Raw genomic sequence first — 72,089 nt, forward strand, 5'->3', positions numbered from 1 at the left:
GAAGGGAAGTTTCACCAAAAGGAGGAAAATGGCCCAAAACAAACAATCTAACTCCAAAAGGAAAGGGGCACAAGTCAAGTTAACCAAAAGAAGGTAAACACCTAGAATAAAAAATTTGACTCCAAAAAGAAAGGGGCAGAAGTTGGGTTCACCAAAATGTTTAGTGGTAAAATGGAAGCACTTTAATAAGATGTAGGCCTCCAATTTACGGGATCACTAAGCCATTCAAATATGTGTGTGAGGGAAAGAGGGGGATTTCCAAATATGAATCCTATTATGATCCAAATTAGATTAGCCATGAACCAATGGGAGAAGGAAGCTAATACTAAATTTGAATTAAAGAGGAATGCAATATAAGGAAATTTACTCTCTTTGGCCCTTTATAGGATAATGTGAATGTAGAATTGCACTAATTGCTTAAATAATGAAAATCTAGATGCTATGTAGAGACAATAAGCCCAATTATGATATAGATTTAGGGTAAAGATATTCAAGAAAAATAAAATATAAATGATTCACCTTGAAATGTGTAGAGGAAGATGTCTTTTTAGTCCAAAACTCACAAATCTAAACTGTATTAGAATATTCATCTGCAAGTCTCAAATTGAAATGACGAAAGGAACAAAACCCAAAAATCTCCCTAGAAAATGAGACTAAAGTATTATGTCAACTTAGGAAGATGTCTTACAACCAAGTTGACATAGTTTGATAATCTGCAACTAATGACTCCGAAAATCTTGTGAGTAGTAGGTTCCAGATCTGTATTCACTTTTGCTCCGAACCTACAAATCAACACAAAAAAGAATGGTTTTGGGGGTCGGGGGGTCTGATGAGGGTTTGCCTTGGTTAGGCCCTAGATTAAGGAATTAACCATAGTTGAGAAATATAAATGTAAATGACTGGAAGACAACATAAATATTAGGATTCACCTTGCTTGTATGTATGTAAATGTAATGTAGATCTTGAATTAGGAATGTAGGGTATCTCCACTCTTTGCAACAGATCTACCATAATCCCATCATGGTTTCATGGATATAAGAGTGCATGAATGAAGAATATGATGAATGATTCAATGTATATCTCCTCCCTTGATGACCAATAATAAGCTAGATCTTGAAGAGAAAATGCTCATAAAGGATCCATCAATGCTAGATAGAAATCTCCTTGCTTAAATGCTTGAAATTATTGAATACTTAAACTCCTTGAATGTAAAAGGCATAAATCTTCACTTGGGAGAAAGAGCTTGAGTGCATGAACAATGATCGATATGAGATTGATATCAAAATGAAGCTTCCAAGTCTCGTTATATATGAGTTTTCAAACAAGAAAATAATATAGTCGGCTGGATAACAATAATTAACTAATTAATCCCCTAAGGCCTTTTGGGTCCTGAGCTCTAAAACTATCAAGGAGTAGGTTTTCTTGGGTCAACCTAGTCTAGATTAGGTCAACCTAGTCCTAGAGGTCAAGTCCTAGGTGCCACAAAAAGAAGGGGTTGGTGCCAGAAAGATAAGGATAGAAAAGAGGAAGAAGATAGGAGATAAAAGAGATCAAGAACAAGCATATCCATGGTCTGAAGAGGGTTATAATGAAGAGGGAGCTAAAAGGTCTTAAAAAGAAAGTACATCCATTTTAAGATGTACACCAAGTAGTTAGACATAGTAGTATGTCACTTCAATTTATATGATCATGATTTTATCATGTTGAGAGAGTATACATCTTATTTCTAAGGCTTCATGGTCTAATGTATCGATTTGTGTGAGCTACAATTATTTTGGTGAAGACTAGTTGCAAGCTAGTGATAAGAAAATGTGCCAGAGATAGTTACTACATTTTTAGTATAATTTGTTTGTGAGATAGAGTCTTGGTATATGAGCATTATGTATCGTAAAAGACTTGGATTAGAGTGAACTTCAATGGAACTATAAAGAACTGCAATGGAACTATAAAGGAAATTGAGTTTTCGCTAGTCAATTCATTACACATGTATTTAAACTTCTCTTTTCAGATAGTGAGTTCTCTTGAAGGTGGATTTAACCTTTATCCTTCAATTAGCATGCTTAGATTGTCAACCTTTTATTCTCATAAACTCTTAATAAGGCTAAAGAACCTTTTAACATGGGTTCTACTCCCTAACATGGATTGATGTTCTATTGTATCAACTCCTAATAGACTGAGGTCTCCTAATAAGGACGTTATTACGCAAGTGCATAATCTTGTGGGTATGATCCCCATTAGGGTTTTTTGGTATCAATATTTTTTTCAAGGACAAAAACTTGTGCCTTATGATGTTGGTTTATATCTTGTTCATCTTTCTATGCACTATTATATATTTCATTCATAATTTGGTTGAAAAGTGTAAAGCATATAAATATAGCACTCAATTAATTCATCCCCACCTGACCCTTAGTTGTGTTGAGTGGATTACTATTCCAAACAACTATGTGGAACTCTTAGGTGGTTATTTTAGTTCCCTTTCCTTTTCCTTTTCTTTTGATTCCTATTTTTCTTCTAGATCATTTTTTTTCTTTATATGCAATAGTACAAATATTTTCAAATTCATCTTAGGCCTCTATAGTAGCCTAATCTCATTCCTTACTTTGAGATTTGTTCTTCCCAAAATATTCTTTATCCTCTTTTTATAGTACCAATATGCCTTGCTCTTTGTAAAATATTCAAGGAATAATCTTTCATTTGATCTTTGCATAAAAATTTCTCAAATTTTTGTCATCTATCTTACTATGACACTTTCTTCTATAGATCCCAAAATACTTGATAATATGTGATTTTTTGAACCAAAACTCAAAAGGTCTCTTTGTGTGATTCACTTTCACCTTTATTCTATTAAGAAGATAGCCATGAATATGCATAACATATTTTCAGTACATGTTAGAATTTTTTACCATAATATTAAGGATATATCAATTAAACAATCTTATTCTTTCTTTAAGCAACTCCATTTTACTATGGAGTCCTAAGGGTAGACAATTTTCTTTTAATTCCATGTTGTTCACAAAATATTAGATTTGAAGGTTTTGAGGTAGAATACTCTTTGATCTTGAAGTTGTTCCTTGTTTGGTTTCCCATTTGATATTCTTTATACACAATGTTACTAGGCTTTATAATATTTGATAAATATCCTATAGCTTTAGAAGAATTGATCTTCGCCAAGTTGTCAAAATTAACATGTATTTTATGTATTAGATATTTCTATCCATCCTTATTCCTTCTACAAATAACCTTAAGAATCCCTTTTAGATCTCACATTTTGACCCATGAATGATAAGCTTGTAACCTTTACCACACATATGAATAACACTCAAGAGATCATGTCTCAAACCTTTGACACAATACTCATCATTATTTTTATGCTTACCATCAATAGAATTAAGTCCCTTACCACAAATAAGTGCAACCTCTTCACCAACAAACTTAACTGATCCAAAATTGAACTTTTCAAATTCAATAAATTTTCCTCTATTGCTAATCATTCAGTTTGAACATCTAAAATCAATTATCTAAGATTTTGGTTCTTCTCTTGCATATACGACGAGCTTTACAACTATTGATCTTTTACTATTATTTGTAGCATTATGACTTCTAGACATATCATTGCCATTCTCTTTAATAGCCAAAAAATATTAAGTGTTTGAATCATTCAAACCTTTGTTAAGCTTAATTAATGATCCTTTACCAAACAAATACTTTTATCCTCTACCAAACAAAGACTTTTATTACCCATATATTTGTATTTATATAATCTCTTATATTCGTAATCTTTCTATTATCACCATTAGGATTCTTAGTTATCTTTATTAAAAGGGCACCTAGTAGCTCAATGACATGTCTTTTTAAACTTAAAGGATTTGAAGTATAACATTTTGGATCCTTTCTTCGCTCTTCTCAAAAAAAAATCCTTTTCATCTTTCAAATAGTTCCTTGTCTCAAGTACATCTTAAGCTCTCTTTTTAGATTTGAATGTAACATCATCCTCAACTTGTTGTTTGTCTTCAAATTTTGCAATCTTAAAATGAATGATTGACCCATAGAGCTTATCTATTGTGCACATATCCATTTCATATCTTTCCTCAATCACATAAAACTTAAGTTTAAAGGCTAGTGTCATAGTTCTCATTACTTTCCTCAAAATTTCATAATCTTCTATAGTTTAGCCAATACCTCTTATTACATTTACAACTCTATTCACTCAATGCATGTCAACTTTCAATGTTTTCATCTTTAGACATTTCTAGGATTTCAAATTTTCTCTTTATATTTTGCATCTTGATTTTCTTGATCTTCTTTCTCCCTCATAGATATGGGTCAATTTTTTCCAACCTTATTTTGTAGTTGTAAAGTCTACAACTTTCAACAACTCTAAATCACTTGAGCCACTAATAATAACATTTTATTCCTTTGGATTATTCTCATACAACTTGATCTCATATGGAGTAGGACTACCAAATAGATAATTGTATCATTTCTTTACAACATCCCAAATTCCAATTGGAATAGAGTCTAAATAAGATTATATTTTTCCCTCTCAATCTTATCAATAATATTTATCCAACTAACCAACAATGAAAGACAACATAAACACATGAAGATCAAAAATTTATGGGATAATCTTGATGCGAGAAAAACCATGGTATGAATGAAATGCACTATATGAACACATTTGAATACAATATCTTAAGTCAAAGGCTAAGAAAACTCACAACTCAAGAAAAAATACAAGGGACTTGAAAGATTGAGATACATGATCCTAGGGTAAGATACAAAATTGTACAAGCTACCAAAAGGACACATTCTTTTCTAGAAGGATCATGGAATCAATGAATTTGAAATGAAGCAGGATCTTAATCATGTCAACATCCATTTCTATAAACTTTTCCAACTCTAAAAGACATTATCAAATTCCATCATGCATTCTCTTCCAAATTTCCATGCATCATATATATTTCATATTCAATTAACACTCAATCTATACCCAACTCAAACATTCATACTCCTATATATCAAATTGATTACAAAATATCTCAACTAGGTTGACCATAGAAGAGAATAATAATATTTACACAAATTCATTTACAGTGAACACTTGCACTCAATGTGGACCATTCTAGGAGGTAAAAGGGACCTAAATAAATCATAAAATGCTCCCCACAATTTATTTGAAAGAAGCACATATTACACAAACTTCTATATGAATGATATCAAATGTAATGTGTTGCAAAACTTTAAAACATGATAAATAGTTAGCTCTAAAATATTCTCTAATGCACATACCTTAATGTAGGTCTAAACATGACATAGTAAGACCCATAATACCCTCTTAACACATTGTCCAATGCATATCTAGATCAAATATCATAATTCCATTAAGATAATCCACTAAGTTGGCTAGAGACCAGCACAAAATATTGATATCAAACAATAGAACAACATATATTCACTTGCAAAACAAATAAGAACATGAATTCTAAATCAAAAAATTGTATGAGCATTCTAAATATGTCCACCAATCCAAAAAACTAGAAACATCAATAACGAGAATTTTTTGAACTAGTCCTAACAACAAGCCTCACTATCAACAAATCACAACTTCATCCTTTGAATTGTTGGGGACATGACAATATGATAGTGTTGTTGGAAATTTGGCTAAGGTAAATATTGAATGTTGTCATTTATGGAAACACATCTTCAGTATGAAGAAGGAAGACCTTGAAGATCAAGTTATGGTATTCATACTTAGAAAATTGTCTAACTATCAGTTAGTTTATCTGGTAGAGCAAATACAATTTTGACATGCACAATTGATAGAGGAATTATTGACACATGTGTATTTAGGTACGGATAGGATAGAGTGTCAGGATGACATGTTCAAGTATGTGATTTAGTACGATTAGTATGGAAGAAGATATAACAATTTTACCAACTGCCACAATATACAAACATAACAGAGCATGATAGACAATGGGTAATTATAGATTAAGGAAATATTTTATTTATAAAATAATTACTTAACTAATTATGGATGGCATCCTAGATGTCAACCCTAAGATAGAAAGTTGTAATAATATATTTTGTCAAGCATGTGAAAGCTTGAAGGTCATTTGGATAGTATTTTCAGAATTGCAAAGGTATAAAGGAAAGTTTGTAAATGTAAAGTTAAGTGTGCAGTGTGTGTTCTATGTGTGAACTATATGATATGTGAAGTATGTTTTAGGATCATGGATTCCAATCTTTTTGAAGAGCAGTGGAAGTTATACTAGATAGTGAAGATATCAACAAGCAAGATATTTTTGCATCTATCTTTTTTGTATCAAAGAATTAAATTGTATATTGCATGTTTGGGAAATGTTCTCTTCTTGCATACATTTTGTATTTGTACATAAAAACTCCTAACAAAGTTGAGGCTTCTAACAAGGAGTGAGACACTATATGCAAGGAACAAACTCCTAATGGGGCCAATATCTTTAAACAAATACTTTTAATTAGTGGATACCATCTCCACCAAGGTTGTCCCTTGGCCAAGGTTTCCCTAGTTAACAAAATATGGTGTTATGAGTTTTCTTATTGCATCATTATGTTTACTATTCAATATAATTAGTTTTTTTCATATGCAAGTTATAAGGCAATCAATAATATCCATTATGGGGCTAAAGTTTGTAGAATATTGATTCACTCCCCCAATATTCCCTATTCCTAACAATTGGTATCAAATCTCAGTTACTCAGAAGAGGTTTAACATCTTGAGTAAGATCCCTATTGATATGGAGCAGTTATAGAAGAACCTACAAGAAGCTCTTGAGCAGATTGAGATCCTCACTAAAGAAAGAGACAACCTGAAAGAAAGATATGAAGATCCAAAAGACTACATTGATAAGCTAAAAGACAAGATTGATCATCTCAAATCGAGAAAGGAACCTAAAGATCATGTTAAGGATAATGATGAAGTTTTAAGATTGAAGAAAGAAAATGAGATCTTAAAACATGAATTGAAGATCACTGAACTAAAGTTAAGTTTAAAGAAAGATGATAACAAAATTGAGTCAGATATGAAATTTGAGAATGTAGATCTAAGATCCCATCTTACAAAAGCTACATCCAAAGTTGAATCCACCAAGTCAGAATATGTAGAACTTATGAATTACAACACTATTGTGAATGTAGAGTTAACCCAGAATAAGCAACAACTAGAGAAGTTATATTCCAGTAGTGAAAACATTGACGAACAACTGTATTTTCAGAGACCTTCCTATGATAAGACTGGGCTTGGATATTTTATTGGAGAAAAGTCAGCCAAGGAATCCGAAGCTAGAAAGGAGATTAGTCCAAAAATTCATCAGCCTACACAAGAGAAAGAAGAACTAAACAAAGTTGAGGAAAATTAATATTATAATTCACTAAGGAGATTGAACAAGTTGACCAACCTAAACAAACTGATGAACCTAAGAAAATTAAGTAGACTAAATCACTTAAGGAAGTAAGGTATGGATGCAAAGGAAGATGCTTTGCATGTAATGAAATCGGTTATATGAAAAGGGAATGCACATGTAATCCATTCAAACATGTTATTAATTTTTTTTAATAATTGTCATGGTTTTGGTCATAGAGAAATTTATTGTAAGAAACCTAAATTTGATGATAATAATAGAAATAGTAGAATGTTTAGAGGTACTAACCTTGCATGAGAAAGAAGGAGATCCAATGAAGGAACTAATGGAGCAAGAAACAACATTGTGTGTTACAAATGCAACAACTTTGGACACATTACTAGAAATTGCAGAGCACCTGTTAACCATCCTAGACCTAACTATAGAAACAATGCACCGATATGCTAATTATGCAATAACTTCAGTCATATAGCAAGTTTTGTAGAATGGATATGGGGAACATCAACAAGAACCCAAATTTCAGAAGGTGCACCAATAGAAATGTTAGAAGGAATGATAGAAATAATAACAATCAGAAAGATGAGTTAAGAGAGCATATAGAAGAATTCAAAGAGGTATTTTTCAAAGCCAAAGATACATCTAGTTTACATGTAATATTAGAAGAAAATTCATTTGATGCACGTAAACAAAGTTTGAAGTCAACAATTATATGTGATTCATCCTATTTGATTTAAACATCTTTTATAACTGAAGTAAGAATCAGAAAGATAGAAAAGGTAGCAATTGGAAAATTAAGACTTGCACAATTAGTATGAGGTACTTCATGATGAGTTGAAGCTATGGTTAAGAGCACATATCATTTGGAAATCCTATGTGTGTACACAAAATAAAACAAGTCTATTGGTAATTTGAAACATTTTTTCATAAACTGTGTACTTGTACAATTAATGCAGAGATCAATTTGGTGAGATTTAAAGGATGCAAACAAGATCTTTTGTACCATTTGAGCATGTGACACATTTAAGAGAGAATTAAGCACGAATCCAAGGCAATCCAAGTAGCATTAAAGTGAAATCATAAAAAAACCTACATTCTGCAAAATTAAGGTATTTATCAAATTTCAAGAGTTCATCTATGAATTTGAAGAAGACCCTACAGTAGCATTTCCTATTATTCTAGACAGAGTATTATACTTGGGAAATGTAGGAAACTAACTTAAGAGAAAATTTGAAATAGTAGGTGAAGATAATATATCAAATGAATTTTATCACATCTACAACCATGACATGATCTTTGAGAGTGTTATGAATACCTAGAATAGAATAAAATGATTACGATCTTATGTTCACATGACTTGACAATGAGGATTGGGAAAAGATCATACTAAGCAAGATTCATGATGGAAACTTCTAGTTAGGAGATAATGTGGTAGAAATATCAGTTAACCTATTTCACGAGGTGATTGGCCCATGCAATGAAGGGTCAATCCTAGTAAATGAAAATAATGTGTGTATAAAGAGTAAAGGTCAATATGTGTGAAATCTTGAGAGCACAGTTAGTAGAGAACTTGGAAAAGGTAAAGAGAGTAAAAATAGTCAATTCATAGTTAGATCACTAATTATCTATATATTTTTCCATTTGATTAAGAGATTTCCATTCCTATCTATGACAGAACTAATTGGCAATGATAAGTGCACAATTGAGAAGATAACCAATATGTATATAGACATCCATCAGATAAGATTGATAGAAGTGTGGATCTGATTATAAAATTATTCCAAGTAGAGATGAGACAAAGGTACAGAATCCCACCTTCACTTGTGAAGAAATACAAAGATGATATATGTTTTATGGTTAACACAGAGTTCACCTACATAGAACTAGTTGAACCAAGAATGACCTATGTTGAACCACTTGGTTATGAAGTTAATGAGGAACAAGTAGAAGGATATGTGGAAGTAATCCTAAAATCAGCTAGAGATGAAGAATTTGATAGATGTGGAACTTATGAAGAGATAATGTAATTCACATCTCAAGCTCAACTTGAGAAATCTTCAAAGAAAAAGGTGGAGGTCATAATAAAGAAAATCATGTAGGAAGCAAAAATGACACCATAAGAAGTAGCAATAGTAAGACAAACTGCTACTAGAATGAGGTAGATTAGTCAAGAAAGAATTGTGTATGTGTAACTACTAGCAGTGAGAGGAACATTTGAAGGCATAATAGTTGAAGAACCACAAGTAGTAGCATCAACCATACCATATGTTGTAGTTTCACAAATACAACCCATAGTTGTACTACCAGTGCAAAAGGAGAAAGGTGAAGAGGATGTAACTATAACAAAAATAAAAGTACGGGCAACAACTCCTAGAAACACGAGAAGATCAACAAGGTTAATAGAGGTAAAGCATGAACAAGTTGAGTCACAACCCAAGAAGAGAACAAAGTAGATGGCCAGTGGACTAGGAAAGAGAAGAAAAACTTTATAGATAATTGAATTAGATGAATTAGATGAAGAAGAAGAAACATAAGACAAACTAGTTGAAAAATTAGAGATAGATGTGAAGAAGCCTTTTGGAAGAAAAATGTAGAAGCCAAAGGTTGAGATTTTGAATGTTCAAATTATCAACAACAACAATTTTGTACAATTGAATAAGTTTTATGATCATTATAATAACATGGACATACTATAATTGGAGAATGTCATAGTTAGGCATATGATTCTAACATATAATAGATTTGAAGGTATTGAGAAGGACATACGAAAAGATCTATATAATTGATTGATTAATAGAAGAAGAAGAGTAGCAAATGAGGATAGAAGAATAAGAGAGAATCAAATCAAAAAACTATATGAGTTGAAAAATGATGATAATATAGAAAGAATAGTGAAGGGCATTGAACCTTTACTAAGAAATAAAAGAAGAGAAATTTTGTTAATAGGTGGTAATTATGAGGAGGTGAACAAAGAAATAAAGTAAGCCATTGTGAATTTTATAACCTCCACAATAAGACAATAACATGGATTATTAGCATCAATAACAACAATGCTAGAATCCACTCTACAAGTCTCTATTGGTACTAATACCATGCAAGTGAATAGTGCATAGATCACTCTAGATACTTCAAAAGATCCATTTAAAAACTTCAAAATAAATGTTGGCAATTTCATGAGCTGCACCAGCTCTAAGAATGAAGAAGAAAAGGAAGAAAAATGAAGAAGAAAATAAGAAAAAAAGGAAGAAAAAGAAAAGAAGAAGAAATAAGCAGAAGATAAGAAGAGGAAGAAAGAGGAAGAAATATTAGAAGTAGAAAAGAAAAAGAAACTTGAAGAAGAAGAAAAGAAGAAAAAAGAGGAAGAAGAGAGGTAGAATAAAAAGGAAGAAGAAGAGGAGAAGTAGAAGGAAGAGGAATAAAAGAAGAGGAAGAAAGAGGAAGAAAAGAAGAAGGAAGAAGAAGAGAAGAAAAGGAAAGAGGAAGAAGAGTAGAAAAGGAAAGAAGAAGAAGAGAAGAAGAAACATGAGGAAGATGAGGAAAGGGCTAGTGTACCTAGCTCTTCTAGGATATCCCTTACATTAGAAGCACTAACATGATCAGATGATGATGATTAGACTGAACTGATCTCATCACTCAACAAGATTATTGAGAATAATAGAAAGGTGAAAAGTCTACAAATTTTACCAATGGAAGTGACAGAGAGACTTCAGAAAAAATTATTTGTAAAGATGACAGAGGTAGATCCACAAGACAAAGAAAAAGTTGTAGTGCAAACTTTTGATGCAAAATTCACAATTTTATCTGATATTACAATCATTGAAGTACATGTGAAACATGATGTATAGATGTTTGACACTGTCTATCAAAATATCATAAATGACTTGGGAGCTCTTGATACATGTATCAAGAAACTGAGAAGATAAAAATAGGAAGGGAAAGCATTGTATGCAAAGTGTGCATTATCATTTAAGTTCACAAAAGACAATGATGAATAGTTGAAAAAGAAGCATGAAGAACTCCAAGTATTGGTAAACCAACTTCACCAACTTGATCAGAAGATGGAAGATATTGAGGCTAAGATTGGAAAGACTTACATAGTATACTTAAATATACAAAATAATATAATTACATAGTAATTGGTAATTACTATGTAATTATATATAGATAATGCTGATTAAAAAAAATACGGACTACAATTTAATTTGTGGGGGGAGGGGCTTTTGTTATATATATATATATATATATATTGGAGGGGGGGGCAGGGATCCCATCCCCCACCCTCGGTTGTCATTGGCAGTGACTGCCCCAAGGATAGGTGTGCTACCATGGTAGCGTGCACCTATCCAAGGACAGTCCGCTGCTGCCAAGGCAGTGTGGCTTGACTGCACCCCATTTTGGGGTTAGCGATAATTAAAAATTGCTTTATATATTTTATTTATTTTTATTAAATTATGTTATTAATATTATTTTTAAAGGATTTTAATATTAATAATAATAATATTATTAATTATTATTATAATTTTAATTTTATCTAATTTAATAATTATTAATATTAATAAATTAATATAATTAAAGATATATTATTTTATTGATATTTAGATAATTGTTTGTATTAATGATTTAATGATGATTAATGCAATTTTAATAATAATAGTTAATTATAAAGTTGTTATTATTTGCTTTGCGAAATTGATTTGTATTAATGAGTATGCCAATTTGAGATTTAAAATCTGAACTTTGGTTGTAAATCAAATTTATTTGTGTTTTCAAAATCAAACAAGATCTATGAAATTACTCTATCAGTTGTATGTTTTTCTTTTGATGATTCGAGAACCATAATAGTTTTGATACTTTGGTAATGAAAATTGAAATCCTGATTGAGAAATAAAACATTGTGAACAGTAATATCTAAAAATGAAAACGAAAATGTGAACACTGTTTGGAACTAAAAACTCTATAAACAATAATACTTGGAAAAGAAAACTGAAACCTTGGTTGTTATTTAATCTTTGTGTTTTGAAAACGAAATTAAAAACTTGAAAATCTATAAGTGAAAATTAAACTTGTGTGTTCTTGAAAACCTAATGAGATATGAAATTCACTTTTACATGTACTGTATGTGATGTGTGTTATTGATGTTGGGTTTCGGGTTTGACTTAGCTTTGACCAAATCAAGATGTTTACCAGAGGCTTGGGAGTTTTGTCATGATGTCATGATGATGCTTTGTATACAATCTTTGATACCCAACTATGGTAATGTGTAATGTTGTGTGCTACAATAAGTTTGATCATATATTTTGATGTGCTTTCTAGTTCTTGTGTAGAACTGAGGTGGATGACGTGTCTTTCATGATATAACCCTAGAGGCTTTGATTAGTTATATTTGGATTGCTTCCCAGTTGCTTGTATAGGAGTGAGGTGATTATGTGATTTGTTCTTGGTGATGTCATGTTATGACATGGATTTGGTTTATGTGTACTTGATTTTGGACCCGTCCTTTTAGGATGATTGTATTGGCAGAATTTGTGATTCTGATCAGTGATGTTTTCAATATTTTTCTAGTTGCTTATTTAAGAACTAATGAGTGATTTATGGTTGTATGAGACCTACTACTTTTACTAAACTTAGGGTAGGTTATCTATATGTCATGTTGGGAAATGACTTGTAATGGAGGCCGAGCCCCTAAGAGGCTGACGGGTAACCCACTATAGGTTATTTTAATAAATGATAACATTTCATTAAATGGGTTTAAAATGAATTAATAAGATATTGGTACCACAAAAAGTCACTAGGGGGTTAGAGTATTAAAAGATTATCAGGGTAACCTTAGAGTTGACTCATTAGTATGCCTTGTCTATATGAAAGGATACTGATGTTGCATAGAGACACTAAAGGGCTAGAGTATTAAAAGATTGTCGGGTAACCTTAGAGTTGGCTCATGCGATGACACTTGCCCACTTACATAGTAGATTTCCTACGTGTCTGTGTTGCCTTTGGGATTAGTTGATACTTATGTCTTGGTACCCTTTGAGATAGTTTTCTTTTAGGTGATTCCTTGAGCCTAGATGTTGGTTTTGACTTGTGAGTTTGTTATCTTGTTTGGGACTTGAGACTATCTCCTCAGCGTGGTGGGAGTGGACCTCTTTGAATTTCACGAGGTTGGGTGGTAGTGCATTTTCTTATACAATTGAGATTCGACCATTAGAGATCGTTGCTGGATGTGTCTGTGCAAATGTTCCTTTTTGTTTGATCTTATATTTTTGTTGGATGGTTATTCTTAGTGTATTTTATTTGATTTCATAAATCTTACAAAATGATGTAATCTATTTCATGATGTATATTATTGAACAACCTTTCATACCTTGTGACTTGTACAGTGGATGATTGTGCATTCTGTTTATTGTCAAGTGGCATCCTGTAATTGTATATTATTTAAATAAATTTGTCCTTGTAGTTATTCTTCAATGTGGGTGTGTTATCTATTGGTTTTAGTATTAATTAAACTTAAATATGATTCAACATCACGAAACCCTAAGGGATGTAATCTGTTTATGATGGTTGTTATGTATGTGAGTTAATGCTTCCGCTATTATTTTATCTCTTATTGTTATTGCTTCCGCTATGTTATAACTGTTGTTGTTAAGTTATTATCTTTAAAAAAAAAATGTTTGACAAACTTAGTGAAACTTTAGGTTAATTTCTTTTGGGTTTCGTGGTGGGGAGTTACATGTTTACTGTTTAGTATAATTAGCTTGCTTTCATATGCAAGTTATAAGACAATTAATAATATCCAATTTTGGGCTAAAGTTTGTAGAATACTAATTCACCCTCCCCGTCTCAGTATTCCCCATTTCTAACAAGTGCAACACTCACAAACCATGGATATTGTAAACACAACTACACACCACTGACTTCTTATGTGGAGGAAAGCGAAACATTCTCGTGTAAGAACTTCAATTAATTTTTTCCTACACTATTCTACCAACTTCTACATCAAACAACACAATAAAAAAAAGATTGACACAATGCAAATAAAAAAAAGATTGACATCAATAACAATAGTGAATATATTGCTAACAATCTCTTCAATGACAATGCCAATAAGATACACAACTAGTCTCTTAATTATTAATGTTAACAAGATTGACATCAATAACAACACAAAACATAAACAAATTGCCCACAAACACATCTCAATAAAACTATATACCACCACAAAGATATAACCGTTTCCATGCACCGCTCTTCCATGATGTAGGAGGCATTAGTAGTGATTCAAACCAAGTTTTCCATTGCCTCACTCCTAATCCACCGGCATGTATAGCCAATATGCAAATAGATAAAAATACCAAACGATGTTAACAAGTGTGGTCAGCATCTTCCGTTCTCCCATATATGCCAACAGATTATTCAGGATTTGTGTCAAATTTGCTTTGAGTTATTCAAAATATAGATCACATAGGTGGATAAGACACCCAATTAAGAGTCGAGGGAGTTTTCTATTCATCCATTACTTCTGCCTAGTATGTTTTCCTTTTCATACGTGAAGGTTGAATTTATTTATTTTTAAATTGGGAAGTTGGACATGAAAGAATATGTGACCGAACGTGTGGATGGACATCTTCGCCTCACGAATCAGAAACAGGATATACACAAAGCTGAGGGTAAGGCCGGTCTTTGTCTTATATTCAAGTTTCGGAAGATCAACTCACTACGCGGTTTACATGAGATTGTCGGGCAGTCTAGAGATTTCTACGTTGCTGAATGTCATCGTGGGTAGGAAGACGCCACGAAATGCAGTAACACGTACTTACATTCAAAGGCCTAATTCTTTCTGGAAGTACTTCATCTCGTCTAGTAAGGAATGTCGGTCCTTTCGTTACCCAATTTCCTGTCTCCACCCTTTGATATGGTATAGTGGGGCGTTTTATTTTATATAAATTTTCTCAATATGTGTAGGGCTGTTGCTTGAGCAGCATGTAAATTTAGCGCAATGGTTTGTTGGTGTCCAACAATGGAACTTACTGCTCCACCTTGTAGAATAGCACGCACTCACTTCTTGTCAAGGCCTCGTTTCCATCATGTCACTTTATTCACTTATCAGTTAAAAACGAGAAAGATTAAGAACTGGGGAATCTTAAGGGCTGTGTGTGAAACTAAAACAGATAGAAGAGGGAGACCAAATGATTCATGTTTCTGCTTAGTTGATACTGAGGAAGAACTTCCTGCTAATGAATGGATTGTAAGAAGATTCTCTACTTCCCTGCATTCAAAACCTCCTCCCAAGCAAAATGAGGAATTCTATATCAATACAGGTTATGCCATCAGAGCTCTCAGGGAAGAACTTCCCTCTATGTTCTACAGAGAGCTTACACTTGATATCTACAGGTATGACTGCAAGCCCTAAAGTTTACTTGTTTTTCTTTTAGCTTAAGTTTTCACAAACACGACTTATGAATTGGAGAGTCAAGGTAGGAGAACAGGGGATGGAGAATTTTGCTATATTTTTCAAATTCCTTTCCAATAACACATACCCAGCTTTATGTTTTCAATATTTAATGTAAACTTTCAAGAAAACATTGTTAACAATTCATGTGCACTCCGAAGTAATCCTCTTAAAGTTCTCCGGAATGCCAGCAAAATTTTACGCCAATAGTTCATAGGCTCATGCTGAAATATCTTAAATTTACCTGAAAATCTTCCGTGACAACCTAATCATATTCCTTTTGCAACTTCCCAAAAAAAAAAACATGATATAGATAGGTTTGTTGAAATTTGATGATATCAAAGACAAATTTTATTTTGTTTTTTAGAGGGTCTGAAGACATGAATCTGATGGAACGTTATTTACAATATAGTTGAAAAAACTGTGTTGGATTTTATGTGCTGGTCTTGCAGGGTTTGTTGTTACAACTTGATGCTAAAGTGTCCAATAATGCCTACTCAAGTTCTTAATGATTGTCATGAAATAACTAAATTGTCAGGGGATCCTTCATCTTTAATTAGAGATAAGCTGAAAATTTTGTTGGGGGTGGCATAGAGGGTGAAATGGGAATTATAGAGGAAGTGACGGTAGTTGAAACTTGGGAACAATTAGAATATGAATCAATACGAATAGGGAAAAATCAAGATGATTTCAGAAGATCGATTCATTGCTTCACTTAGATCCATGGAAATTGATATTGTGATAGGATGTGAGTAGTAAGGTTATTTGTTATTTGTTTGCAATGAATCACACGGGAGAAGGTAAAGTTTGCTAACTTAATTATAAGCTTATCTTGAGGGCCATAAGCTTTATGGTTTACACTTCCAAGAGATGAAGTCTATAAAGATTACTATATTTTTAGACTTAGTGATATTTATATGTTAGCTAGATTATCTCATTTTCATTTGATCAGGCTTAGTATAAATCAGAGCTCCCAGGCTCGGATTCAAGAAGGCCAACTCAACTCGTGACTCACCTATGACTTGGGAACGAATCTGCAACAAAAAAACCCTTTAAATTATATACTTTTAAAATAATATATATGAAATTGTATATCACATTCCATGACTTGGGTCAAGTTATAAAAACTTGGCCAGGTCTACTCGGCTCAGTGACTCGGACTACTCGTAGAGATTCATGGAACCATGGCATATATATCCAAAGATGTATGTTACCAATTAGATCTTCTGTGGCTTACACAAAGTTATGTAGTCACTGGTTAAATTTTGCTGTTACTTGATGACTATGGATATCATGGAATTTCCCTGTGTGCATAATGGATCTATACTAAGTAATCTTTTATAAGTTAATAATCATTTTTAGCTTTTGGAATGAGCTTATTTTCTATGCACAGTTTGGACATATAATAATGTTCTAACCAACTTTGGTATGGCTTGAGTAACTTCATTGTTCTAAATCTTAATTAGAGACTCAATGATGTGTTACATGCCAATAACTTTGTGATTGGTTAAAAGTTTTCAAACAAGGGCCGTGACTCCCACACACTTCAATGTTTGAGTTGCCAATGTGGTGGTTAAACAGATTTCAAATAATGAATGTAGATTTGAGCTAGTGCTGCCCACAATTATCAATGGCTTGGATTCAGTGGCTGCCAATTGTGCTACTGCAAACATCCATTAACCAATCCAGGAATGCAGATGAAGGACATGAGTCATGCCTACACTGGCAAGACAGCTCACGGATGAGAAATATAGCAACTAGGTCTGATTGTCCAAGAATCATCTATTGAATTGATCATATAGGAAGTTTAAAGTTTCACTCCACTTAGGTGAAAGATAAACTGTAAGATCACAGATAGGAAATTCATTTTAGGGCTCTACAAACGAGATAATATCAGACCTGACAGAGCGAGAGCTGACCTGATTTGAACTGAACTTGTATAAATGGTCTGAGCCAATGCACCAAGCCAATATATGAATGAGTAGGCCAGAGCATAAGTTACCTCATATATAATCTGATGTTTCTTGCATAATTTTCTGTATTCATCAACCCAACCCAACCCAACCCAATCAATAGGTGACTAAGACGATGTAGGAATCTTTTTGCTATTGCAAATGGAAAAGGAGACAACTTATGAAGGGCGAATATGATTAAAGTAGATCAGAAGGCTTAGAGAGAGGTATGATTTGATTTCTGAAGTGTCAGCCAAAGAGAATGTGAAGACTAAGCTTTCTGTAAGTACAGTGTCCCTACTGCTCATTGTGCCTAAGTTGGTACTTACGTTATCTCAGGAAAAGTATCCTTGTATAACCTATTTTACAACTTAGACTGGTTATTTTGGTCATGTCATAAACCAAACACCTGTCTGGTTTTTCTTTGTGTACCACTGGGACATGAAGCTGTTTTGGGGCTGATCTGAACATTTCATATGTCTGAGTGATATACAAGGGATGCACCCCCACATCTCTCCTTTTGAATTTTTTCTTCATCTTGGGGGCATTTCAGGGTTTTTTCAGCATCCCTAGTTTTTCTCCTCCTGTTTTAGAGGCATACTTTTGGATGTCTAGATGTTGACGGGGCGTCGAGAGACATTCTCCACATCAACTGCTGTATAAAGGAGATTTTTGTTTTGGTCAGAAAATAGAAAAAATGGGCATTTTAATTTTTTTATCCCGACCATTGATACAATGTTGACATTTGACATTCAGATATTCATATTAAAAATTTCACTTTCACTTTTCCATGTTTCATTCAATTTTCAATTTTTAATGGTCAGTGTTGAATGTTTAATGTTCAATGTCATGAATGTTATTGTAATTTGAATTTCAAGTTATTAGATTTTTGAACAGAGTTAGGTTTAAACTTAAATTATAACTTTGAGCAGTGTAAAATTTAAATACACGTAGAATTTTTGACCCCTTCTCATCCTCCACTGTCCCAAACATCTGTTACCTTGTAGCCAAAAATCCTCATGCTGGAAAATTGAAGAAACATTCTTTTTAAAGATTTTGGTGTTGCTTTCCCTTGCCATCCCTATGTTTTAGACCCTTTTCTCAAAATTCTAGAATTGAATCACAGAAGATCACATTTTTGTCATATTTGTAGTTTAATTAAGATTTCAGATATTCAAATTCCATTTTTTTTCATCTCAGTGTTAGAGTTTGAGTTGCAATAGTAGATCGATTATATGCTTGGATAACAAATTTTAAGGCCACCAATCAGATTTTAATCTGAAAATTAGAATTCGTTTGTATAAGATTCATCAGTTGGAATGAATGTTTGATGAGAGATAACCCCCTTGCACTGGTACATCTTATTCAATTTAGGCACATGAATCAGTGTACTTTATGAGATAGTTTACATAGTCGCATGGGTTAGTGTACTTTATTAAATTGTTTATATTTTCAAGTGGGGCTTGTTGTATATTCATTAGTGTTCTACAGATCTCTCTCCTTGCAGCTTCCTTTCCTCACATACTCTTAGAATCTTCCTTTTGTGCAGAATCTTCTTTGTATATTATGGTTTGTTATTATTGCATAATAGGCTAATACAGAAGAGCTTGCCGCATATATATATTTGCACTAATTCCTCTTTGTTTCTCTGCTTTTTGTTGTGCTCTTTACCAATATTTCTCATAATGATTACAAAGATATAACAATAGGAAGAAAAGCAAACTCTGCAAATCTTGTAATAGTAATATGAAGGACAAAAGAGCAGAATTGTTCTGCAAGCCAACCTCCCTGTACAATAGGTTGATATCTATATCTACAGTTACATGCATCTGGTGACGGTGAGAGAAGAATAACTTTAATGCCATTTCAAACAGGAAGCCTTCTTATTAAAGCAGTTAATTATCAAGTACAAAAATGATTATCAAATGACAATAACTACAATTTTATTTTTCTTTATAAAAACTTAACCACATCTCTACAGAATGTTATAGATGTTTCATCACAATGAAACTGCCACATCTTTTATTGACAAAGATAAAACTGGGTTACATTAGCAGATAATAACTTGCAACCACAAAATAACCTGCAACAATTTTCCAAACCTGACCGTGTATTTGTTGTATACTGCTGCTTCAATCTACAAAACAATTTGCTTCAAATAGGAAGTGAATATCTTTAGCACATATGCAGTCTCTGGAGGAGACAGTAAGACTCTCACAGGAAACCAAAGGTGTTTTGTACTCTAATTTCCAGATTCAAGGGATTTTGTCCTCAAATAAACACTTGAACTCTATACCATAAGTATTCCAGAAAAAATGATATAGGTTGATACTTACATGCAACTGGTGACTCTTAATGTTGCTTCAAAAAGGGAACCTTCTTATACAGTAGTTAAATATCACGATACATAACTGACTATCAAATGACATTATTGAGACATCCCCTACAAACTTTATAAGAACTTACCACTCCTCTAGAAAATGTTATAAATATCTCACCATTTGAAATAGCTGCATCCATTATTGACAAAGAAAAAAAACTGGATTATATTAGTCAATAATAACTTATTTATGGAAATTACCTCATACTTATTTATGGATTATATTAGTCAATCATACCTTGCAACAACAAAATAACCTGCAACAATTCTCCAAATATGACCCTACATCTGTTGTATACCACTGCTTCAGTCTGCAAAACAATCTGCTAAGAAAAAGGAGGTAAATATCTTCAGATTGCATGCAGTCCCTGGATGAGATGGTCAACCTGTCACAGGAACCCAGGGAGTCTTGTCGTCCAGTTTCCAGATTCAAGGGATTTTGTTCTCAAATCAACACTTGAACACTATACCAGAAGTATTCCAGAAAAAATGAAGAAGATTCTAATGACCCAATTTATAGCATGGAGGCCCCAAATCTCTGTGCTTTCATAAGCTGACTGCATTCCCAGAATAGCCAATGCTATTCAAATTAATAATGGCTCCTCTTTGTCAGCATAATGTCCCTGCAAACACAATTGTAACTCCCGATGTCCTCCATCAGAAACTAACATTATTGAATAGAAAGTGACATGAGCTTGTCGTTATGGAAAATCAAACTCATATAAGAGATTCTAATAATTAAGAATTAATTTGCTACTTATTACCAAATTTATCAAATAATGACCCTCTTTCTAGATTTATTCCTCCAGTACCAGCGAAAATAAAGAATAGGCTTATGGGTCCACACATGATATTTAACTGGAAAGGGGATATTAGAAATATGAATTGCTATACATAGTCATCCCTATAGAAAAACCTGGGTAGAGTAACCCACATTTTCCACTGTTGACTTGACTGAAACCCAATTAATTGTGTGCTTTAGCTAACTGCAACTAATCTAGGGTTATGCACGACATTTTTTGGCTTCCTGATAATCAAATTTCACATAATGAAAATACCAGCATGAGTAAAGTTGGGGCCGTGACACGTCCTTTGAGAAATAACTTCCTTTATTTCTTGAGAGTGGGTATATGATCTTTATATCTACCTAGGCTGGATCTTCCAGCGGTATATTTTTTCACCTGAGGAGGACTTCTATTTGTCATGTTCTAGAGCTCTTGGACACATCTATCTTACAAATTTTGAAAAATGGAAAAAGTTGTGGGTACATGAAGAGGCTGACAAATCCAACTTGAAATCTGCTTTACCACTTTTCCAATAAAATTGGTGAGGAAACATTGTTTTTCCTGTTTCTTGAGGTATTATTAGTTTTCAGAAGGTTGGATCTTGAATGTTACCACTTTTGTGATGAATTTTTAGGGATCATAAATGTTTGGGGAATAATTGCTTTTCCAATCCCTTCAGATAATGATTTTTTATAAAATTGGAGCTGTGGGAAATTCATTGTTTACTGAGACATGAGAATCGCTCTAGTGCTAGTTTGCCTGTTGTTCTCCTTCTGAAACTTGAGGATGCTTAGAGTCTCTTTTGTTGTTGTAGTAGTAGTAGTAGCATGGTTTGACCTTAGTAGAAACCTGCAATAAAAAAATGACATTAGAGGATGGTATCCATAGACCCTCTAAACGGATTCATTTGGTAGATGTATGGAATGTTGTAATGTGCCGCAAAAGCATTCCAAGATGCTTGTTGGGACATTTTTGAACCATTTGATGGGGGTGATAGGTGGAGCTGATGTGCAAGCTATGACCATTGCGCTTAAATAGACACATCTTTGGTAACAATAGAATTATGATCATTAATAAAAACTTTGAACATATCACCAGGCCTATGATGTTCTCCATAAAAAATGTTGCTGCACTCATATGAGAGGGTTAATTCCTGGCTGAAAAAATGAGCATTTTGCAAGCCTCTCAATCACCGCTAGAATAACATTCTTGCCTTATGGCATGATAGTGAATGCATACTCCATGATGGAGGTGACATGCTTGAATCTAGAATGTGGTAGTGTTGTACATCTCAAAACACGATAGATAAATGGAAAACTTGGTGTTAATAAGATAACCTCATGTTTGAAGGGGCTTGCCAAGTTTTATGCTTAAATTTAGCTATTTCATGGGTCCAGAAACATTTGCAAGATGATTGACCTGTGCAATCCCTGTTCATTAAAACACTCAAAATTTCAAAAGTTTATACTGATTGATGGGCCAAAGCATTGCAGAAAATCGGAGGGTTCAGTCAGGATTTGTCACTAGTTGACAAAACTAAGGTGCAAGTCCCACAGGGACACGTGGGTCATGCTTCTGCTCCCTGTTGATGTCATGTCCCCTTTCCAGTAACATGATTTCTACAGTAGATTTGCCTATCATTGACTCTCGTAGGCAAATGATTTTGGAGAGAGAGTCATCCTGTGCTAGTTGATTGCATATTGCTCTCGGAGTGTTATAATTGAGCCTACATTTAGTAAGTGGGGGCCTACATGTTCTAATTTTGAATTGAGATTGCACTTTTAATTTTATAAAGTTATTTCTTTAATTTTATAAAGTTATTTAATAATAAAGTGCATTATAATAAGATTTTATAAAATGAGTTTCTAGAAGCTCCTAGCGACTTCTTAAAAAGGTGAATAAATAGAGGGCGGTAGGCACCCATTTGGGCAAGCGATTTTGTGGATTCTACCTCTAATTATATTGGAGCAATTTGTGGTCTTTGGTCTGCAAATTTCCATTAGGTCTTTGGGAACGAAAACTCCCTTGGATCTGCATAACTGAGGAAGTGAGATATCTTCTGAAGGGTTGCTCATTGGAGATGGTATTCAACCATTTCATGAAGGATCATTCTGAGAATTGGTTTTGATATTTGAGTTTTTTTGCAAGGGTTCGGAGTTCATCATCTTCTTACAGGATCAATTGGCCAAATTCGGGAGACAATCAGTGCATATTCTGATGATATTTTGAACAAGTCTGAACTCATATTTTACTCCTAACTTTCCTTAGCATGGGAGTCTGAATTTTTGCTTGGGAAGGGTTATACATTAACCTAAGGCGACTCAAATTCTACCAAATAAAGCATCCAATACACAGCAGATTATTTTTTAAGCAGGGCTGTACATGTCAGAGCCGTACCAAGGCTTGGATCATAAAATTGTCCCTACTTCACAAACTGTTCAGAGTTGCCTTTGATATTTTTAGGGGGCTATTTAATCACACTAGGCGATTCATCGCATATCAGTTTTGGCACTGTTTTGAGGGCTGAGAATTATATTAAAAAAAAATGCACCAGAGCCGTACAGGTACGGCAGTGATATCAGGCTGTAATGCCCAGATAGGAGCAGACTTGAGCCACCATTCAGTGATTTACACCAGCAGGGTTGCAGTTCGGCAGGGAGAGGTGTCATTTTAAGGACTCATGCATATGACAACTCATGGAGGCGAAAATCCTAGGTTCTTGATGTTGCATCATTGTTTTAAAAACTAAGTTCAGAACTGTATATGCTCAGATGGTGTTACCTTCAATTGAATTGTTACAAAAAATTGCTATTACCACTAGAGTTTGTAACAGATCAGTCCTTAAATGCTAATGACAATAAAATTTTCCTGAATATTGTTGATATCTACTATTGTCCATTGCATTTGTTTCATCCATTTTATTTGGTGAATTGTTTAAAACATTACATCCTTACGCATTTAACGGTTGCATGCCAAGTGTTTGACGAATTGCCAAAGTCAGTTTGTGTGCCCTTTATAGCAGGGTCATCTCAGTGGTATCAGAGCGGTGTTCTTGCCATCCTGTTGGGTAAAACATCTTATGCAACCTTATCCCAGGTATTATATATGCAGAAGAGCAACACTTAAGGGTGAACAGAAATTCAGAGATATGGGTGAGAGACAGTCACAGAGTCCACCTAGAATTGATGACGATGAGACGAGAGAGTTTTACAGAATCATGACCACCGGACAGCAAGAAATAGCCCAGTCATTACAAGCATTGACTACCATAATGGAGAGAGTTGTTCAGCCTAGGATTCAGGAACATGGTAGAGGTACACCTGATCATGATAATAGAAGTGTGGCAAGTTCACAGGGTGCTCCTAGGCGCAGATCGTGGACAGCAAATAGGCCTACTCGCCCCACCTTCCTAAGGGAGGAGGTTCAGGAGATAGGAGAAGATGACTTGTCGGAGGATTTTCAAGATGATCTCAGAGCTGCTACTGCAGAATGGCAGGCATTACCAGCACATGTGCGTGAGCTACTGAACTTTGATCGCTATCTGAACTAGAGGAGAGAGCATATGAGGAGTAGCCGTTAGAACAGGAGGCCTAGAGGAGGTCATGATAGTGAGTTGCAGCGAGCTGTTGGCAAACTCACTTTACCATCTTTCGATGGTAGTGGTCAGATGATAGCACAGGCATGGATTCATAAGTTGGATACTTTCCTAGCATTGAGGCCTATGTCAGAGATAGATGCCATCAAGTACGCCACCTTGCATTTGGAGGGCGCAGCTCATGATTGGTGGTCACACGGGATGGTTACTTTGCAGCACAACCAGGTGACATCTTACCAGGACTTTGTGGATAGATTGGTTGAGCATTTTGATAGGAAGGATCCAGAGATCTATTTTCGTGACCTCGCACAGTTAAGACAGTCAGGCAGTTTGGAGGTTTATATTAGTGAATTTCAGAGGTTGTCGGTTATGGTACAGGATGTGTCTGAGAGGCGGTTGGTTATCTTGTTCACAGAGGGATTGTCTGAACCCCTCAAGGGTTGGATTAAGGCATTTGACCCACCGACACTACAGGAGGCTATGAGGAAGGCACGGAGCATGGAGCTTACAGCACCTTCTAGCAGGTTCACTTCCAGGAGTACTACTTCTTTCAGAGATAATAAGAAGTTTGATAAGAATAAAGGGAAGAACGTTGATACCAAGGGTAAATCCATTACACCCTTGGATGCAGAGGCACTGAACGACTTGCGCAGGAAGAAGCTATGCTTCTATTGCAAAGGTTCATATGATAGGGACCATGATTGTCCTTTGAGACCTAAGGGAAAGGCCAATAGAGTTATGTGGGCATATTACGAAGGATCAGATTTTGACAGTACAGCACATGAGGATGATCGCAGTGATACAGAGCCTGAGGGAGAGTCAGAGGTTTCAGAGCAAAAAGAGGAACCTGAGTTACATTTACAGCAGGGACGTTTGTCTAGTATTCAGCAGGAGGGATCCTTTAGGTTACGTGGTGTTCTAGCAGGACAAAAGGTGATCACATTGGTTGATACAGGTGCTACGCACAACTTCATTGATGCACGTCTGGTTGAGTGCCGTGGTATTAAGACAGAGGAGTTTGAGGGTCTCTGAGTATAGGTTGCTGATGGTTACACTCTTAAGTGTAACAGGATGGTTAGAGACATGCCTTTACGCCTGAATAATTATGAGTTCAAAGCAAATTACCATGTGGTCAATATGGGTGACTTAGATATCGTTTTGGGTATGACATGGTTGCGTTTATTGGGTGAGGTCACTTTCAGACTCAAGGACATGGAGATCAAGTTTGAGGTAGATGGGAAACAGCATGTGTTGAGAGCTATTCGGAATAGTGACATCCGAACCATTTCTTTTAGGCGATTGGAAAGATTGGTGAGGCATAACGATATTGAATGGGCAGCCATGTGTACTCTCATGCCCACAAAGGAGGAACAGCAAAAGACAGAATACCACCCAGACATCCAGATATTGAGAAAGAAGTATGACAAGGTATTTAGCGATATTCCACCAGGTACACCACCTGATAGAGGGATTGAGCACATCATTGAGTTAGAAGAGGGTGCTAAACCAGTTATGATTACTCCATACAGGCATCCTAAGAGGCTCAAGGATGAAATAGAGAAAACCATCAAGGAGCTCCTTGCAATGGGACACATTAGACCTAGTAAGTCTCCTTTTGCTTCTTCGGTAGTTTTGGTAAAGAAGAAAGATGGTTCACTACGGATGTGCATAGATTACAGGGTGCTGAATAAGAAGACCATTAAGAATAGATATCCCATTCCGCGGATTGATGAGTTGATAGATGAACTACATGGGGCATGCTACTTTAGTAAGATTGATTTGAGATCCGGTTACCACCAGATTAGAGTCAGAGAACAGGACATAGAGAAGACTGCATTTAGATGTCATTGTGGGCACTTTGAGTTTGTGGTCATGCCATTCGGGTTGACCAATGCACCAGCTACTTTTCAGTCCACCATGAATAAGGTCTTCCATCATCAGCTGAGGAAGTTTGTGTTGGTTTTTTTTGATGATATCTTGGTATACAGTTGGACATGGCATGAGCATATGGAGCACTTGGAGACAGTATTGAATACCTTGCAAGCAGAGTCCTTGTATGCCAAGGAGTCCAAATGTGATTTGGGTATGACCGAATTATTATACTTGGGTCATATTATCAATAGAGAAGGAGTATGGATGGATCCTGATAAGATCCGTGCTATAGTGGAGTGGCCTATTCCTGAGAACTTGACCCAGCTGAGAGGATTCCTAGGTTTATGTGGCTTCTATCGCAGATTTGTTTGTGGATATTCACGACATGCGGCTCCTATGATAGATTTGCTAAAAAAGGGAGCCTTTGTTTGGACATCGAAGGCACAGGCTTGTTTTGACAGATTTAAGGAGATCATGACTTCATGTCCGGTATTAGCATTGCCCGATTTCTCGAAGCCATTTGAGCTTCAGTGTGACGCATCAAGAGATGGTATTGGGGCTGTTTTGATGTAGGACTAACACCCTATTGCATATGAGAGCAGGAAACTCCGTGGGCCAGAGAGATCATTCAGCATTTACGATAAGGAAATGTTAGCCATTATGCACACATTGGCTAAATTCAGGCAGTATCTAGTAGGTGGTAAGTTTTGTATAAAAATTGACCACAACAGTCTGAGACATTTCCTTGGTCAGAGAGATCTCAATGATAGACAGCAGAAATGGGTGAGTAAGCTGCAGGCTTACGACTTTGATATATCATACGTGAGGGGAACTCAGAATGTGGTAGCAGACGCCTTGTCACGCAGGCCACATCTCAGTGCGATGGTTGAGATCTCTGAGGATTGGAAGCATTTGATTATTGCAAAGTATGCTAGAGACTCTTGGGCATCTGGGATAGTTGATGGGACAATTGTTGATACCAGGTATACACTTGCGGATGAATTGATTGTTTATAAGAACAGGATATTTTTAGTCCCAGGATCGAAGGTGAAGTGGTCTATTATGAGGGCTCTTCATGATTCACCTATAGCTGGTCATCCCGGGTACTTTAAAACATATAGACAGGTGCGAGAACGGTTCACATGGAAAGGACTCAAGACAGATGTATTGCAGTATGTTCGTGAGTGTCCTGTTTGTCAGCAGAATAAACAAGAGCACACCTTCTCAGCAGGACTCCTACAGCCACTTCCCATTCCGGACTAAAAGTGGGAATGCATATCCATGGACTTCATTATAGGCTTGCCCAAGGCCCAGGGTCGTGATTGCATTTATGTGGTGGTGGATAGACTGACGAAGTATGCACACTTTTTTCCCATCACTACTACTCACAGAGCAGTACAGGTAGCTGAGGTATTCTTTAGAGAGATTTTCAGGTTACATGGGATACCCCGAAGTATTTTGAGCGACAGAGATAGTAGATTCTTGAGTCATTTTTGGCAGGAGGTGTTCCGATTATGTGGCACTAAGCTTACACCCAGTACTAGTTACCACCCGCAGACTGATGGACAGATGGAAATAGTGAACAAGTGGGTGGAAGGCTACTTGAGAAATTACGTGGCTGATCAGCAGAAGGCATGGGTGAGATGGATTTATTTGTGTGAATATTGTTATAATACCACCTTTCACATGTCTATTCAGATGACACCTTTCCGAGCTTTATATGGGTATGATGCACCGAGCTTTATTGATTTGCTGATGAGTGATGTTAGGGTTCCACATGCCGGGGATTTGATTCAAGAGAGTAAGGACATTATTGATGCTCTCCAGGATAACATAGCTAGGGCACAGAATCAGTATAAGCAGTATGCAGATCAAAAAAGGATAGAGAGGAGCTTTGAGGTTGGTGACATGGTTTACCTCATGCTTCAGCCATTTCGACAATCTACTCTTAAGAAGAGTGGAACAGAGAAGCTTAAGCCTAGGTATTATGGGCCTTTCAGGATCACTAGGCATATAGGGGAATTGGCTTATGAGCTTGAGCTTCCAGCGGATAGCAGAGTGTACAATGTGTTCCATGTGTCGCGCCTCAAAAAGGCGTTGGGACAGAATGTGGTACTTTCTGCGGTAGTACCTCCCTTGGATGATGAAGGGAAATTGATCTTAGTGCCGAAATTCATTTTGGATAGTAGGGAAAAGCAGCTCTGCAGAAGGGTGATCAGAGAATATTTGGTTAAATGGAGAGATCTACTAGTTGAAGATGCCACTTGGGAAAATGAAACAATTCTTCAGCATCCAGCTTTGAGATTGCTTGAGGACAAGCAATTTCAGGAAGGGTGGACTGTCATGTCCCCTTTCCAGTAACATGATTTCTACAGTAGATTTGCCTATCATTGACTCTCGTAGGCAAATGATTTTGGAGAGAGAGTCATCCTGTGCCAATTGATTGCATATTGCTCTCGGAGTGTTATAATTGAGCCTACATTTAGTAAGTGGGGGCCTACATGTTCTAATTTTGAATTGAGATTGCACTTTTAATTTTATAAAGTTATTTAATAATAAAGTGCATTATAATAAGATTTTATAAAAGATGTTTCTAGAAGCTCCTAGTGACTTCTTTAAAAGGTGAATAAATAGAGGGTGGTAGGCACCCATTTGGGCAAGCGATTTTGTGGATTCTACTTCTAATTATATTGGAGCAATTTGTGGTCTTTGGTCTGCAAATTTCCATTAGGTCTTTGGGAACGAAAACTCCCTTGGATCTGCATAACTGAGGAAGTGAGATATCTTTTGAAGGGTTGCTCATTGGAGATGGTATTCAACCATTTCATGAAGGATCATTCTGAGAATTGGTTTTGAGGATTTGAGTTTTTTTGCAAGGGTTCGGAGTTCATCATCTTCTTACAGGATCAATTGGCCAAATTCGGGAGACAATCAGTGCATATTCTGATGAGATTTTGAACAGGTCTGAACTCATATTTTACTCCTAACTTTCCTTAGCATGGGAGTCTGAATTTTTGCTTGGGAAGGGTTATACATTAACCTAAGGCGACTCAAATTCTACCAAATAAAGCATCCAATACACAGCAGATTATTTTTTAAGCAGGGCCGTAAATGTCAGAGCCATACCAAGGCTTGGATCATAAAATTGTCCCTACTTCACAAACTGTTCAGAGTTGCCTTTGATATTTTTAGGGGGCTATTTAATCACACTAGGCGATTCATCACATATCAGTTTTGGCACTGTTTTGAGGGCTGAGAATTATATTAAAAAAAATCGCACCAGAGCCGTACATGTACGGCAGTGATAACAGGCTGTAATGCCCAGACAGGAGCAGACCTGAGCCACCATTCAGTGATTTACACCAGCAGGGTTGCAGTCCGGCAGGGAGAGGTGCCATTTTAAGGACTCGTGCATATGACAACTCATGGAGGCGAAAATCCCAGGTTCTTGATGTTACATCATTGTTTTAAAAACTAAGTTCAGAACTGTATATGCTCAGACGCTGTTACCTTCAATTGAATTGTTACAAAAATTTGCTATTACCACTAGAGTTTGTAACAGATCAGTCCTTAAATGCTAATGACAATAAAATTTTCCTGAATATTGTTGATATCTACTATTATCCATTGCATTTGTTTCATCCATTTTATTTGGTGAATTGTTTAAAACATTACATCCTTACACATTTAACGGTTGCATGCCAAGTGTTTGACGAATTGCCAAAGTCAGTTTGGGTGCCCTTTATAGCAGGGTCATCTCAGTTGATGCTATCTTTATGACCTCTGAGCTTCCAGAGATGTGGCACCTGGGGTGTCACCTCAAATTCAAACAGTCTTTTTGCATCTATAGGTTGATGTATCAGGATAGTTCATTGTTTGTTTCCTTTACACAATATATCAAAGGAGACGTGAAATTTAAATGAACCCTTAAATATTTCAAATTAACCCATTAGGTTCTTGGTTATCGAACAATCTAGAGCATGGTTCAATAAGGAATGCCAGTAATTGTTCCTCAGGGATTCTCCTTTCCTGGAGCAAGTTAGATTGAAGAAGAGGCACTCTTGCATTGTATCCTATTGCAGCAAAGATAGCTGTGGCAAGGAGCAAACCTTATACTTAAGTTACCAACCAATGGCCACAAGATTGTATAGTGTAAGGCTATGTATCATAAGAGCCTATTATATTCCTTTTTTATTTGCTGGAAAACCTGAGCTTTTTTTAAGTAGTAGCATTCCTGGGTTGAAGTGATATTCTATGTAAATAAGGATTGCAATGGCAAGGGGTGGAGTAGCTATTCTCCAAGAGCTGCAAAGAACATGAAGACTCTTTATCATGAGATCCTGTTTACTACTTTTGGATTTACTGTTAAAATCTGAGCTATTTGTAATTAAGATAGTTCCACTCTTGTTAGAGCAGCTCTACTCCAAGTAGAGAGCCATTAGATTGTGTAATGTCAGAATCTGTGTCATAAGAGCCTATTTACTCTTTAATTATTTGCTCAAAATCCCTGATCTAATTGTTGTCAAGACTCAAGATAGTTATCTTGAGCCTTGATTTTAATGTCAAATGGGTTTTTTGACATTTGTCCATGACAAATACTTGTGTGGACATTTATGTGAGTTTTTTTTGTCTTTCTGCGGCATGTTTTGCCATTATATGTTGCATAGTAAGAGACAGCAGCTCTTGTGATGCCTGCTCAAGGATTTTTTCCAACCACATCAGCATGATATTTCGGCCTACTGCATTGACCAACAATTTAGTTATATTCATTGTGCATTAGTATATGTTGTTATGATTGCCAATTGGAGTAGTCACTGCATAATTACAGATCAGCCAACAAGCTGGGCTGATCGCTTTCAATAGTGATAAAATGTGTCTCAAATGGCTACAAGTCATAATATAATTTTGCCCTAGAATTCAGGAAATGTTATATTCTTTTTGCCTAGGGATTTTGCTCAATCTGAATCCCTTATTATTGACTTGCCCCATGGCAGTGGGAACTGGCACCCAGAAATATTCTGGAAAGCTTGCTCCTCTATAGAATTTTGAGATTGATAATTTTTCTACCTTACAATGTGTAATGCTTGGATGCTCATTTCTAGTAAAACAACCTTTTGGGATAAACTATGTACATTGAAATAAACTTTTCTACCTTGCCATGTGTAATTTTTATACGTTCATTTCCAGTAAAACAAGCTTTTGGGAAAAACTATGTACATTGAAATATATTAATCTATATTTGAGCTATTTATTCTTTACGACAATAATTGTTGAAACTATTAAGCAATGCAATGTACATTGCTCGTATGATGCTAAGAAGAAAAGTTATAGCAGTTGCAAATAATAATCCTGAAAATAGAGCCTGCATACTTTATCTCCGTTTTTCTGTAAGCTGTGACTGCTCTTTTGAGAGTTGGCATCCATCATTTGGTTTTATAATCTTGGTCAAGTATTGGCCTGTGGATCCATCTCTATCTGTATTCTGATCAATAACTTCATGCTCATTGTTCCAGGGAAGACATTGTCTTCAAGGATCCTTTCAATGCATTTAGTGGCATTGATAACTACAAACTTATCTTTTGGGCACTACGATTTCATGGTAAGTTGTTTTTCAAGGCACTATGGGTAGATATATTAAGAATTTGGCAGCCTACAGAGAATATAATCATGATACGCTGGACAGTGTGTGGGATACCTAGGGTTCCCTGGGAAGCACAAGGTCGCTTTGATGGCACATCTGAATACAAACTAGATAACAAAGGAAAAATCTACGAACACAAGGTGGACAATGTGTTGCTTAATTCACCTCCAAAGCTCAGTGTCCCTGTGGTTGAGAACTTGATCAGAGTTCTCGGTGGCTCCTCGACACCCAAACCAACCTACTTTGAAACAATAGGGACTTTGTTTTGGATGTTGTTGCCACATTTGTTACTGTTCACTTGGGTGCGTTATTATCTTGCAATGAAAGGTACCATGGATCTGAACAATGTCACAACAGGGTTTATCAGCCTCCATGCTTACTTGCAGAAGTGTAATTTGAACTCATTATCGATTGAGCTATAAACAAAATTAAAGCTGTAATTAGTTCCAGTTGACAACTATTTTTGGGCATCTGATTGCTGCTGTATAAGATATGCAACTCAGTTGCAAAAGAAGATGCACATTTGAACGTTGAGACTTTTGGCAGCTCAACCATATCAGTACCTGTTATCTTTAATGCAATATTGTTCAGCATCAATAGATAATTATGGAAGCTGCATACCACTGTCATATATGCAGATTGACTTATATGATTACTCTACGTGAGAAGTATTTATACCCCAAGGTCTTTGGCAAGTGAACGATTGAACAATGTAATAGATTAATTTGTTTTCTGAATGTATACAAGGTTTATGAATGTATTTTAAATAATCACTGAAGTCCTACATACTTTTGAGGAATCGTATGTGCGCTAACTTGCAAGATCTTGACATTTTGCACTCCTACATTTCATTTGCTTTAGTGTCAACTCCAATTTCAGATATCTAGGATCTCATGAACTGCAACAGACGGCATTTCTGTGTTGCAATACTTCATTTTCTGACTATATCTTCTAGAATTTAAAATTGGAAAGGATGGCAAGCTTATATAAGGACATTCATATTTTATGTCTAACCTATCTTCACTGCAGTGAATATCATTTCCCATCAATATCAGCCCTGTTTAGTATTTGCCATGAATGAAGTTGAAAACTATAGTACCAGCATCTTCAGCATCTGATTGCATTGTCTGTTCTTCCATTGACTGTAAAGGCTTTCATATTACAGTCAACTGCTTTTTTATATTTAGTTTTTGGATTTGAATCTTCCTTTTACTGATTTTCTAATTTCTAAGGACATGAAAAATAAAATTTCAAACGCGAATGCACAAATGCTTTGCGTTACTGTCTTGCTTTGTTTTATAACTGTAGGGTTCTGTGTCTGTGTAGTGCGTCAGCATGTATTTCATGAAGTTCTGCTCCTTCATTTCAGGTTCTATGACATTAAGAAAAAATGAACCTCAACGGGCAGTCTTATGTTTATTACAGAAATAGTGAAACACCCAAAAATCTTGGTCGCTGAAAAATTCTTGCCTGCTTGCTATGACTGGTATTGTTAAGCTCATAGTTAGCTTTCTTTTAAACATGAGCACCAAGGCTGTCTTAATTATGGTAAGAGTAATAAGTATGGCAGCAAGAAGTAGATTGTTATGGGCTGGACATGTTCACAGAATGTTGTAACAATAATTTGAACGTCATTTGCGCGTCTATATAACTACTCATTGCACTGTGGTGTGCAATGGGAAAAGTTGTGGAAGGTCAACAATTAGTAATCTGTTCAATTGTTCAATCCATGAATTCAATTGACTGGCTGTTGAGCAGAAAATGTGTGCCCAATTTGAATCTTTTAGTTTTGAATTGATTTTTCATCAACACAGGTTAACTTTGTTAAGAAAAATGGCAGCTGACGTTGGTGATATATGCACAATAAAGGCAAATAAAACCAAGCAAGAGTAAGAATAGAAAAAAAGAGTCAATCAGAAAAATACGCAAAACACACTCAATAAACTGATTACTTTCATTATATTATTCAATCAACAATATTACATTTACAAAAGATATATTGGATGTAAAAAAATACAATAAAAATAAAACAGGGCACCAAGAAAATTAATTTGAAACTCTAAACTGGGTGCTAAATCTGGAAGCTTCATAAAATCAAACTTTGTAATAAATGCTTCAACTACTAGCGGACAATTCTCCCATGCCCAGTTATCTCGACATTTACCGACAGGCCTAACATGATAGTAACTGTCATAATCAACGAATAATAACTTTATTTGCTTCATACATGTCATATGTATATCATTTTCCCACTTAAAGCTAATAAAGAGAGTTCAAACAAAACAATATCATCAAATCACTCTTGGGCCTACTAAATCTCTGGCTTTGCCTTTGCCATTGCCAAAATTTTCGTGAGCATATCAACAGGGTTTTCATCTATATGGATCATAACACACATTTGTCATGTTTTACTCCCAACTCCTCGATGAATCATTGTATCAACATCTATTTGCAAGTTTCTGTTGCAACTATATATCCTGCCTCCAGTGTTGAAATAGTTACTACTTCCTGTAGTCTAGACATCTAAGATACTGCAATACTAGTGTTTAGATAACAAGTGGTGAAATTTTTAGTGTCCACATCTCCAGCCATATCTGCATCTGTGCAACCTTTAGCATGGCATCATTATTACCAAAACATAAACAATGATGACTAGTGCCCTTAAGATATCTCAAATCTACTTTACTGCTTCCCAATGTTGTTTGCTTGGATTTGCAAGGAACCTGATCATAACAACCAATGAATGTGCAATATTTGGTCAAGTACTTACCATGGCATACATCAGTTTGTCAACAACTAAAGTAGAAGGAAAATTACTCATTTTAATCTTTTTTTTGTCATCTAGTACATGAATCTCAACTCAATTTGGAGTGAGATGCAAGAGGTGTACTACTGGCTTGACATTCTTTATACTGAACCTATCAAGAACCTTCTCAACATATTTTACTTTTGACAACCATATCTTCTTCTCTATGTCACACATGATCTTCAGGCCCAATATATGTTGTGTTGGATCCAAATCTTTCACTGCAAATTGTATACCCAAATTCTTTAATTGTTTATTTATATTTTTATCATGTCCAACAAGTAACACATCATCCACATACAATAAAAATATAATGTATCTTTCTCAGTCATAACTCTTGATATAGACACAATGATCATGTTGTAACCTCTTAAAACCATGTTCCAACATGAATAAATCAGATTTCTTATACCACTGGTGAGGTGCATGCTTCAGCCAATAGAGCTTCTTCATCAACCTGTAAAACAAATTTTTGTCTACCTTTTTCTTTGAAATCTTTGAGCTTCTCTATATAAATCTTTTCTGCCAACTCACCATGAAGAGAAGTTGTCTTAACATCTAATTGTTCACATTCCAAATCTAGAGCATCAACAAGACCAAGAATAATTCTAATGGATGATATACTAATGACAAGTGATTTTTTTTTAGTAAAGTGTAGACCATCCTTTTGAGCAAAACCTTTCACAACCAACCTTGCTTTGAATGTCTCTTTTCTATCATTGCCCTGATGCTTGATCTTATATATGTATTTGTCGGGTAGAACTCTTCTTCCTTTTGGAAGCTTTACCAACTCTCAAGCTTTGTTTTCAGCAAGAGGTCTATTTTTTCCTCTACTGCTTTCTTCCATTCACTACTATGCTTATCTTCATAAGCTTTCTAAAAACTAGCAGACTTGGCTTCATTAGTAAATAAGATGTAGTCTGAGGGCATACTTTTGTAAAGGCTTATGAGGCCTAGCAGATATTCAAATTAATAGTTGTTCAGGTTGAATTGCTTGTAGGGGCTCATGCAAGATTTCTTGTTGTTGTTCCTCATTTTCCTCTTGTTGTTGATCATACTCTTTATTTTTCTACACAATTTCTTGCATTGTTAGGATATTTTCTTGTCGTTTTTCAATCCTATCAACAACTTTCTTTACCTCCAAATTTCTTGCAGTCCTCTTGAACATCTATTTATGAAGTAGCAAGTTGTCCTTAATGCTTTTGCCAAAAAATATTTTTCCAATCTTAAGTTTGACAACATATTCCTCACCTTCTCCATGATAGTGTGATTCATTCTTTCTATAGTCTCATTTTGTTGAGGAGTAAGGGGTACTATTTTCTCATGTTTTCTACCAAACCTATTACATTAATTAGAACAATATATATTTCTCCAATCTAGAGTTTGACAACACACTCCTCACCTTCTTTGTGATAGTGTGATTCATTCTTTCCGCAGTCTTATTTTGTTGAGGAGTAAGGGGTAATATTTTCTCATGTTTTCTAGCAAACCTATTACAATACTCCTTGAATTCATTAGAACAATATTCTCCATCATCGTCTATTTTCAAACACTTGAGCTATTAATCTATCTTTTAACAACATGAAACTTCTGAAATATCTTGAATACTTCATCTTTTCTTTTCATAGGGTAAGCCCAAACCTTCCTAGATGCATCACCTATAAATGTGACAAAGTATGAGGCTTCTCTTGATGATCTAATGTCTACTAGCCCAGATACATCAAAATGTATCAATTCTAACAATTTTATTTTATTTTCATGACCATCTCTAAGAAATGAAACCCTTTGTTGCCTAACACACATACAATGCACACAAAGGTCAGGGTTATAAGATTTCAAACCTAACAACAAATTTTTGTCCATGAGGATTTTTAGGCCCTTGCAACTCATATGACCCAAGCACCTATATTACAAATCTGCTGGAATTTCTTCTTTTGAAACAACAACTACATTTGATTTCTATGCTCTTGCACTTAGTGTATATAATGTTCCTTTCTTGGATCCTCTCACCACAATGCACCTTTATTAATTTTCTAGCCACTTTTTCCAAAAAATTTGGAGTATCCTTCATCATCCAAATGTCCCATAGAGATTAGACTCATATGCATCTATGGAACATACCTAACCTATATCAATAAGATATTTTTGTCCATGCTTTGTCTTGATTTGGACATCTCACACCCCAACAATGTTACAAAAGTGATTGTCTCTCAAATGCACTCTACCATAAGTATCGGGATTATACATAATAAAGTTATCTTTAGTTGGGGTTACAAGATGAGATGCCTCAAAATCAAGCATCCAATCAATGCTACAATGGAGGTCTATAAATATGCATATTCCATTGAAACAAAAAACAAAACCTCATGATCTGAAACTATAGCTATGGTCTCACCTTCATGCGTGTTGGATTGTTTTTTATTTGCATTACCAAATTTTTTATCTTTTTTTTCTCGCTTCAAGAGACGACATTCCCTTTCCATGTGTACTGACTTTCCACAATGATAACAAGTCATCCTTCCTCTTCTTCATTTTCATCTACCTCTTGACCTTGAATGTCTTTGATGGCTTTGATCAAGTTTTCTGCCATGATCAATTGTAGTTAAGGCTTCTCCTTCCTGGTTTTTTGTGATAGATTTTTGCCAACATGCCTCATTCATTAAGCTACTACAAACATCATCAAACTTGAGGATTCCTTCTAGTGCAAAAATGCTTATGGCTAAAATCAAATTCTCCTAACCGTCTAGCGTTAATCATATTAGTAGGATGACTATAATCTCATCATCTAGAACAATTTTAATAAAGACAAGTTGGTTGGTGATTATATTGAACTCATTTAAGTGCTCTTCTACCAAACACCCTCTTTCATTTTGAGATTGTGCAATCTATTCATAAAGAAAACCTTATTTGAAGTTGTATTTTCCTCATACAAATCTTATAACTTTTCCCACAATTCTTCTCATGTCTTCTCTCGAACAACATTAAAATACACATCTTTGGCCAAGCATTGACAAATAGTTGCAATAACATTTCTTTCTAGGTTTTTCTAATCTTCACTTGAATGTTGTTGTGGGTGTTTTTGATATGTTCTCAATTGGAAAATGCTAATTGTTTAGAATTAGTATATCCTCCATTTGGGGTTTCTATAGGAAAAAGTTAGTTATGTTTAACTTCTCACTAGCGTTGACTATTGTTGACTCCATTTCACTCAAACAAACCCTTCAACAAACTCTTCACTAGTTTTTTGGTACCTATTACTTGAACTTCTCTCTAAACACTATAAATTTTCTTTCTATTGTCCTTATTGGGAATATGAGAGATTGTTGGCTCTTGCCATGTTGCAAAGATGTTGTATTAATGACAAAAGAATTCATTGATGTCAACACACGTTCTTTGGATAATGACAGACTTAGATTTTGTAAATCCCAGGTCATTGATCAATTTAGTGCAAGCATTGGTATAGATTTGGATAAGCGAGCTTACATTTGTGTAGAAAGAGTGTAGACATCATGTCTATGTTCATTGTACTTAATTTGATTTTCTAGATGAGGTATAGCTTGTTTGGTGAAGACTGGTAGAAAGCTAGTAAGTAGAAAAATATGCCAAAGGTAGTTGCAGTATTTTTCTATAGCTTGATGGAGAGCGGGAATTAATGATGGTAAGCATGAAAGATGTTTGAAGACTTTTTGTGTGCATATGTTCAGATTTGTGAGTCATTTAGCTTACTTTGGAAAAGTCACTAATGTGTAACGTGCACTGCATTAAATTGGTGGACGAATGGATCATTGTAGCACTTGAAATTTTATTGAGAAATGTTAATTTTATATTGCAGTGTATGGAACACTTCATGTAATGAGTGTATAATTGTTTGACAAGGCATGCATGCCTTAGCATGGTCCTATGTAATTAATTATATATTAAGGAAGCCCTAATAGGCCAACCTAATTAATTATTTGTAATTGGTATATAAGAAAGTTAATGTGAGCTATGAGAAGTTTTGTACAAGTGGAATGATAAGTATATGTGAGCTTTGATGTTGGATTGCTAGAGTAGATCTAATAAGTTATTGGGTGCTTTGATAAGAGGAGTTAATTGAATCTATCATTCATAGTGGACTTCAAAGGAACTCTTTTGGCAAAGTAAGTTCTAGATCAGTCAATTCACAATGTTGGATTTTTTATCCATTTCTAAAGATGCTTCAACCTTCCATTCTTTGAGAAATGTCTCGGACAATGTTCCTTTTGTTCTTATCGACTCCTAACAAAGTTAGTACCTTCAACAAGGGTTCAAGCTCTCTTAACGGGGATCTATCTTTTAATATGGAACCCAATACTATTATATTGTATTTGAATCCTAACAGAGTCACATCCTTTCACAAGGAACTTATATATTAGTACATCATTCATGGGTGTGATCCCCACCAGGGTTTTCCCCTCTAATCAAGTGTTTTCCTCGAGAACAAAAATTAACGTGTTATGGTGTATGGTTTCTTACTATTGAGCATTGTTGTTTTAATTATTGTTGATTAATTTTATAATTTTAAAATTAATTATATATGCACGCAACTTACCCACACCCCTCTAACCCCCCTCCCCTCGATTGTGAGGTTGAGACTTTAATTCTTAGCAATTGGTCTCAGAGCATTAAATGCTCTTTGAGAAGGAAGCTTAGCATCTTGAGGAGATATACAATGACATATAGGAAGGAGAGTTCTAAATTTGATGGAGATAATTATGACACCTAGAAGAACAAGATGACAAAACATCTTATCGGGATGGGAATCAACTATTGGTTGATTATAATGAATCAGTCTCACATCAAATTTGATAACAAGCTATCTTCATGTGCAAATGAGGAGAAGGAGGAATTTTAGTACAACACGATCACAAGAGAATCCCTAATTAGTACATTATTAGAAATAGAGTTTGCAAAGGTAGAGGAACTTGATTTTACTCATGAGATCTAGATTAAGTTAGAGAAGTTGTATGAACGAGATGAGTACATTAAGAAGGTGAAGTTGCAGAACTAGAAAGAAAGATTAGAGAATAAAAAAATTCAAGAAGATTATTCTTGTAGGAAGATGAGACCATCAAAGCTTATGTTCAAAGAATCACAAAGATTGTGGTATGGACAAAGCACACTAGATGAATAATACTTGAAGATGAGATATTTCACAAAATTCTAAGATCTTTGGTACCGTCATATGAGAAAAAAGTCAATGCTATTGAGGAAGTGATTCCTCTCTTCAAGTGGTTCAGCATGGTGATGTTAATTGGTAAGTTGCAAGCTTTTGAAACTACTAAATTGAAAGATTCTTTATCGAAAGTTGAAATTAAATTGAAGGCTACTATACAAAAAGATAAAAGAGTACTAAAGAGTGTGAACAGTAGTAGCAAAAATCTTGGAGAAAATAGAGGAAGAAGAAATAAATTTGGATGAGCTTGAAGCTTTGATCATGAAGAGAGAGCAAAGAGGTAATGAAGCATGTAAAGGCAAGTTACCTTTAAAATGGTATTCATGCAAGAAAATTGGTCACTTTGCATCAAGATGTCCTAGTGGAGAATCTAAGATTAAACCTAGACCCTACAAGTCAATATTTATTAATGAATGCCTTTATGTTAGTGATGATGAAATTGAAATTAAGGATATTAACTTTGAGGGTGGTGATAATGAAGATGAAATATGTTTTTTTTGCAAATAAAGATGAGACTCGTGTTAAGGAAGAAAAAGCTTGAGTTTCAAATTTAGAGAAGAAATCAAATTGGATTATAGACAATGGATGTTAGCATTATACATCATGTGATAGAGATAGGTTTGTTGAGATGAAAAGGTATGATGGAGATGTTTTCAGATTTGATAGCAATACATCTTGCTTGTTAAAATGGAAATGTTCTTTAACACTTGATGGTTACACTAACAAAGATGATGTCCTATTTTTTGATGGTTGAAAACATAATTGCTGAGTGTTGGACAAGTTCTAGAAATAGGTTATAAACAATTCAGAGATTGAAAATGGTCAATCAATGATAAATTAGGAAATTTGATTGCAATTGGTGCTAAAACTAGAGGTAATGTCATTCAATTACATCCTTCTGAAGTAAAATATTTTGTTGCAAAAATTGATGATAATTGGTTATGATAGAGAATATTTTGTCACATAAAATTTGATAATACGGTGAAGATCAATAATTCTAATGTGGCTAGAAATCTATCTAAGATTATGAAGCCTACTAAAATGATGTGTAAGGAATGTGTGATGACAAAGAAATCAAGGAACAATCTTAGATCAAAGCATTTACTACTACAAGGAATTTGGAATTGGTGCATATAGACTTATTGTTGGAAACTACAATTGGAAATATTTTTATGTTGTCATTGATGACAAACCTAATGAAGAGACATTTACTAATAGTTTAGAGTGTCACATTTGTTGATTAATGAAGATGATTTGAAAAGATAGATAACTAGAAAAACTAGTGAAGTTGTTGAGTAAAGAGTAAGTATGATGGAATTACAATGGGCATTTGATCAGTCAGTCTTTGAGAAGGTGATGTATTGTTTAACCATTATATGAAGTAAAGAAGACAGTTGAGTTGATGATTAGAAAAGAAGGCAAGCAATTAAGTGAAGCACTAAACTTGACTGAGTGTAATTTTACTAGGCTAATGAAGCAAAAGATAAAGGAACTTAAGAGTTAGCTGAGTAAATAGTAGTAGTTGAGTGATAGGTATGGCCAAGCAAGGTGAAGAAGGAAAATGTAGTAGCGATCAAGCATAGTGAAGACCGAGTAAGCCAATGAGAGTCGAGCAAGACAAAACACTAGAGACTGAGCTATATAGTGTTGATCGAGCAGATGAAGACAGTGTTGAATATAGTTTGAGGCTGACACAGTTGACATTTTTAGATTAGTCAAAACACGTGGATGATAATGATTGATGAGCCAACATATTTATTGCATGAATTGAGTTTGTTATACGTTCAATGGAAAATAAAGTGAAATTTCTAGAAGTATCAAGAAAGGAGTAGAAAGACAAAATGATGGATAGATTTGTTGAATCTAATTAAACCCTGAGATCTATGGTGATGTTTAAGCAGCAAAAGATCAAAGCTACCTATTTAAGAAGGCATAAGAGATTTTTTCTATGGTTGGTTCATTATTGATTGGCTTTTTTGAGAACCTATGAATAATAGAGTAATAGAGGAAAAGTGAGAAGATTAGTGAACTATGATTTCTTGAAGGGTAGTCAAGTAGATCAGAGATGGAGATGTTAATGAAGTCTAGTCAATGAACCAACAAATGAGCCAATTGGAGATCAATTGTATCTTAACAGATCAAACCTGTTGTTACTTTTTGACCACTGTGATAGTGAAAATCTTTTAATCAAGGTTGACCTAATAGTTATTTTGTAAATCCTTTAATCAAGGTGATGTTCTAATGTAATGAACCAAAGTCCTCTAACCAGGCCACTCCTAACAGGGTGATTAAATCATTTAACAGGGTCACACCTGATAGTGTGTTTTGTAACCTTTAACAAAGTTGGCTCTTAACTGAGCTCACTTTAGAAGAGTGAAAAGTGGTAGCATGTTACTTGGTGGTTTTTCATAAACTGAGTTTTCATGTTAAATCCTAGTGTTAAACATGTGTGAATTTTATATATGTGTTGCATTCTATTTACTATTGTTTTATTTACTATTAGTCAACATATACTAAACAATGAGCCAAGTGATGAATGAATATGTTAAGTTGCTGATGATATGCTATATGGACCGAGTGGTTTTATGAGTTTGTTTAAGTTGTTTGAAGTTAGTAAAAAATTGAATTGGTACATCTAGACCTTAGGATAACTGATTCACTTCCCCCTCTCACTTATTTTGAATATTCTAACAATTGGTATCAAAGCTTTGGTACTTGTAAGGAAAGTTTGAAGGGACTTGAGCTAAAGATCAAGATGTACAAAAGATAGGCACCTCAGTTGAATAAGGAAAACTTCCCAGCATGTCAATAACTGATGAAATTGTATCTATCTAGCGTTGGAGATTCTGTATTGTACTACCTAGAAAATGCATACATTGAAGTACCTAGACCCATGACTATTGAACAAATGAAAGAAAAGAAGGAGCGTAATTAAATGATGATAGATTTGGCATCTTTCTTGAGTTATGCTAAATTTGATGATGTAAAAGAATTCACTATATTGCAAAGAAAATGTGGGACAAGTTGGCTCAAATCCATGGAGCAGACAAAAATGTGTTAAGGGCTAAGGTAACAAGTTTGAGAGGTGAATTTGATGACATGAGACTGAAAGAAGACGAAATTGTTGAACAATATTGTGGCTAAATAAAGAGGTTATTAATTCTATTAGAGGAGATGGAGGAATCATATTTGATGAGACTGTTATAACTAAGGTATTGAAGACTTTACTTCATATCTATGTAATTAGAGTATCTAACATTCAAGAACTGAGATGTACGCTTGGTAATGATTTGACCTTGAATAGTCTAATTGGTAGACTCATTGCATTTGAATTGTCAATTTTTTTATAACCATATACTATCTAGTATTGAATGTGCTTTCAAGTCTTAACTAACCCTTGATGGATCTAAGAGAAAGAATAAGAGTAAGCATGTGGAATGTGATAGTGAATCAAGAGATGATCTTAATGAGTTAGAAGCATTATTGGTAAGAAGGCTACCAAGAGGAAAATGCAAATCCAAAGGTAAAATCCCTATTATTTGTTTTATGTGTAACAAAATTAGTCATTTTGCTGCAATATGTCTTGATAGAGATGAGAAGGAAGAAAGGAAGGACATAAAATACTGAGGATGGAGAGACAACAGAGGCAATCAAGGTAATAAGTACTACAAAGAAAAGGTAAGAAATCTTGTTACATTGTTGAAGAAGATGGTTCTGATGAAAATTATGAATAAGTTGTTTAGGTTGCAATGAAAAATGAACCTGATAAGGATGAGAAAACTACATTGATTTTACATGTGAATAAGAAAGGCAGATGGATAATTAATAGTGGTTGTTCGCATCATATGACTGGTGATACAAGTAAGTTTGAGAAAATAGAATGTTATAATGGAAGTAGTGTGAAGTTTGGAAATGATGCACCATGTTATGTGAAAGGTAAATGATCGATTATACTGAATGATAAGATTAGATGTGAAAATGCATATTGGGTTGATGGACTAAAATATAACTTGTTGAGAGTGGCATAGTTGAATAGTTCAGGCTACCAAGTTAAATTCTAAAATAGGAAAGCAAAGATTTATGATGCTACTAGTGAACTAATTGGAAGTGGTGATCAAACAAGAGGCAACTTGTTCTATCTAGACCTATTTGAAGATCCTTGTCTATTTTCACAATTTGAAAATATTTGGTTATGGCATAAAAGGCTATGTCATGTAAACTTTGATAATATGGTAAGCATTAGTAAGATGAAAAGAGTAAGAGAGTTGCCAAGACTAAGAAAAGTTGATAAGTTGATGTGCAAATAATGTCAAATGGGAAAAATGACAAAGTCTAGTTTCAAGAGAAAGACTTATTGTTTTGATGATATTTTTGAGTTAGTTCATAATGATTTATGTGGTCCTATTGAAGTGCAAAGCTATTATGGTGACAACTATTTAATTCTGTTTGTTGATGACTTCTCTAGAATGATGGATGTAATGTTTCTTAAAGAAAAATCTGATGCATTTCAAATGTTTAATTTGGCTAGAGTTGAAAAGGAAACATGCAAGAGTTTGAAGTGCTTGAGATCAAATAGAGGAGATGAATTCATATTAGATGAGTTCAATAGATTCTGGAATAACAAAGGAATCAAAAGACAAATGAGTACACTAAGAACTCCACCACGGAATGGAATAGCTGAAAGAAGGAATAGATCAATTATGGACTATGAAAGGACATTGATGATGGAGAAGAATGTTGCACAAATATATTGGAGAGAATTTGTAAGTACTATAGTCTATAATATGAACCGAGTTCAAGTTAAGAAAGGTACCAAAAAAAGCCTTTTTGAACTTTGGTATGGCTATGCACCTAATGTGAATTATTTCAAAGTTTTTTGAAGAAAGAGTTACAAATTGAAAGAAGAAAGGAAAGGAAAACTTGATGCAAAGAGTGATGAAGGTATATTCCTAGGATATTCCACAGAAGAAAGGCATATAAGTGTTTGAATTGTAACACTTACAAAATTGTGGAAAGTGTGAATGTTAGAGTTGATGAATTTGTAGAAAAGAATGAAGAGGAATGCAAGAAAGAACCTGAAGAATACATAAATTTTATTTACATCTATGAAGGATAACCTAGTACTTTACCTAAAATAGAGAAACATGATATCGAGCATCAATAGCCAGACAATGCTGAGGTTTAGGAGAAGAGATCTGTCGAGCATTAGTAGGCTATTGAGCATCAGACTAGAGGACCTGAGTCACAGAATGAAGATGTCGAACATGAAAGAGAGGTAACTAAATATCAGACAGATAATGCCAAGTTGCATCCAAAGATACCTAAAGGAGATGAACAAGAAGAACTAAGTGAAATACATGAAGAAGAAAGAAGACCTAAAATTGTCCCAGCAAAGTATGTGAGAAGGGACCATACACCAAACCAAATAATTGGAAGCAAAGATTTAGGAGTCATGACAAGAAGTAAGTTGAAGAATGATACATGTTTATCATGTGAGGTTGACCCCAAATTTGTTAAAGATGCTATGGAGAATGAAGATTAGATAAAGGAAATGAATGAGGCAATTTATCAAATAGAAAAGAACAAGACATGGTCATCGATACCTAGACCAAAGGACAAGAATGTGATTTGAAATAAGTGGGTATTCAAAAACAAGTTGAATGAGAATGGTGAAGTCACAAAGAAAAAGACAAGACTAGTTTGTAAGGGATATGCATAAGAGGAAGGAACTGACTATGGAGAAATATTTTCCCTAGTTGCAAGGCTAGAAGGAGTGAGAACTTTACTTGCATATACTGCTTACAAATGATTTAAAGTATACCAAATGGATGTCAAATTTGCATTTTCTAAATGAAATCTTAGAAGAAGAAGTCTACATTGAACAACCTGAAGGATTAGTTTATCCTAGGAGGAGAAATATGGTACACAAGTTGCACAAAGAATTATATGGTTTGAAACAAACCCCTAGAGCATGGTATGCAAGATTACACACTTATTTGGTGAAAATTAGTTTTGCAAGAACTAATGACAATAGAAATATGTACTTTAAAAGTGAATGTAAGAACAAAATATTGCTAGATGAATTTGTTTTTGATGATATCATTTTTGGTGGACATTATGTGTTGTGTAAATCATTTTCCAATGAGATGAAGAAAGAAAATGTCAATGTTTGGAGAGATCAAGTTATTTGTTGGCTTGCAATTTTATCACATGAAGAAAGGTATCTACATTACACAATCAGAGTATATCAAAGACATATTGAATACTTTTGGAATGGAAGACTTGAGACTAGTTGACACACCTATGGTTACTAGTCACAAACTTTCAAACAATAATGATTTAGGTGAGGTGAATCAAACATTATATAGGTCAATGATTGTAAAATTGTAATATGTTGTACATAGCAGACCTGAAACTGCATTAGCAATTGTTATTATTGCTAGATTTTCTGCTAATCCTAGAGAAAATCACATGATGGGTGTGAAGAGAATATTGAATATCTAAAAGGAACAAAAGACTATGGATTATGGTACAAGAATAGCAACAAGTTTGAGCTAAAGGTTTATGCAACTATTGATTGGGGAGGAAACATTGATGACCAAAAGAGTACAAGTGGAGGTACTTTATTTCTAGGAAGGAGACTGATTTCATGAACAAGTGAGAAACAAAATTGTATTTCTCAATCCACAAAAGAGGTTGAGTATGTTGTTGTAGCAATTAATTTTTCAATTATTGTGTGGATCAAACAATTATTGAAAGGTATGAAGGAAGATATTACATGGACCTATTATGATATATTGTGACAATGAAATTGTTATAAACATATCTAAAAATCTTGTGATGCACACAGAGACCAAATACATCTATATGATGTATCATTACTTGAGAGAGTTTGTACAAGACAAAGAAGTGAGACTGGAGTATGTGAACACAAAGGAGTAGATAGGTGATATATTAACTAAGGAATCACCTAAGGATTCTTTTGAATATATAAGAGGTAAGTTAGGGGTCATTCCCTTATATGAAGCAAGCTGAGGAGAGATGCAATAGTGTATTAAATGATATGATTAGTCAAATATCTTACACATCGATACAAGAAGTCAAACTTTAGAGTTGAATAAAGATTGTGAAGACATGGACTAAAGCATGAATAAATGAGACTACAAGGAGTCAATTTAAAGTGATCAAGAAGATGATATGTATGATGAACTCAAAGAAAGGTGATGAATGATGTTTTTGACACAATTGTCAAAGAGGGAGAATGTGAATAGTGTTGGTTAATAGTTTGTCCCTCTTGCTAACATGGCTTTACCTTGACTCTAGAAGCCCAGAATGTGAGAAAACAAAAGGATATCACCAAAAAATGGGTCAGTGTATGTGTTATATCACTGCTCTCTAAATTATAAGGTACAACTCCCTTATATGCAAGATATGCAATGAATTGTGTCTTTAATATATCATTGGGATGGGGGTATGCTCTTAACCTAAGAGAAGAAGAGAATAAACTAGATTGTTTGCAAACAAAAACAACTAAGGCAGGATAAGATTTGGGTAACCTATGATAGCTAGTGGAATAGATAGCACAAATCACCTTGAAGCTCTCTAACATCTACTTCTACTTCTAAATGTAGATTGGACCTAATGAAATGCAATCTAGGGAAAGAGAAGAGATGCACATGAAAGATGACACAAAATACACCTTGGTTGATAACCCTCCACTAAAATGGAATCTATTAAGATATCACTAGCTTTGAATACATACGTCCTACAATCCCATAGAGACTACTTTACTATGCATGATTAGCTTAGCTGGAGGAGACAATAATTTTTTTTTTAGAAATGTTGATCTCAAATGGAATTAAGACCACACAAGACCTAGTTGCAGATATCAATCAAATCCTCCATTTCATACAAACTCTTGATTCTACTCAGTATTTGGAAATACAAGAGGAGAAGTTGCATAAAATTTATGAACCTTTCCATTAACTTGAAAAATTACATATATAGGCCCCCTTTTAGGGTTCTTGGCTAGTTACATTCCAATTATTACATCATCAAAGCATGTGAATTGCTCAACATATCATCAGTCAACCATTACAATCATTTACTTAAAGAAATAAGACGAAAACACTTGAAATGTAGTATACGCATCGTGTTATCCTTCTTGGTGATGTCTTCAACATTTGGTCATGATCTCATGGTGCCCTTGAGAACACCTGGCAACTATTTATCTTCATGTGGCTTTAGAAACCTTGCAAAAATCTCCATTTCCCTTGTATTCCATTATTGGCACCAAATCCTTCATTCATATTCAACGATTAGTGAGAGTTTGAATCTGGATCATTAATGTTGAACCTAATGGCTATGATTAAATCCTAGAAAAGACCTTCACTTTTTCCTTAAGAGAAATAAATGGCCATGATTAATTTTCATGATGAAATGAGAGCCGTTGATCAAGTCAAACTCTTAAAATTTCTATCTTCCCATGGGTCTACTTTAGCTTTAATCTCCACTATTGATCTACCTCATCGGATGGCTGAGATTTGTCCTTCACATTAGTGCTTAGTGGGTCCAATTTCCAAGTGGCGCTATTCCGTGAAACTTCACAGATAGATTTGTACTTGCAAGAAAATCTCCCAGAAAGAAATTAGTGTCTTTCTTGGTTTATCGCTATAACACATAGTGATGTCTCATTTTCATCACTCATTGACATAATGTCTAACTAGTCAATCTAGCCTCCGATGGGACTATTGCTATAGGATATAGCAATAAACTATCTTTTGTGTACCAGAAGATAGATCTTCACATCACTATGACCTATGCTGATAAATTCATCATCCATCAGTATAACTAAATTTTGCTCATTCGGCTTGGCAATGATTGCTAAAGGCTATGGTGATGGATATTTCTCATAACCGATTTTTGTCTTTTGTGCTTGGCAATGATTGCTATGACCTATGGTGATAGACATTCTTGATGCAAAAAAAATAGCATGATAACCATCTGTGTACATGGCATTCCTTCATTTGTTGTTGACCTTTCAAATACTCCATAGTGTACATCATTATGTAGAGCATCATCCGTCAATCTGCATCCCATCTAATGGCTCAGACTTAATCTCCAAGAAAAATTGACTTTTCAACCAGTAATGTGGACCTCTAGATGTATTTTGCATCATTGATTTGATTTCAACTTTCCTTCTCACCATCTTTGACCAGGGTATTCATCATTGCTAAGAAGATTGAGCATTTTTTAAAGCTTATGTTGCCTCCTCTACATATGATTGTATTGTACTCACTTCAACTTGATTCCACAACCTCATGCTTGATTCCAGTGAGCTCGGTTTCGTTCCTTTTAGCCTCAAAGATTAAATTATTTCCTCTGACTATTCTCTTCTTGTTGCCACATCCATTTGTGTTCATGTGATCTTTCTCCAATTGAACCTATCTTTTAGGATGAGTCTTTATTGAACATACATTAGATTTTATCAAATAGACATCTTTCTTCTCATTTGTGGGATATGCTTGACACTTACCCACCTTCCTAGTCATCACCTAGACATGATCATTGAATTGATTGGACTTGACTTGACAACAAATTGAAGTTCTAAACAGGGGGACTGAAAGTGCATGATTAACTGGCTTTGACTTGGGGACTTAGGTATTCCAATGCCTAAACAGGGACCTATATATCTCCTTGTTTTGTGAAAGAGCTCGGCACAAACACACACAATAACATACCACCTCACTTCCTTTATTACAGAAAACACCAAATAGCAGAGATCAGTGCCTAGTCATTGGGTTGCAAGGTCTAAAGTAGCACAGGGAGATGCTATGCATTTGGGTGATGGGGAAGTAGGGCAGTCAAACACAAGGAAAGAAACACACAAAGTAGGAAAGAAAGTGATAACAACTAAGCTAAACACACACCTAACCTAACATATTGGCAAAGGTGAGATGAATCTCACCTTATAAAACCAACAACAAAAGATACTCAAGTAAATCCACTTACTGGTTGACTAAAGTAGGATCTCTTCCTGCATAATTGATTTTTCTCTCTAAGAAAGATTCCTACTTGTAGCAGCAACAACAACATGGAAACTCCACATGATTCTTTGATTATATGCACTAGCTGGCTATATATCCATTCAAGTGCAAAAAACCATGCTTGATCTTTGATTACTTCATCCTCCTTAGGTCCTCTTATATCTCCTTTTAATAATATTCTAGGAGAGGAAGATGGTCATACACCTCCTTATTAGGAGTAGGATGATTAGCACTAGCACCTTCAGCTACACTCTCACATAACTAGGCTTTATCAAGCAGGGTAGAGAAAGGCTTCTCTTGGATGAGTTCTATTATTGGATGGGTACATGCTTCATTGCATTCAATAATCCAATCTCCCTCAGCTATGCATTAATCTCCATTCTCCCTATCCTCCAATGCATCCTTATTATCTTTAGGAACAAAAACAAAAGGAATAAACATAGAAGTGGTAGAAAACTCAACCATTAATGACCCTTATTTAACTTGATTTGGATTTGCACTTAGGCCGCCAAGTGATTCTTTTGTTTTGAGGGGTGGCAAGGACCAAGAGACAACCTCTTTCTCTTTGGCAAGATGACTTATATCCATTATTGATGTAGAAGAGGTCAAGGGTTGATAGTTAAGACAAGACTTCTTTCTTCAATCAAATCCTCTTAGGAGAGGATTCCTTACCAGTGAAGAGGATTACTTTATCTTCGTAAAGCTCCTCTTCATACTAGTAGAATTTCTTCATGGATTTCTCCTTGCATATCTCCTAGGATAATGTTGAAGTCTCTCCTCTTGGTTCCTCATTATTAAATAGATGCTTCAGAATAGGATGATGATCATCCACCTTTGATTTGAGATTTGCTTCAATAGATGTATCTAATGAAGACTTATTGTCTCTTTCTAAAATATCAGAATGTTCACCCACTCTTTAAACAATTGAAACTATAAGGAATAGACTTAGGTAACCTCAAGGTTTCTTTATGTTCAACTCTCTACACTTTTTTCAGCCTCTCACTTTTAACTTCTTGTAGGTCCTTGAGTGTATGGAAATGGGCACAAATGTGATTCCAAAACATCTTTGACATATGATAATCTCCTATGCTGATGTTCTCTCGGACTGCATAGGAGATACTTTCTCTATACTGATCAAAAAGCTCATGAAACACCTTGTCATCTATGGCATGGAGTTCTTCAAGAGTTAGAATGAGCTTTAGCCTTGCTTGCTTCAACCTCAGCTCCTCTCTTTGCATGTCTTTTAGCTTGTAGAATCTGGAGCACACACATTTCCATAGGGATGCACAAATATGATCATCTTCAATGCTGATATTCTTTCGGATGACATGGGAGATGATTTCTTTATATATAAGCACAAGATCTTGTAGTAGCTTGTCATTAGTTTAATTGAGTTCTCGGAGAGTGGGCTTAGGCCTTGGCCTTCTCCTAGTCTTTACATTTGTTATGGCAATTGAGTTACACTAGACCTTCTTAGACCAAAGGGAACATTTCTTTCATACAAAGTCGCCAATCTTAATCCTAGGGAAGACACCTTTAGATTTATGAGAATGAGAAACCAAGCACTGATCTTTGATTCCAATCCCCAACAAAGTTGCAAAAAATTGTTGGTTAATAGTTTTTCCCTCTTTCTAACTTGGCTTTACCTTGACTCTAGGAGCCCAGAATGTGATGGGTCAGTGTATGTGTTATATCACAACCCTTTGAATTATAAGATACAACTCTCTTATATGCAAGATATGTAATGAATTGTATCTTTAATAGAACATTGGGATGGGGGTATGCTCTTAACCTAAGAATAGAAGAGTATAAACCAAATTGTTTGTAAACATAGACAACCTAGACAGAATAAGATTTGGGTAACCTATGAAATCGAATGGAATAGCTATAAAAAATCACCTTGAAGCTCTCTAACATCTACTCCTACTTCCAAATGCAAACTGGACCTAATGAAATGCAATCTAGGAAAAGAGCAGAGATGAACACAAATGATGAAATGGAATCCACCTTGACTGATAACCCTCCACTCAAATGGAATCTATTAAGATATTACCAGCTTCAAATACATCTATCGTACAATCCCATAGAGACTACTTTGCTATGCAAGATTAGCTCAGCTAGAGGAGACAATAAACAAAACATTAGAAATGTTGATCTCAAATGGAATTAAGACCACCCAAGACCTAGTTACAGATATCAATCAATTCCTCCATTTCATACAACCTTTTGATTCTCACTTAGTATTTGGAAATACAAGGGGAGAAATTGCATAAAATTGTTGATCCTTTCCATTAACTTAGAAAATTACATATATAGGACCCCTTTTAGGTTTCTTGGCCAGTTACAATCCAATTATTACATCATCAGTGCATGTGAATCACTTAGCAGATCATTAGTCAACCATTACAATCACTTACTTAAAGAAATGAGAAGAAAACCCTTGAGATGCAGTATACACATCATGTTAACCTTCTTGGCGATGTCTTTAGCATTTGGTTCTAATCTTATGACACCCCTAAGAACACATGACAACTATTTATATTCACATGGCTTCAGAAACACTGCAAAAATATTCATTTCCTTTGTATTCCTCTATTGGGACCATATGCTTCATTTCATATTCTAATGGTTAGCATGAGTTTGAATCTAGATCGTTGATGTTGAATTCAATGACACGATTAAATCCTAGAAATGACCTTCACTTTTTCCTTAAGCAAAATAAATGGCCACAATCAAATTATGTGATGAAACAAGAACCATCGATCAAGTAAAACTCTTACAATGTCTATCTTCTCATGGGTCCACTTTAGCTTTAATCTCCACCATTGATAAAACTCATTGGATGGATAAGATTTTTCCTTTGCATTAGTGTTTAGTGAGTCCAATTTCTAGGTGACACTATTCGGTGAAACTCCATAGATAGATTTGTACTTATAGGAAAATCTCTCAAAAAGAAAATAGTGTCTTGCTTGGTTTATCTCTATAACACATAACGATGTCTCATTTTCATTGTTCATCACCACAATGTCTAACTACTCAATTTGGCCTCTGATGGGATCATCGCTATAGGATATAGTGATAAACTATCTTTTGTGTACTTGTGAGCTTGATCTTCACATCGCTATGAGCTATGCTGATAACTTCATCATCCATCGGTATAACTAAATTTTTTTCATTCGACTTGGCGATGATTGCTAGAGGTTGTAGCAGTGGACACCTCTCATTGCTCATCGATGTAACCAAGTTTTGTTCCCTACCCTTGGCGATAAGCTTGATTGCTATGACCTATGGCAATATTTTCATCGATCATCCATTCCTCATCGCTCATCACTGTAACAAAGTTTCATCTCTTGTGCTTGGTGATGATCATTGAAGGTTGTGGCAATGGACATTTTCTCATCCATCATCACTGTAACTGAGTCTTGTCTCCTATGCTTGGTGATGATTGCTATGACCTATGGCAATAAACGTTCCTTGATATAGGAAAATATAATGTGATAACAATATGTGTACATGGCATTCATTCATCTGCTATTGACCTTTCAACTACTCCATAGTGTACATATTCATGTAGAACATCATCCATCAATCTACATCCCATCTAATGACCCAAACTTAATTTCCCAAGGAAATTGACTTTTCAACTAGTGATGTGGACCTCCAGATGTATCCTGCATCACTGATTTCAATTCAACTTTTGTTCTCACCATTGTTGACCAGAGTATTACCATTGCTAAGTAGATTGAGCATTTTTGAAAGCTTCTGCTGCTTCCTTTGCATTTGATCAGATTGTACTCAATTCAATCTATTTCCACAACCTCATAATTGATTGTAGTGAGCTCAGTTTCATTCTTTTTAGAGTCAGAGATGAACTTATTTCCTTTGAAGGTATGTGCAAGATCATGGTGTACCAAAAAGTGACGATCTGAAAAATATGTAGTTCCGAAATGCCTCAAAGAATTTCAAAATCTATTCCATTTTTTTCCCACCCATCCAAATACCAAACCAAAAAATTAATATCTTCAGAAGGCCTAGTATATGTTTGGATACCAACCCTACATGGTCAACTTTAAAAACGTCCTTAAAACATGTTTTTTGACTAACCTTGTGTATTTTTTTTTACTTCAATAATGTATATGACAACTTTTATTTACCCAAATTTGATGAAACAAAAAGGGTTTCATAAGAATGTCCTTAGTTTTCCATAAAACTAGTGTTTGCCAACTTACAATTTTAATAAGTAATTATTACTTATTTTCTAATAGAGTTACGTATAGAGTGCTAATTGACACACTAATTGAAAAACAACCATAACTTTCAAATGATACAACATTTTTGAAATCCAAAAGATGCATCACATTCTATGCTTCTTCTACTATAAGGAAAAATAAATAAATTTTGCAAAGTTCTGAATTAGTTAAGGTGGTTAGACACAAGACTTTTTTAATTTGAAAATACTGTAGTAGAAAATTCATAATTAATTATTTGTTTGGAATAAAAATATTCAACAATATGCGTCACATTTGGGCATGAGTCTTCTTCTTATATCTAGAAACTTATTAAAAAATATTATTATTTAATTTTGATTAAGGTGGTCAGACATATTTCTACTTCTTATTTTTATCTTAAATTTTTTGTACTATTGCATTAAAATTCAAAATTTTGACCAATCAATTTTAATTTTTTAAAGATAAGGCCTAGTAGTTTAGAAACTAAATTAAATTTCCTAGAGATTCTTTTCTCTCAACATTTTGATATAAAGTTCATAACAAGTTGAAAATTGTATGTCAAGTTGACATAACCCTGATTTGTTGATTTTTCATTGCCACTTAAGGGCATAATTTGGTTGACCATGATCTTGCACATACCCTTGACCATTCTCTTCTTATTGCCACATCCATTTGTGTTCATGTGATCTTTCTCCAATTAAAACTATCTTTTAGGATGTCTTTATTGAACATATATTGGATTTTATCAAATAAACAACTTTCATCTCATCTGCGAGATATGCTTGACACTTATCAACCTTCCTAGTCATCAACTAGACATGATCATTGAACTTATTGGACTTGACTTGACAACAAATTGAAGTTCAAAACTGAGGAATTGGAAGTGCACCAACAAATAGTTACCATCCTATATAAAAATAAGTGAGGGAGATATATGTGTATGCAGTAATCTTTCATATCCTAGGAGAGAGTATGTGTTGAGATATAAGAGAGGGATATGATAGTTACGAGTAGTGATGTGAAAGAGGGATCCAATACATTTGGTATTATAGTTAGTATCATAGAGGGACAAGTGTAAGAGGTTGTATGAATGATAATTAGAATGAGACTAAAGATATTAATGAAGAATTGTATCAAATCACAAAGGAAGATGATAATGGTAAATCATGAGAATATCTTTTGCATTTTCATGGTAACTAGAGATGTTGCAATCAATTCCAAAGAGGGAGATTGTTGGAAACTAAAATTGGAATAATTGTCATATTGTCATTAATGTCAAACATATCAGAGAGACATTTACTAACAGTGTAGAGTACCATGTCTGTTGATTTATGAAGAAGATTTGAAAATAGAGATAACTAGATGAACTAATGAAGTAGTTGAGTGAAGAGGATTAAATATGATGGAATTACAATGGGCATTTGATCAATTAATTTATGACAAGATGATGTATTATTTGATCATTATATGAAGTAAAAAAGACAATTTTGTTTATGATTAGAAGAAAATACAAGCAATTAAGTGAAGCACTAAGATTGATCGAGTGGCAATTTTACTAGGCTAATGAAGCAGAAGATTAAGGAACTTAAGAGTTAGATGAGTAAAAAGTATCAACTAAGTGATAGTTATGGTCGAAATATTTTGAAGAAGGAAAATGTAGTAGTGACCGAGCATAGTGAATACTAAGCAAGTCAGTGAGAGCCAAGTGAGATAGAAAAATAGAGACCGAGCAGAAGAACACAATGATGACTGAGCCAAAAAACACAATGATGACCGTGTGTCAACAAAATAATAGTTTGTGAAGGAATCAAGTTTGAGGTTGACATAATTGAAATTTTAGATTAGTTAAAACACAGATGATAAGGATTGATGAGCTGGTGTATTTAATGCATGAATTGAGTTTTTTATGCAATCAAAGGAAAGGATTTAAAGTGAAGTTTCTAGAAGTATCAAGAAATGAGTAAAGGAAAAAATTATGGATAGATTCATTATACTAATCGAACCCTAAGATCAACGGTGATGTTTAAGTAGAAAAAGATCAAATATCCTTATTTAAGGAGGCATAAGAGATGTTTTCTAAGGTTTTTCATTGTTGATTGGTGATTTTATAGAGAACCTATGAAGAAAAAAGTAGAAGAGGAAAAGTGAGAAGATTAGTGAAGTGTAATTGCTTGAAGGATTGCCAAGCATATCAGAGACAAAGATGTTAATGAAGTCCAGTTAATGAACCAACAAATGACCCAAATAGAGATTTGAATTTGCAAAGTGAGTTTTATCTTAACAAATCATACCTAATGTTACTTTCTAATCATTGTGATAGTGAAAATCCTTTAATCAAAGTTGACCTAATAGTCATCTTGTAAATCCTTTAATCAAGGTGACATTCTAATGGAATGATCCAAAGTCCTCTAACTAGGCCACTCCTAATAGGATGATTAAATCCTTTAACAAGGTCACACCTAATAGTGTGTTTTTTAATCTTTAACAAGGTAGGATCTTAACTAAGCCCACTTTAGAAGAGTGAAAAACGATAGGATGTTACTTGACAATTTTACCCATTATATGTGTGTTGCATGCTATTTACTGTTAGACAGCATATACTAAACAATGAGCTAAGTGATGAATGAATATGTTAAGTTTCTGATGATATTCTATATGGACCAATTGGTTCTATGACTTTATTTAAATTGTTTGAAGTTAGTAAGTCTAATTAGTACATATAGATTCGAGGATAATTGATTCATGTACATTGGAGAGAAGTAGTAAGTACTATAGTATACACCTTAAACAAAGGTCATATAAGGAAAGGAACAAATGCAAGAGATAAATTTTGAAAATGATTAAGATCAAGATGTTAATTGGGTGAGCACAAGTCATAGATCAATCCATAATCAAAATGTAGAACATGCACAATTCTTTGAGAAAAACAACGAGATTCATTTTTACATTGAAGAGACAAGAGAAGAACATAGAACACCAAGGTATGTAGCTTTATATCATCCTGATGCATAAATAATTAGAAATGTAAGTAGTTGAGTAATGACTATAGGAAGAATGAGAAATGAGCTATGTCTGATTTTACAATTTGGATGTAAGAGTACTAATGAATAATGTAAATAGCTGGTAAAAAAATGAGACAAATAATACATCGGAGTTGGTTCCAAGGCATAACAACAAGAATGTTATAGGAACTAAGTCGGTATTCAGAATCAAGATGAATGAGCAAAGAGAAGTGGTAAGAAACAGAACAAGATTGGTATCTAAAGGCTATTCAAAACAAGATGATATTTTTGAAGAAACCTTTTCTCCTATAGCTAGACTAGAAAGAGTTATAATATTTTTTACAAATGTAGCTAATAATAAATTTAAAGTATATCAGATGGATGTTAAACATGCTTTCTTGAATTGAGAATTAGAGGAAGAAGTATACACTAAGAAGCCAAATGGATTTCTATTAACAGAGCAAGAAGACATGGTATGTAAACTTAAGAAAGAACTTTATAGACTGAAGTAAGTTGCAAGAACTTGGTATGTGAGGTTATATAATCACCTGTTACATTTGAAATTTAAGAAAAGTAGTGTGACAACAACTTATTTTTGAGAGTTAACTCAAATGAACTATTGATTATTGAAGCTTTTGTGGATGCCATTATTTTTGGAGGAAATGATGAGGTAAGTTATAAATTTTTGGAGAAAATGAAAGGTGAATTTGAAGTTTCTATGATAGGAGAAATGAAATATTTTCTTGGATTACGAATAACTTAGAGTAAAGATGATACCTTTATACTCAAACTAAATATCTTAAGGAATTGCTAGTGAAGCTCAGGATGGAAAATTGCAAACTAGTTGGGACACCTATGATTATAGGTTATAAATTGACTACTATTGATGATTCCCCTAGAAATATTGAGATAGCTACAAATCTATGATTGGTGGTTTACAATAATTAACTCGCACTTAACCTGACATAGAAACCACAATCAATATTGTGGCAAGATATTAGACATAAGCTAAAGAATCATATTTGGAAACAATAAAAAGAATTCTCAGATACATGGAAGGAACTTGGGAATTTAGTTTATGATATGATAGATCACATGATTTCACATTACATGTTTATACTGGTGCATATTGGGCATTAAATGTTGATAACATGAAAAGAATAAGTAGCATTCTTCCTTGGGGGAAGATTGGTTTCATGACTAAGTATGAAGCAAGATTGTAGATCACAATCTACTCCAGAAGCAAAACATGTGGTAACAAGAAACAATTGTAATAAATTTCTATGGATGAAATAGATGATAAAGGACATTGATATGATTTTTTATAAACCTATCATCATACTTGTAATAATAGACACACAATTCACTTGTCAAAGAACCCAATAATCCATTCAAAGACTAAACATATTGCAAACAAATATCATTTTCTAAGAGAGAAATTCACTAAAAAGGAAGTTAGACTAGAATAAGTGAGCAAAAAAGAGCAAGTTGTGTTAACCTCATTTTGGTTTTGATATTGTAGTGACAAAACACTTAGTAATTATCTAGCAAATAATAGTGCATGTGGAGTGAACAAAGCAAGCTAAGTGATCAGTATGAGCTGAGCGAATAGAGCATGTCAAGCATAAGTCTCTAGACAATATGTGCCCAATAATATGATAGTTAGTGTCAAGCACTAGTATGTGTTGAGTAGTTAGTACATGTTGATTCACTTAGGTGTCAAGAAAATAGAAGGAGCTAAGAAAACCTAATGTGACAAGTGATGCAAGAGCATCTTAGGCTTGCTTGTAATCCTACATGTTTGGAGGGATTTTGGTTAAGTGTTGAGGAGATTCGAGCTTGGATTTTGGTGGAGTTATGTTTTCATAGTTAGAGATGTTTTGGAGACACATTGGATAACCTTTCCTCATGATTTCATAGAGATTGGATGGATTGAGTTGAAGTTTGAGTTATTTTTACCTTGCTGCTGGAACTGTGTTTTTCAGGTTTCTGGGTGCCTATAGCGAGATGTATAACTAATTTTTCACAATTATATAGAGGCTACAAACTTCATGGATTGAAAAGGACCTAGAGTACTTCCTTGTATCCAAGACGCAAGTTCTAATTCCTTATAAGTTGGGAGATATGGCAATTCTCCAAGAGTATTAGTTTCTGGTAGTTTTGCACAACAATTTTTTGTATGTGACTTTCGGGATGGATGTGCACTTTTTCTTGGAGAATCAACCTTTTCACATTTAAGGGTTGTCGAGGACCTAAAGTACTACCTATGATTTGAAGCACAAATTCTAATTCAATCCGAGCTATGATTTGAAGTACTACTTATCCAATTGGCTAGTTGCAAGATGAGCATGCTTTGGAAGTGAGGGAGCAATGCCTTGTTGATTTCTAGATTAGGTAGTATAAGGATCAAGTGTTGTGTGATATTGTGGATATGAATAGTTGTCATGTGTTACTTGGCAGATCTTGGCAGTATGATTGCAGGGATGTGCATGATTGTGTTAGGAATGTGTTTACTATTGAGAAAGGTGGCAGGAAGTTTTCCCTGATTCCTTTGCAGAATGAAGAGCTTGGTAGGAGGAACCTAAGTATTGGCAACCAAATTGAGTTGATAGATTCTAAGAAGGCTTGAGATCAGCATGGAAAGTAGACCTATGGAACACCTATGGTGGATGTGAAGAAGAATAAGAAAAACAAAGGAAAGAGTGTGCAAGTTGAAGACTTGGAGGACATGTATGTGAAGAACTAGTCTGAGATTTATGTTCTAAATCCCAAAAGATGTTCTTCCAATTACTAGATCATCTTTTCAAACCAGGGGTGTCTAATGTAGGAGCATCCTAGGCTTGCTTGCAATCCTACATGTTTGGAGGGATTTTGGTTAAGTGTTGAGGAGTTTCGAGCTTGGATTTTGGTGGAGTTATTGTTTCATGGTTAGAGATGTGTTGGAGACACATTGGAGAACCTTTCCTCATGATTGCATAGAGATTGTATGGATTGAGTTGAAGTTTGAGTTATTTTTACCTTCCTACTAGAACTGTGTTTTTCTAGTTTCTGGGTGCCTATTGCGTGATATATAACTAATTTTCCACAATGAGTTAGAGGCTATACACTTAAGGATTGGATAGGACCTAGAGTACTTCCTTTTATCTAGGACACAAGTTTGAATTCCTTATAAGTTGGTAGATATGACAATTCTCTCAGAGTATTGATTTCTGGCAGTTTTGAGTGATAGTTTTTTGTATTTGACTTTCGGGATGGATGTGCACTTTTCCTTGGGGAATCAGCCTTTGCACATTAAAGGGGTTGTAGAGGACCTAAATTACTACCTAAGGTTTGAAGCGTGAGTTCTAATTCAATTTGAGCTAGGAGATATCATGATTTTACTCGGGTATCAATTTTTGAGCATTTAATTGCTCTTGCAGGCTGACTTGTGGCATTTAATTTATGTATGGGTTTTTAATTTGTGTTCTAGGCCGACTTGTGGCTTAGATTGGTATAAGTAGGGGTCTTTTAGTCATTGAGTTGGACATGGAATGAAGAATAGATGTGAATTTGAAGAGCTAGGGTTGGAGTTGGAAAACAAGGAGATTGCTTGGTGGGCTTGCAAGCACAAGTTGAGATTTCCTTGGTGGTTTCTTGCTGATTGCTATTATATTACAGATCTAGGCTAGTTGGGATAGTGTTTGGGTTGGATCTTGAGGGATCTTGTAAAACTAATTTTGTAATTGCTATTTGTATTTGGCCTTAACCCGGAAGGCCTTGCAGCTGGGCATATTGCATGTAATCAGTTATATTTTATGAATGAATTGTTGTAATTTGGTATCAGATCTTGCATTATTGTTTCTTGATGTTGTGTTTTCGCTGCATGGATATATTGTTGGGGGCTAGAACATATCCTTTGGGGATACTCTTGCCTTGCACTACATCACCAAGTGATTTAGGTGCAAAGCAAGAGTGAGTGCCAAGCTATTCAGAAGTTGAGTATCAGTATATAGAGCACAGTGAAGGTCGAGCATCAAATGCTATTGATGCTGAGTGAATAGTCTATGTTATAGATGTTTGTAATGGCACAAAATTCTATGTAAACCATCTTTGGCAAACCTGAACATGATTATTTGATTATAAGAAATAAGGAGAGAGTCATATTACACATCCCTATGAATGCATGGAACAAATTAGATTGAGGGAAGAATTATGCAACAATATGGATCAACCAAGCCGTTGATTCTAACCTAATTTTGTCTCCATGATGTTTATAAAAGAATTAAAACCTAAGGGTAACATTTATTGCAAAGTAGGATACCAAGGAGAGTATTTGGTGCAAAAGAAACATGGAGAAGATGGCTAAGACAAAGTTTTGTAATGAAGAATCAGTTTGAGAAGAACATAGACAAGCAGTGAAAGGTTAGAGAAGATAGATTTGATTAGGAGGATCAAGAGATAACCAGTAAAGAGGAGATCTAACATCAAGTAGTAAGGTGCTAACCAAAGGATCATGGGTTGAATCATTCTAACAGGTGATACAAAGGAAACCTCTTGACAGAGTAGTCTTAATAGGCTTTTGTAGATCTCTTAATCGAGTTCTTACTTCATTGTGAGTTTAAATCCTTTATAAAGGTGGGACCTAACAATCTTTGTAAGCCTTTAACAGGGCAGACCTTTAAAAGGGTAGATCATAGTTTATGATCAAAACTTTGTAGCCATAATAGGCCACACTTTACAAATTTAGTAGTGAAGATTTGTGGGTCTCATCCCCACCCCATTTTTACCTTCTCCTTGGAGAGTTTTTGGGTAACCAAAATCTTGTGTGTTATGTGTTGATTTATTTCATGCTTTGGATGTGATGAATGGTTACATATTTTAGTTTACATGTTAAGTTATGAGATGGATGTATGGTTAAATGTTTTAGAGGTAAAAGTTTTAAGTGTTGATTCAATCCCCCCCCCTCCTCAAAACTTACTTTCCCATTTTTAATTCAAACAATTGGTATTAGAACTTTTTTCTCTAGAAAAGAAAGTTTGACAAGTTTGGAGGTAAGATCTTGAAGATGGAAGTCTACAAATTGGGAAAGACTATTGAGAACTAGAAGATTAAAATATAGCTTGCCCTACATCAACTCAAGGAGGTAAGAGATGAATTGTAGCAGTCATTGAAGAAAAGAAAAGGATTGTTCATTCAACAAAATGACACTCAATATCAAGAAGAAGACACTACTGGATTGTTTGATGACAAAAAAACTCAAATGAATTTGATGCAACTATTGGAGATCTAATGGAAAAGAACAATGCCCTAAATGAAGAGGTTAGGAATTTGAAGAGGGAACAAGAAACTCAATCGGTATTATTATGTGAGACAACTAAACTGAAAAAGAAAGTTGAAAAAGATAGAGTCATGATTGAAGAAGACAAAAGACTACTAGATAATAGTCCTAAGGAGAAATCATTAGGTGTGCAAAAGCTATCAAGCATTGAATTGGATCTAATGAATCAACTGATGATTACAAATCAAGAACTGAATAGGAAAGACATTGATATTACAGCTTTGGAAGCATAGAATACCCTACTACAGAATGAATTGAGGACTCAGAAATAAAAGCTTAACAAGCATAGTGAAGCCATAAAGTATTTTGAAAAATTGATTGAAGCACCAAGGTCAAATAATGACACTATTGGTTTGGGCTATTCTACTATTGAGAAAGGAGAATCATCTAGGAATGGTGAACAAAGGAACAATAAGGGAAAGAAAATCAATCCCACTTGTAATCATTGTGGAAAATTGGGTCACACAACAAATGTCTATAGAAGCAACACTAGAAATCAAAACCCTAAGCAAAAATTCAAGGGACATTGACATAACTACAAAAAGCAAGGACATCAGGCACATGAATGCAAGAAAAAAATCATCAACACTCAAAGATTTGAAGGATACCATCACAACTGTCAAAAGTATGGACATAACAGATATGAATGCAGATCTAAACCCAAGTGGACATCAAACAAGAAAACCAAGGTACATCATCATGGGAATACTTATGATTGGGATTACAATACAAGGTATATTTTCCATTATTGTGGTGAGTATGGTCATGTTGCTATAAAATACATTAGGACATATTTTAGAGGTAATTACAGGTGGTTGAATGACGTTGTCTGCTTTAGTTGTCTCAAGACTGGTCACGTGAGTAGAATTATTCAAACTCAATCACTTGCACTGAGAAATGAGTTCAATAAATGAAAAGCAAAGGTAGATGCTAAAAAGGTAAAGATGTAAATGAACAAGACATGGAAGAAGAAAGAAGATTGCAACACATCAAGCCAAGATAAGGTCACTTCATCCAATGGATTAGGTGATCACATCACCCCCAACTAGGCAATCAAAGGTATGTGTGGAACTGACATATGAAATGATATATTTTGCATCAGTTCTAAGTGTTTAAGATATGTGAGGAGCTGTTAGCATGTATTAATATGGAATAGAGTGCTTAGAGAAAAGAGAAAGTCTATCATTTTGTTACTTTCTTTGTTTTTATCGAGCATTGATAGCCTTATAGTTACTTTTGAGTAATGAAGGTATGGTAGTGACAGCCGAGCTCGCTATGATAGCCGAGCATACTAGAAAACCCTATAGTGGCCGAGATTACAACTGCATGTGCACTAAGCATTAAATGCAAGGTTTTGAAGGCTATATACTCAATTTTTCAAGACATTTTCATTTAAGAGAGTTTGAAGAGCATGAAGGTGATTTGTGAAAGGAGATTCAAGAATTTGTAAACTAGATTCTACTACAACTCAACATCATACAATGGATTTGAAAGGTATTTAACTAGTGTTGAGTTACATTTTTTCATGTTTTGCAAACCCTAGAGAGTCAAGATGGTAGCAATTTCTTCAGCAACACCTAGAAAAGAGGGGAAGGAAGTCTTTAATGTCCAATCAATTAGCAATGATGTGAGGACACCTCCATTCAATGCCATTCTTGAGATCATATATAAAGGAGATCCATCTAGTGCACTATCAACGATACCATCAAAAGTTTTAATGATCTAGGATGTAAGATGTTGTTATACTTGCAAGGTAGGTGATGTTGGAGATTTAGGAATAAGATAAACTTATTAGAAGTTGTGCAAGAATGGTGTGTTGAGGGAAGAAAACAAGATTGTAGAGAAAAAAGGGTTAATGCGTGCCCTAGATTTTTCACAAATGTTCAAAAATAAATGGATAAAGATTGTATTGAGCTAGATTCATGACAATCAGATATGGTTAGAAGGTGGACCATGGCCAGTCAACTTAATAGCTTAGAAAGGATTGGACATCCTTTCACAATAACTCCATGATCAAACAAAACCATGTATTTTCCTAAAGAATAATATATTGACTTCATTTTATCTTGTCAACCCTAGAGCATAAGCTTGAGAGGGTGGCTGCAAAGTATATGCTCTGATTGTTCTTTAAGTCATTATCACTAAAACAAAGGGAATGTTGAAGGAGACTCAAACTAGGAACTGAAACACCATCTTATCTTAGAGCTTAAAGTAATGCTACAAATAGTAAATCTATCTATGCACCTATGCTACAAGAAAAATTCACTGATTCTATTATCAATGGCTATAGGAAAAAAAAATTTACCTTGCAAAGAAACAAACGAGGAAATGAAATCTATTATAACAAAACAGTTCACTCATCAAGTGGGCCCCCTTGGATGAGTGAACAAAAAAGACAATCAAGACAAAAGACAAAAACTTGAACTTTGTATTCTATTCATTCATGGTAAGAGATTACATCTGATTGAAAACAAGATGACATGCTACTATTATGAAAATCAATCTATTCTATCTCCTTCCACAAAGATTCTTTCAAAGCTACAATAGACATTATTTAAAGGGAACTACAACAACTTCCTACTTCTACGATCAGTCCATCAATAAGGATTAGTTATAGGTTCATAAAGTTTACCATAGAAATATCATTAACCACAATTAATTCCTCCAAGAAAATAGCAAGTTGAGAAATCTATATTCATACGCTGTCATAACAGAAATCACATAATATTTTTCTCATTGCAATGATTCAACAATCTAGTCGACTTTGACTTAGTGCTAAAGTGGTGACTTTGAATACACATGGCAAGTACTTACAAAACTTTGAATGCATACAACTTCCACATACATATATTCATTTCATCATCAATGTTAAAAAAAGGTATAATGTTCAAACTATCACTCTTTGCAAATCCTATGGCTATAGGAAAGAATCTACCCAAACATAACATGGATGAGAAAACATTTATCAAAATGTAACATTCCTTCAGTATACCATAGAAGTCCATAGATTCAAGCAAACATAGCATATTTGAACTATCCATTCTTTAACTTCATGTCTTAACATATAGATAACATATTCATAAAAACATAATTTCCTTTACTTAAAACCATAGAGTCATAAAAGTTTTTGCAAGATAATTGTCTAAAAATGAGATAAAAAGGATCTCAAAATAATGGCCTTTTAGAGGCTCATCATTCCCCCCAACTGATTTATTGTTGGTCCCTAGCAATCATGAAGTTCTTGATTCAAGCCTGCACTCGCCAATCACTTGGTGTCCTTTCCCCTGGCTCATTTTTCACATAGTCGAAGTAACCATTATTTGCCTTGACCCTTTTCTAGTGCCTTACTTCAGCTATCATATCGTGATCCTCAAAATTTTCATTTACTACTAGTAATGATTGTAGGAGAATGGGGGTTTGATACCTTAATGGTATCCAATGTTTGCACTGATTTCTCCCCAAGTCAATATACCATGGAATCCTAATTGTAGCAAGAGTTAGATTCTAAGGAGAGTGGGGTTCTCTTGTTTTTAGATCATGTGGCATCCTAATCCATTGCTACCTTGAGGCAACAATTGTTGTCTCAACATTTTGAGATGTGTGTTGTTCCTAGTTTGTAAAGGCATGTTCTATGACTAAACACACCTTATCAAGTCATGTAGGATTGCCCAAAATAGAAATACAATCTAGATATGTCTATCTAGAATATTGAACTTCCAGTCTCATGAATAATAGTGTTGTCATTCCACTCTCCCTATAAGGTGCAACTTGATGTTCTCTACTTATTTCATTCTATATCCATGACATCATTGCTCTTAATTGTACATCCCCTACATACAGAACTGGGTTCCACTCTGTGCCATTAGGTACAAATAGATTATGAAGATACAATTCACACAATAAATATTTCAAAGCCATGGGAACATATTGAAATGTATCATAAAACTCATGTAGGGTAGAAATAGAGGGATTAAGACCTTCCACAATTCTATTCAATTTAAAACTTGTAAATTGCTCTTTAAAAAATAAGGCATACATTGGTGATGGTGACCTACATTCCATTAATTTAGGAATCTATCTTTGATCCTTCACTCTTATGTTTAGATGGTTAGATTTAGTTTCCATCTTTCAGTTGTTATGATTCGAATGTCTATGCCTCAATTGTGGATCTAGTACTCCCTAATGTGGAGGAATCATCTTTTCTAGCTTTATATTCCTTGTTTTTCTGGTGTATTGTTGTGGTTCCTCATGTGAGATTGTACTTCCTCACGTGAGATGGTGGAAGTTTCACGCAAGATTGTGGAAGTTTCACTCAAGGCCTTCCATTTCCTCGCATGGCTCCTAGCACTTCCTTGCACAAACCTCAGCACCAGGACAATTCTTTTTGGTTGTTAGACCCAGTACTTCCTCATGAAAGATGGTGTTTTCTTGCATGGCTTAGTGTATTGTCTTGTGCGAAGGGGTACTTCCTCACACAAGACTATCAGTTGTAAATTCTCTGACGTGAAAAAAAGGGGCATCTCCACTATTTTTTGGAGAATGCAATTTAGACTTTTGAGTACTCTTTGGGAATGCTAATGGTTCCATGCATTGACAGATCAGGGATTCTGTGTTCTAATGTCATTTTTGGGTTTTCATTCTTAAGTTTGGTCGTGTCAGTTAGGTAGTGGCATCTGGAGATCCATTGGTTGTTGGGATTGTTGGTGAAGTCTTCTATTGTGATCTTTGTGATCCCTAGATGATATTTTCATGTACATTCATACTTGTGAATTTTTTTTTATCTCGGCTTGAATTGAATCCTTGTTCCAAGGATCTCTAGGGGGGGCATTACATCTAATATCAGAGCCCATGTTCAAACATTTGGATCTCTATGTACATTTTGTCCATATGGTTGATATTTCGATTGTATGAGTGCGAGTGTTTTGGTGAGAGCTCGTGAGTTTTGTTGCTTTGGTATCTACTTGTGATGGACTTGCTTGTCCAGTAGATGTGACTAGAACAATGTAAGGAGAAGGAAGTGAGCCTTTCCTTGTTTTGTAAATAGATTTGGTGTGCCTTAGTTTGGGTGGTTGCTTGTGTGATCCTCTTGGATGGAACCATTGATTGGTGTCCATGTGTTGGGTTTGAGTGTTCTCTTTTGCTTCTCCTTGTGGAGTAAAGTGCATTGTTTCCCTTTTTTCTCCTATTTGTAAGTAAATAAATGATTCTTATTTGTGATTCGGTGTTATGTTAGTATAATAATGAAATGGTTTCTTTAAGTGAGAAATGAGTGTTTATTGTGAATCATTACAAAGAAGTAGGTTGTACATTAGATCCTTTAGGTTAATGACTTAAGTCCCCAATCTGATTGCTTCATTAGATTATGGAAATTGTATTAAAACTAATGGATATTTAAATGTTGTATTAAATGGACAATAAATAAGGAAATTTTTGCAGTCTGCATATGCAAGAGGTTATTGATGGTTTATTGCTTGATGTGTGTGAGTGTGTTCTCTAACGCTACTAGGATGATGTATTCATTAGCATTGCATGGTAGTTTATCCCTCTTGTGTGATTGTTCCTAGTGATCACATGTAATGTGATTTGATTAATGACTTATTTTATTTGGCTAGAGGTACCTTCCTCATGTTGTTGGGCTAGCATTAGTTTTCAATATTTTCCTTTCTTGGAATAGCCATCAAATTTTCTCTATCAATTTCTTTGTGTCACACTTGAATCATTGTTGAAATGAGCTCTTTTGTGATTTACTATTGGAGTTGACATTTCCCCATTTGGGCTTTTTTTTTTTGGTTCATGATGACTATTCTGAATGTGTTTTACTATTGCCTAGTTGTGTGTTGTGATTCTATCATGTTTGGTAGTACATACATGAGATAATATCATAGAGAACATACTACTATGCTTGTAATAGATGTAAAGTTTTTAATGTAATTGGATGGTTTAAATTATGATTAGATGTGATGTTATTCTAGAAAGAAATTGAAAGGATATGAACTTGTTTTATGGTAAGTGACTCTTGAACCCTTGCTTTGAAAACCCTTTCAGTTTCATTGTGCATTAATGCTTGTGTTATGATTAATTGATGAAATTATGAAAGAGAAGTCATGATAGTTTTAGTGTGTGAATTACCTTTCATTTCATGTCTTATATCATTTTTGGCATGTGTTCTCTTGGGTTGTTTTGGACATTTTGTCTATTGCTTGTCTTGCTAACTATGATAGTTTGAGTTGCCTATGATGCCTTATCTCGAGTGGTGATTCAAACTCTTAGGTCTTAGAACTCTCTAAGATCCATCATTGTGTGGGCCTCGTCGATATCTTTTTGACACTTTTCAAATGGAGTCAATCAAAGTCTGGTCATGAAAGTTATGGCCTCCAGAGTGAAGGCAATTTTTGTGTTGTTTTGAAATGTTGCATGAGAAACAAGTGGTCATGTATATTCTCGCTTGGTTCATTGCATTATCTCACCTGGTTTAATGCAAAATGTCACCGGGGGAACCACAGGCACTCTTTTGCACTTTAGAAGATGTTGGTCGATGTTCTAAGTACCTTTTATTGAGTAGAGGTCAATTTAATCATGACACATCACATTTATGGTCGTTGGAGAAGTTTAACCCTTCATGTTATTCTTAAGGAGTTAACAAGCCTTTATAATCTACTAGGTACTTGTTGGGATTTGTGCTTGGGTTTGCATGTTCCCAATAACACCATCCCACCTTTGTGAGAAGAAATGTGGACTATGAGAATTCCTTGCTTGAGGTTGATGTTGCCTTGTTGTTTGAGAGTGACTCTGTCCTTTTGGTGATTCTAGATCCTCCTTTTGGATGTTGACTATGGTGCATCTTTGTATCCTTGCCTCTCTTGAGGAAGTAGGCTAGCATTGTTATGCCACTAGCTTAGTTAGTGTTGGATGAGTATTTTGATTGTTGGTAGAGTTGTGAGTTTCCCTAATGCATCTTGGGTTGATTTAGTGAAGAGGTTGAGAGAGACTCCCTCCTATTCCTAATACCATGTAGTTTCTTTCTCTCTAAGTTTGTATCTTCAAGAGGATTGTCTCAATTGAGTTTCTCATTTATAGTTGACTTGAGGCTAGAGATTGAGCTTAGTAGTAGGTTGGGTGTAGTATCCTAGTAGGTTGCTGGAGGGACATAGTATTGTTGGATGCATACTACCATATTATGAGTTGGTATGAAGATGCTACATGATTTTTTCCACTAATGAAATTCTTTGCAACCTTATGGAAAGGTGATATCTTTTTTGGTTAGGTTAAGTAACCCTAGCTAGGTGATCTTTTGTATCATAGAGACTATGTGCTCCTACGCTTGGTGGTCAGTTATGGAGAGTATCCTTTGGTGTGTGCACTTTCATTAGTAAACAATCATCCTCTGCATTCAAAGGGTGAGTGTACATGGATTCAAGGATGCTCATGTGAGGCATGATAGTATTCTTGGGAATTTTGGGATGGTTATTCAACATAATTCCAACTATGGTTGGAAGTGTAGTGCTTTGACCTTGTTTTTTGGTCTTGTGGTAGGTGCATTATTAGTTGGGCACCTTTGGATGAGGTAGAGTGTCTTTTTCCTTACATTGTATTATTGATTTTATGGCTAGATGGGTTTTCCTAGTGCATAGAAATTTTCTTGTTGGAGGACCTTGTGTCAGTGTGTCACCTATTCTCTTGTCGTTAACCTATTTGGGAGTTGATAAGATGGTTTGAGAATGTTGTAGTGATTTGTGTTTGACTTATGGAGAGGTTTTTGAGTCACTCCTATTGCTCAGTTTAATTTTTGTAATTGATGCATTTGTTTTCTAGTCTTGGATTGTAGGCTTCCAAGAGTAAGCCTAGTCTTTTGGGGGGATAATATAGTGCCTCTCCCATTTGATATTTGTAAGTCATCTTAATGGATGCAACCTTGTTGATCTTTCATTATGAAGAGATCATGATTGGGACCATGAGTGGTCAACACCCTTAAGGTGATTGGATTTATATTACTGTATATGTTGCTTTGGTTTTACTTATGGCTAATTACGAAAGTATACTGTGTTAGATGGTTCACTAAGGTTTGTGCCAGTGGTTACCAAGATTGATGTGGTATCATGATGTTGTTTCATGATTATCTTGAGATGTGTGCAAAGATTGCACTATGTATTATTATCCTGCTACACTAAACTAGATTCATGTAATAGTGGTTAGTCATGTATATGATCATGTTCACTTATGTATTTTAAGTGCCTTTTCATTTTTTTTAAACAACCATAATTAAATGCTTAAATAATTAGAAATGAATTGTCCATGTTCGATTCTTTGGTTATGTTCTATGGATATTTACCTTGTTATATTTTGATCCAAGAGATACTTATCACTCATGTTATTATTAAATGTTGAGATGACCTAAGGGTCAAATGTTATACTTTGATTTTTAGTATCATAGATATTAGACTACTATGTTGTTTAGTTGATAATAATTGCATGATGATGCCATTTTGAGATGATAGTATGTTTTACGATGATATTTGGTTACCAATATTTGGACATATCTCTGATTTGGTAATATGTGGATTTAATTTCATGGTGATTTACTTCATTCTTGCTTTGATATGCTATATGCACGAGTGAGTGATGTAAATAGATTATTTCTGTATAATTAAATAAACGGTTAAATTAGATGACTTAATGCATTTATTGCTTCAACTAAGTTATTATATGCAATTGCACTTGATTGTGTATTTTAGTGTGCATGATTTATATCTCTAGCAGTGGCACATGGAGTTAATAATTCAACTATTCATATTTTACCAATGTTGTCCCTATATTGTTGATGTATCATTTTAATTGTTTAATTAAACCTTCCAATGATTTGATTAAATCTAGAATCATTTGCATTATGTGACTAGACCAATGAGTGTGTCTGTGCGTTTAGAGATTTGCATTGTCGTGAAAGTTGTTAATGGAATTTTATGATTTTTCAATTTTCAAGATTTTAATTGATTAATTTTAATTTCTAGTAGCTTTTCCATAGATGAATTTCAGTTACATGGAACAATCTATATTTTTTTGGGTTGATTCGAGGTTTAACTAGGTTGGCTATATATTTACTGCAATCGATTATTCACTCAAAAAGTGAATAAGTATCCAAAAGGAATTTAATTCCTCACTTCTCACTTTTCAATTAGAAAGTTTCAGAGTAAAACCCAAAATCCTCATCATGAGGAATTATTATTCTATTCGTTGAGGGAGCTACGAGCATGGGATCATTGCGAGATTGGTCTCATTGGATCTAACTCGGGGAGACCTTGGATTGCCACAATTTTTGGCTACTTTTGCGAGATTTTATTTTATAGTTCAGATTCCCATTTTTCTCTTTTGGCTATAAGGTAGGGATCTCCCATTTTATTGTTTCAACGCTGTTTCAACTTCTACTTTTGGT

At 34.7% G+C, this 72,089-nt stretch overlaps 1 protein-coding gene across 2 annotated transcripts; it reads left to right on the forward strand.

The window, feature by feature from the left end:
• Positions 1-15,107: 15,107 nt before the first annotated feature.
• Positions 15,108-32,838, forward strand: LOC149566787 (uncharacterized). 2 transcript variants are annotated; one of them, XM_089820102.1, is made up of 3 exons: positions 15,108-15,785; positions 31,941-32,026; positions 32,111-32,838. In XM_089820102.1, exons 1-3 carry the CDS (start codon positions 15,391-15,393, stop codon positions 32,488-32,490), a joined length of 861 nt encoding a protein of 286 aa, XP_089676228.1. In that variant the 5' UTR covers positions 15,108-15,390; the 3' UTR covers positions 32,491-32,838. The 2 variants fall into 2 exon arrangements, with proteins under 2 accessions (XP_089676228.1, XP_089676227.1); XM_089820101.1 differs by having other exon boundaries at positions 31,941-32,838.
• Positions 32,839-72,089: the final 39,251 nt, after the last annotated feature.

The sequence above is a fragment of the Cupressus sempervirens genome, chromosome 3 (genome assembly GCF_028749045.1).
Source record: "Cupressus sempervirens isolate cs-2001-9-10 chromosome 3, ASM2874904v1, whole genome shotgun sequence".
Taxonomy (NCBI): domain Eukaryota; kingdom Viridiplantae; phylum Streptophyta; class Pinopsida; order Cupressales; family Cupressaceae; genus Cupressus; species Cupressus sempervirens.

What these genes read in the sequence shown, in the direction of transcription:
- LOC149566787 (XM_089820101.1), top strand. Translation starts at nt 15,391, where the DNA reads ATGGTTTGTTGGTGTCCAACAATGGAACTTACTGCTCCACCTTGTAGA. An exon ending in CTTACACTTGATATCTACAG is followed by an intron (nt 15,786 to 31,940) that starts GTATGACTGCAA and finishes TCATTGTTCCAG; the next exon opens with GGAAGACATTGTCTTCAAGG.